The sequence below is a fragment of the Narcine bancroftii genome, chromosome 7, assembly GCF_036971445.1.
Source record: "Narcine bancroftii isolate sNarBan1 chromosome 7, sNarBan1.hap1, whole genome shotgun sequence".
NCBI classification, from domain to species: domain Eukaryota; kingdom Metazoa; phylum Chordata; class Chondrichthyes; order Torpediniformes; family Narcinidae; genus Narcine; species Narcine bancroftii.
Window position 1 is genome coordinate 154,310,194 of NC_091475.1, and position 72,089 is coordinate 154,382,282.

The 72,089-nt window shown below is 40.9% G+C and overlaps 1 long non-coding RNA gene across 1 annotated transcript; it reads left to right on the top strand.

Moving 5' to 3' along the window:
- The first annotated feature begins 23,267 nt into the window (after nt 1-23,267).
- Nucleotides 23,268-47,015, top strand: LOC138740020 (uncharacterized). Its single transcript, XR_011342629.1, has 3 exons — nt 23,268-23,359; nt 38,540-38,712; nt 46,705-47,015. It is a non-coding gene; the product is annotated as an uncharacterized lncRNA (long non-coding RNA).
- Nucleotides 47,016-72,089: the final 25,074 nt, after the last annotated feature.

Below are 72,089 nucleotides of genomic sequence, written 5' to 3' on the forward strand. Positions count from 1 at the left end.
AAGTGATTTGTACTGATTTAGACACGTGAATGCAAAAGGTAGAGGTTTTCTTTGTATCAGATCAACCTGCTAATTTTGTCGTGTTAAAAGAAAGCAAATGTTCTTAGTGAGCCAGGCCTTTATCAGTAATTCCTTTCATCTTAATTTGGTGATCTGTCATGACTTGTGAATATATTCAGATAATTGTAAGATGGCACAAAACTCTTTGAACTTCTGTATGGTACACAAAGGTTATTAATCCTTTATTTATCATTTGGTATTACATATTTTAATTACTGCTTGAACATTTGATAGGAAATGTAAAAATGAAACGCTGAATCTGCATTTCAAAGTACAGAAAATAATAATATCCTGAGAAATAGAGGAAATTCTTTATATTAGTTTAGAAGAAAAGGTTGGAAATTAGTTTCATATGAACTCATGCATTCTTAATTAAATTAAACTGATAAATGCAAAGAGTTTCATTTGAACAGGAAGTAATTTGTCTTTGAAAATGACGCTAATGATATCACATTTCAAGCTAAATGAAGAACTCTTGCACATTGTGGATGTAAATTGTTTTAAAATATTGCAGTAAACAACATTAGACTTCCAACTCTGTGGTTGTACACACTTGACAAACCACAAGAAAAATATATCGTAAATTGAAAAGTTATGGATAGGAAAGGTTTGAAGCGATTATGGACCAAACAACTGAATGGGATTAGCTCAGGCAAACAACTCTGTTGGAATGGACAAGCTGTACTAGGAAGCCTGTTTCCAGGTTGTGCAACTCTAATTTCTTATGTTTAACACATGCTTGCCTGGCAATGAATTTAAGGGTTATTTGTGTGTGCCAACGGACCAGTTGGACAGGCCGTTAAATCTCTTGCAATTCCGATATTGTCTGTGCTCGAAGATTAAGAAAAATAATTTACACCATTCTGTTTAAGAACACATTTTTCCCCAATATGTTGGATTGGTAATGTGTCAGAAGTGAAAGTTTGAATGCCCCACAATGGAAATACAAACCCAAGGGTTCAATGGATTCACTGCTTAAATGCACAAATCTTGCCATGACGTGGAGACCAAATGCCATACACATTTGCTCTGCCATCCACATAAATGAGGTGGATTAGAAGCATATGGAGTACTTTTGTAACTATGCAGTAATCTACCCAATGGGCTATCATTTTGGAAGAAGTCCAGAATTGGGTCAACTGTGCGGATCTTCGGTCTTAAATGAAAATAAAATTAAACAAAAATAAACAAGGACACATCTAATATTTCTTTTAAAATCAAGGCTGGTCTCTCCTTTCAAATGAATGATGCTGCAAAAGATATGGATAAAGCTGAGGGGCCAGATACAAGATGAAAGCAGAGACCATCAGAAGTTGGCCAAAGTCCTGGTTTAAAGCATTGTGGTGCTGACTACCTTCTGTTCTGCACCTGAACCATAGAACCATAAAACAACAGAACATTACAGCACAGAAACAGGCCTCCTCGGCCCTTCTAGTCTGTGCCGAACAATTTTTTTTTTGCCTAGTCCCACTGAGCTCCACCCAGTCCATAGCCCTCCATACCCCTCCCATCCATTGTTCCTGTCCAATTTCTTCTTAAATGTTAAAATTGAGCCTTCATTCACCACCTCAGCTGGCAGCTCATTCCACACTTCCACCACTCTCTGTGTGAAGAATTTTCCCCTCATGTTCCCCCTAAACTTTTCCCCTTTCACTCTTAATCCATACCCTCTGGTTTATATCTTACTTATCCTCAATGGAAAAAAACCTATCTACATTTAGTCTATCTACCTCCCTTATAATTGTAAATACCTCTGTCAAATCTCCCCTTCTTCTTCTACATTCTAGGGAATAAAGTCCTATTCTGTTTAACCTTTCCCTGTAACTCAGTTCCTGTTGTGCAGGCAACATCTTAGTACATCTTCTCTGCACTCTTTCTATCTTATTGATATCTTTCTTTGAGGGGCACTGGTCAAAGTGGCAACTCTCTGTCTTCCTTATGGTAGACAAAGTTAAAAATTTCACGTATGTTACATTCTAAATGTAGTATGTCGTGACAACAATGGAACTTTTTAACCTTTACCTTTTACCTCTTTCCTGTAATTAGGTCAGGTGACCAAAACTGCACACAATACTCCAAATTTGGCTTCACCAATGTCTTATACAACTTTACCATAGCATCCTATTTCCTTTACTCTTTGATTTATGAAGGCCAATATTCCAAAAGCTCTCTTTCCAACCCTATCCATCTGTGACACCACTTTCAGGGTATTACCCAGATCCCTCTGTTCTTCCACCCTCCTCAGTGCCCTCCCACTTACCATGTATGTCCTTTCCTGGTTTGTCCTTCCAAAATTAAAGATCTCACACTTATCTGCATTAAATTCCATCTATCCAGTTTACCACATTATCGTCCATATCATTGATATAGATGACAAACAACAATGGTCGCAGCACTAATCCCTGAGGCACACTACTGGTTGCAGGCCTCCATTTTCAAAAGCAAGTCCACCACTACTCTCTGGTTTCTCTCATCCAGCCATTGTTGAAATCATTTCACTAATTCACCATGAATACCTAGCATCTGAACCTGACTAACTTCCCATGTGGGGGACCTTATCAAAAGCCTTACTAAAGTCCATGTAGACAAAATCCACAGCTTTTCCTTCATCAACTTTCCAGGTAACTTGAACTATTTGCCAGTAACGTGACATACTCAAGGGCTTCTACCAGGGGTAAATACATGCAACACTGGAGAGTAAATGGGAGAAGCCCTGGATGAATATCAACATCATCCATAAACCTTCATCCACCAGCATTGAGTAGGGTGCTCTGCTTGAGTTACCACTGCATCTAGATGCCTGGGAACTATCTCCCTGATGAGTGTCTTCTCTATCATCATTTTTCTGATCAAGGGCTTGGGCCCAAAATATCAACTACCTTTCCATTGGATTCTGCATGATCTGCTGAGATCCTCCAGCACTCTTGGGTATTGTTCCAGTTCTCCAGCATCTGAAGACCTCTTTTCCACAGAATATAGATTGTGTTGGTATAACCCTCCCATCCTGCACAGTCTGCAGTGCTAATATATCCTTCCCTAAATAAGGGGACAAAAGTGTTCACAGCACTGCAGGCATGGGCTCACTAGTTTTCAGTACAATTGAAATAATTAATTTCTATTTCTAAACGTCAACTTTCTTGCAATAAAGACTAGTATGGCATTTGCCTTGTCAACAGCCCCTTTAACACTGGTACTTGAACTCAGTAATTAACTGGTTCACCTTCCAGTGTGAACGCTCGTGAAATGGTAGGTGGCACAAAATCGCCCTGAGAATGAACCACCTAGGGACTTAGTATCATTGCTGATCTGTTTTGAATCAGCATACCAGGTCACCCAATGTAAACGGGACACCTGGTATGCCAGGTCCAATTAGTGATCTGTTGATAACATCCTTGCATGCGTGCAACCATGTGGTGAGGAGTCAAGAGATAGGCAGGAGGTAGAAGCCATCTCTAGTGAGACATTTTAGTGAGTAAAATAGTTAAAATGGTCTCAAACTGGGGGGGGATTGGGAGGTGTGGGAATTCCTCTCACTAAGGGGCTGAGGAAGCGACTTAACATCATGTAAAAGGCACAAAGGCACAAAGCCTGCACACCTCCAGGCTTTGTCCTCCTCCTTCCAGGCCCATTTCTCCTTCCTCCAGCCTTCCTGCCACCATCAGCCCTCTTCCTTCCACCATCAGTCCTCCTCCCTGCAGCCCCCTTCCTCCTCTTTCCAGCCCCCTTCCTCCTTCCTGCTACCATCAGCCCTCCTCCCCCAACCTCACCTCACCTCCCAACAGCCTCTTCCCTCCACAATCCTCCTCTTACCTCTTCAATCATCATCTTATTAGAAAATAATGTATGGTTTAATTTTGAAATTCCATTATTTTATCATAATTGTGCATAGTTTTTTTTCACAATGTTGAGTTATTATTTTTTAAGATCTTTATTTATTGCTGCAAATTTGATTTTCTACCATGTAGTATGATGCACTATATTAAAAGTGTAATAAACTATTACTTTAAATTTCATTTAAAAGGCTAAGTTGTTTGCTTGATGAATTCACAAAAATGGACATAATAGCTTCATGTATAGCCTGGTGACTCTGTGGAGTTGCACCATGATAAGGAACTCTATCTGGCAGAGGAGATCTGCTATCTCAGTCAACTGATCTTCCAAGAAGTACTCTTTGTTAATCTCACATAATTATGCAAGACACAAGAGGCAATAACAACATTAGACATAAAAGCGATGGAAATATCAGGTAATTTGGCCAGGCACCTCCAGTGGCCTTTGAGATGTCTAAAAGCATTCTCCCCAATGATCCGTGTGGAGCTCATTTCATAATTGAATTTTTGCTTCTGTTTATTGAGTGCATGGTGGTGTCTGAACCCTTTATCAGCTAATTTCTGAGTGGGTAGGCAGGGTCCCCAATCAAATGTGCAGGGTTTTCCACTCCATAAACAATTTTGGATACCTGTGGGCAGAGAAACGCAGATGTATAGGTTTCTCATACAATCTCTGACAGCACAACCAGCCAGTGCACCTAGATCCTCCTGTGGCCATTGAACAAGGTAAGGTTTATATATGTGCTTATATTTGTGCCTGTACATATATCTTCTTTGGCTTGGCTTCGCAGACGAAGATTTATGGAGGGGGTAAAAAGTCCACGTCAGCTGCAGGCTCGTTTGTGGCTGACAAGTCCGATGCGGGACAGGCAGACACGATTGCAGCGGTTGCAAGGGAAAATTGGTTGGTTGGGGTTGGGTGTTGGGTTTTTCCTCCTTTGCCTTTTGTCAGTGAGGTGGGCTCTGCAGTCATCAAAGGAGGTTGCTGCCCGCCAAACTGTGAGGCGCCAAGATGCACGGTTTGAGGCGTTATCAGCCCACTGGCGGTGGTCAATGTGGCAGGCACCAAGAGATTTCTTTAGGCAGTCCTTGTACCTTTTCTTTGGTGCACCTCTGTCACGGTGGCCAGTGGAGAGCTCGCCATATAACAGGATCTTGGGAAGGCGATGGTCCTCCATTCTGGAGACGTGACCCATCCAGCGCAGCTGGATCTTCAGCAGCGTGGACTCGATGCTGTCGACCTCTGCCATCTCGAGTACTTCAACGTTAGGGGTGTAAGCGCTCCAATGGATGTTGAGGATGGAGCGGAGACAACGCTGGTGGAAGCGTAGGTGGTGCCGGTAGATGACCCATGATTCAGAGCCGAACAGGAGTGTGGGTATGACAACGGCTCTGTATACGCTTATCTTTGTGAGGTTTTTCAGTTGGTTGTTTTTCCAGACTCTTTTGTGTAGTCTTCCAAAGGCGCTATTTGCCTTGGCGAGACTGTTGTCTATCTCATTGTCGATCCTTGCATCTGATGAAATGGTGCAGCCGAGATAGGTAAACTGGTTGACCGTTTTGAGTTTTGTGTGCCCGATGGAGATGTGGGGGGGCTGGTAGTCATGGTGGGGAGCTGGCTGATGGAGGACCTCAGTTTTCTTCAGGCTGACTTCCAGGCCAAACATTTTGGCAGTTTCCGCAAAGCAGGACGTCAAGCGCTGAAGAGCTGGCTCTGAATGGGCAACTAAAGCGGCATCATCTACAAAGAGTAGTTCACAGACAAGTTTCTCTTGTGTCTTGGTGTGAGCTTGCAGGCGCCTCAGATTGAAGAGACTGCCATCCGTGCGGTACCGGATGTAAACAGCGTCTTCATTGTTGGGGTCTTTCATGGCTTGGTTCAGCATCATGCTGAAGAAGATTGAAAAGAGGGTTGGTGCGAGAACACAGCCTTGCTTCACGCCATTGTTAATGGAGAAGGGTTCAGAGAGCTCATTGCTGTATCTGACCCGACCTTGTTGGTTTTCATGCAGTTGGATAATCATGTTGAGGAACTTTGGGGGACATCCGATGCGCTCTAGTATTTGCCAAAGCCCTTTCCTGCTCACGGTGTCGAAGGCTTTGGTGAGGTCAACAAAGGTGATGTAGAGTCCTTTGTTTTGTTCTCTGCACTTTTCTTGGAGCTGTCTGAGGGCAAAGACCATGTCAGTAGTTCCTCTGTTTGCGCGAAAGCCGCACTGTGATTCTGGGAGAATATTCTCGGCGACACTAGGTATTATTCTATTTAGTAGAATCCTAGCGAAGATTTTGCCTGCAATGGAGAGCAACGTGATTCCCCTGTAGTTTGAGCAGTCTGATTTCTCGCCTTTGTTTTTGTACAGGGTGATGATGGTGGCATCACGAAGATCCTGAGGCAGTTTACCTTGGTCCCAACAAAGCTTGAAAAACTCATGCAGTTTGGCATGCAGAGTTTTGCCGCCAGCCTTCCAGACTTCTGGGGGGATTCCATCCATACCTGCTGCTTTGCCACTTTTCAGTTGTTCGATTGCCTTATATGTCTCATCCAGGGTGGGAACCTCATCCAGCTCTAGCCTTAGGGGCTGTTGAGGGAGCTGGAGCAGGGCGGAATCTTGGACTGAGCGGTTGGCACTGAAAAGAGATTGGAAGTGTTCTGACCATCGGTTGAGGATGGAGATCTTGTCGCTGAGGAGGACTTTGCCGTCTGAGCTGCGCAGCGGGCTTTGGACTTGGGGTGAGGGGCTGTACACAGCCTTTAGAGCCTCGAAGAAACCCCTGAAGTCGCCAATTTCCACGCTGAGCTGGGTTCGTTTGGCGAGGCTAGTCCACCACTCATTTTGGATCTCCCGGAGTTTGCGCTGAAGATGGCTGCATGCGCGACGGAAGGCTTGTTTCTTCTCTGGACAGGACGGCTTTGTAAGGTGAGCCTGGTGGGCAGCTCGCTTCTTTGCCAGCAGCTCCTGGATTTCCTGGCTGTTTTCGTCAAACCAGTCCTTGTTTTTCCTGGAGGAGAAGCCCAGTACCTCTTCAGTGGATTGCAGTATGGTAGTCTTCAACTGATCCCAGAGGGTTTCAGGGGACGGGTCCGTGAGGCAGGTTGCAACGTCGAGCTTTGCTTTGAGGTTTGCCTGGAAGTTTCCTCTCGCTTCGTCTGACTGCAGGTTTCCAACATTGAACCTCTTTCTGGGGGCTTTATTGTTCCTGGGCTTTGGCTTGAAGTGAAGGTTGAGCTTGCAGCGAACCAGCCGGTGGTCAGTGTGGCATTCCGCGCTAGGCATGACCCTGGTGTGGAGCACATCTTGTTTGTCACTTTCTCGCACCAGGATGTAGTCCAGGAGGTGCCAGTGTTTGGATCGGGGATGCATCCAGGTGGTCTTAAGGCTGTCCCTCTGCTGAAAAAGGGTGTTTGTAATGACAAGTCGCTGTTCTGCGCAGAGCTCCGACAGGAGGCGCCCATTGTCGTTGCACTTGCCGACGCCATGCTTGCCCAGGATTCCTGGCCAGGTTTCTGAGTCTTTGCCGACACGAGCGTTGAAGTCGCCCAGGATGACAACCTTGTCGGCTGTAGGGGTACGTTGGATGAGGTTGCGCAGGTCGGTGTTGAACTTGTTCTTTTCTGCTGGTTCCGCCTGGAGGGTTGGAGCATAGACACTGATGAGGGTGATGTGACGCTTGTTTTGAAGTGGGAGTCGCATGGACATGATTCGGTCCGAGAGGCCTGTCGGAAGGTTTTCGAGTTTGGAGGCAATGAAGCTCTTGACCATGAAGCCTACACCAGATAGGCGTCATTCATCCGAAGGCTTGCCAGACCAGTAGAGTGTGTAGCCCGCTCCGCGTTCTTGGAGGCTGCCTACATCTGCCAGGCGGACTTCACTGAGAGCGGCTATGTCGATGTCAAGTCTGAGGAGTTCATGTGCATTGAGGGCAGACCAACGTTCAGGTCGGTGGCTGTCAGCCTTGTCTAGCATGGTTCTGATGTTCCAGCATGCTAGCTTGAGTTTGTGAGCATCTTTTGAGGGGGAGGACGTGGAGGGGGGAGGACGTGGAGGGGGGAGGACGTGGAGGGGGGAGGACGTGGAGGGGGGAGGACGTGGAGGGGGGAGGACGTGGAGGGGGGAGGACGTGGAGGGGGGAGGACGTGGAGGGGGGAGGACGTGGAGGGGGGAGGACGTGGAGGGGGGAGGACGTGGAGGGGGGAGGACGTGGAGGGGGGAGGACGTGGAGGGGGGAGGACGTGGAGGGGGGAGGACGTGGAGGGGGGAGGACGTGGAGGGGGGAGGACGTGGAGGGGGGAGGACGTGGAGGGGGGAGGACGTGGAGGGGGGAGGACGTGGAGGGGGGAGGACGTGGAGGGGGGAGGACGTGGAGGGGGGAGGACGTGGAGGGGGGAGGACGTGGAGGGGGGAGGACGTGGAGGGGGGAGGACGTGGAGGGGGGAGGACGTGGAGGGGGGAGGACGTGGAGGGGGGAGGACGTGGAGGGGGGAGGACGTGGAGGGGGGAGGACGTGGAGGGGGGAGGACGTGGAGGGGGGAGGACGTGGAGGGGGGAGGACGTGGAGGGGGGAGGACGTGGAGGGGGGAGGACGTGGAGGGGGGAGGACGTGGAGGGGGGAGGACGTGGAGGGGGGAGGACGTGGAGGGGGGAGGACGTGGAGGGGGGAGGACGTGGAGGGGGGAGGACGTGGAGGGGGGAGGACGTGGAGGGGGGAGGACGTGGAGGGGGGAGGACGTGGAGGGGGGAGGACGTGGAGGGGGGAGGACGTGGAGGGGGGAGGACGTGGAGGGGGGAGGACGTGGAGGGGGGAGGACGTGGAGGGGGGAGGACGTGGAGGGGGGAGGACGTGGAGGGGGGAGGACGTGGAGGGGGGAGGACGTGGAGGGGGGAGGACGTGGAGGGGGGAGGACGTGGAGGGGGAGGACGTGGAGGGGGAGGACGTGGAGGGGGAGGACGTGGAGGGGGAGGACGTGGAGGGGGAGGACGTGGAGGGGGAGGACGTGGAGGGGGAGGACGTGGAGGGGGAGGACGTGGAGGGGGAGGACGTGGAGGGGGAGGACGTGGAGGGGGAGGACGTGGAGGGGGAGGACGTGGAGGGGGAGGACGTGGAGGGGGAGGACGTGGAGGGGGAGGACGTGGAGGGGGAGGACGTGGAGGGGGAGGACGTGGAGGGGGAGGACGTGGACCTGTCCTCGGGCCTGCGCAAAGGAGCTTTTAGGTGGAGTGCAGTGCGCGCAGTACTGGCCCCACCCTTTACACCCATGGTTCGTGTGCCGTGGCCAAGCAAGCTGGGACATGGCAGCGAGGTCCTTGGGTCGTAGGTTTTATATCGTAGTGGCCTTCTCCTATGCAGGTTTCTTACCCGGGCTGGAGGGGCCTGCCTCCCCTCCTAGGTCGGTCCATACTGCCCGGACCGGGGCCGAGGCCGCCGCAGTTCACCCTGTGCCTGGATTGGGGCCGCCGCCTCCCGCCGCCTGTACATATATACATATATATAAATCACTTTAGGCCTTTTCACATGCTTGAAACCTTTTTGTGTACATGCTGCAAATGTCACTGTAGAGTGGGGCATATCGATTTACTTCATGTCTGAAGAGATACCCACCTGCATCCTCAATCTTTCTGTAAATGGGTGAGTTGGCTAGAACTCAAGCATCCTGGCTGTAACCAAGCCAACCCACATACACATCTGTGAAGCTGGAACCACAAAAGCACAATGCTTTGATTGACATATGGAAAACACTACTGACAGGCGAAGACAAAAAAAATTTACTCAGGGCATTATGCTTACCGGCAATTGTGGTCAGCCACAGCTTGAAGAACAATGGAGTACCACTCTTTTCGATTGTAGTAAACTGCTGCAACATCATATGAGGCAATGATGGGAATATGTGTGCCACCATTGGTACCAGCACACATTGGGTAGCTCTTTAATGCAAATGCATAAATTGTCTCCTGAAGGCAAGCTCCACTCAGCAGGTCAATAAGACATTTCATAAGTGTCTTCCTCAATGCGACAGTAACTTGGCACACCACCAGGCACACAGTGGAGACACCCATATCAAAGATACAACTGATAGATCAATATTCACAAGGGGTGGCATACCACCTCAAAGCAATGGCCAGTCTGAGCTGAGGCTCCACAGATTTTTGGCAGCTTGTGGTCCTGTGCCTCAGTTCTGGCTCAAGGAGCTTGATTATAAATTTGAAAGTACTATGAGATATTCTAAAATTATTCCGTCACTGTTTATCATCAAAATTTTCGAGGACATTAAACCAGAACGTGCGCCCCTGCAGTCTCTCTCGCTCCTCCACATATATAGTCATTCAAAATGCCTCAGAATAACTAGACATTTTTGTCTACAGCTCCTCAGCTCAGCTTGAGTTTCCTCCTCAAACTCCTCCCTGCTTCTCCTCAATTTCTCTATGAAACTTTCCCTCCTGAGAGCATGCAAACAGTCTTGATTGGGCTCTGACAGTGTTTGCATCATCTTGTTGATAACAATATTGCTAAAACCTGCCTGCATGGTGAGAGAAGTACAGATCGTCATGACAATCGTTCGAACGGCATTGACGTCCACCATTGTTGAGAAGGGGGAGATCTCACTTCCTGCAGGTAAATAATACGTCACTTGGGATGCCACTGCCAGAGGTTAGCTGCCTCTTTGCTCTGATATGATGGGTAGGCAATGTGAAAGGGCGCGCAGAACCATTTTTTCTTGATCCAGTATGAACAGTGCTACCGGTTTTTCTAAACGGTTAGTTCAACTGCCAATTTAGCGGTTTGCTAATGTTAAAGAAACTAACCACTTGCTGCTCCTTCCATTCACACATAGGAACACTTAGATCTCTCTGTAAGTTGCTCATCCGCAATCTTTCTCCATTTATTTACTATCCATATTTAAATTCCTCTTTCTGAAATCTTTAATCTTCAGTCTTTTCCAATATTAAATTGCATTGGTTATCCTCCTGCCTACTCACTAACCTTTCTTTATCTTATTGCAGAGTTCAAAATTTTTTATAACATGCCTTCTATCTATTTTTATGTGTTCAGCAAACTTAGGCACCTTACATTCTACCCACTCCTCCAGGTCATCCATGTAAGTTGCGTATAATTGAGTGCCAAGAACTGAACTTTGGGGCACTCCACTAGATACATCATTTCAGCCTCAAAAAGAACCATTTATTTTGATGCTCTTTCTTCTACGCAATAGCCAATCTTCAATCCATGCGAACCCCGTACAAGATTCTATCTTGTGCACCAACCTTTATGTGGCACCTTCTCAAATGCATTTAAAAATTGAAGTAGCAAAGGGTTATCTTAATGTTAAGATGGATAGCCCCTTGGAAACCTGCTTCAGAATCAATATGACAGCAATTGACCTTATCTTCAGGCAGTCACCAGGCAGAGGCTTCCATGGTGTTAGAAGCCATAATTTATTCCATTGATTGTCAAAGTATAGACTTACTAGTTGGTAATATGCAACAACTTGAAGCATTCTTTCCTATGTGACATACCATAATCAAATAACATGAAAAAAGTTCACACCTAATTTCAACCATGGGAGTTTTAATAGAAAGTTGAAGTAATTGATGCTGAATTTCAAAATTTTCATGCTCTCATTAAAATAGTTCAGCATCATTTATTACCTAGGATGCATTTACAGATCCAATTGTAATTCAAACATGCAATCCTTGTTTTTTTTTTTGCCGTTCTTCCTTTATAGAAAGTGGCAACTCGTGCTGTAAGAAAGTCCGTATATGTCTTTTACTCTTTTGGACATGGATACCAATTCATGGTAACAGATACCTTCCAGGCAAATTCCAAAGCATGATTATACAAATGGAAGAAAATTGCCTCAAAATTATTCAATGTTACTAAAATGAAAATCTGCTCAAATAGAGTAAATTACATTTGTGACAATTTCTGGATCAAATCACACCAAACTGAATATTTAAAAAAGCACTTCCTGTTGTGTGACCTTGATACATTTCCTGCTAGGAATGCACAGGATGAAGCATTGCAGGGAAACCTGGACCATGTTATCCTGGGAACATCATTGAGCACATACAGACCCCAAGCATTTCAATCCCACAACTGCCTCTCTCTTCTTCTCTTTCCCTATCTGTAAACAAGCAAGTAACCACAATATCTACAAACATTTCCAGGCCCCTCTACTCATTCACTGTAAAGATTAACCTGCAAATATATTTCCATCCTCCACCTCTGTGTCCTGACCCAATGTCTTGAGTCCATTCCACCAAATGTTCCAAATTCACTCTCCCAAAATTGCTTCCTGATCTATGCTCTCAAAACTTTGTGGCTTCCCAACCTACCCTGCTTAACAAAATCTTCTGATTTCCATTCTTTCCTCCTGAACCTGTGTTTTACCAAACTCCTCCTCCCTCTCCTCTTCCAACTTTCAGGTCTGAGGTGCCTGGAAACCTCATCACCAGAGGACATGGTTCTTCACTCAGAGACTCCAGATAAATTCTGCATTCTTTGCTCTCCTGCTAGTAAATATTGAATCTGATCAAATCAAAACCAATATCCTGAAGTTGCCCTCAAAAGAGGATAGGATATTCAGCTCATTGTCACAGAGATCCTGGTTGAATTTGATACCCAGTCACCAACCAAACTATTCATTGTCCAAAGCAATCACTTCCCATATTTAAAAAAAATCCGTTAGCCTTTCAGACACATTGGGATTTCTAATATGTATTGCTGATGGAAGCAAAACTAAACATCACTTGTCATGATTGTCGATCTTTCTCTTTTTGACAATCCCCATCTGTAAGCAACCTTTAGCTTTGAAAAAAAATTACAAGCCCAACTTTTCTTCTTTCCCAAAAGAGGGAAAAAATTCTATCAGCACACAGATCATGGCTGAGTGAGTGTTTTACCTACAGATATGGCTAAACCTAAATACCAGCAGTTAGAACCATAGAACATTACAGCCTTCCTAATCTGTGCCGAACCATTTTTTTTACCTAATCCCCTGACCTGCACCCAGTCCATAGCCTTCCATGCCTCTCCATTCCTTGAATTTGATTATATTTCTCTTAAATTTTATAATTGAGTCCACATACACCACTTTAGCTGATGTCCCATTCCACACTCCCACCACTCTCTGAGTGAATAAGTTTCCCCTCTTGTTCCCCATAGCTTTTCCCCTTTCACCTTTAACCATGTCCTCTGGTTTGTATCTCACCTACCCTCAGTGGAAAAAGCCAATCTACATTTCCTATGTATATCTGCCACATAATTTCAATATGTCTTTCAAATCTGCCCTCATTCTTCTATGCTCCAGGGAGTAAAGTCCTAACCTGCTTAACCTTTCCATGTAGCGCAGTTCCTGAAGTCTGGGCAACACTTCCTCTGCATTCTTTCTATCTTATTGATATATTTTCCTGTAGTTAGTTGACCTAACTGCATACAGTATTAAAAATTTGGCCTCACCGACAGCTTTACCATCACATTTCAACTCCTATACTCAATTCTTTGATTTATGAAGGCCAATATGTCAAACTCTCTCTTTACAGCACTATCCACCTATGATGCTACTTTCAGCGAATTATGTATTAGTATTCCCAGATCTCTCTGTTTTGCTGCATTCCTCACTGCCCTACCATTTACTGTGAATGTCCTTTCTTGGTTTGACCTTCCAAAATGCAACACCTCATACTTGTCTGCATTAAACTCCATCTGCCATTTTCCATCCCATTTTTCCAGTTAATTCAGATCCCTCTGCAAGCTTTGAAAATCTTCTTCGTTGCCCACAACACCTCCAATCTTAGTGTCATCTGCAAACTTGGTGATCCAATTTACCATATTATCATTCAGATCATTGATACAGAAGCCAAATAACAATGGTTCCAGAACCAATCCCTGAGGCACATCAGTAGTCACAAGCCTCCAGTCTGAGAAGCAATCATACACCACTACTCTTTGGCTTCATCTGTCCAGCCATTGTCAAAACAATTTCACTACTTCACCATGGGTACCTAGCATTTGAGCCTTCCTGACTAACTTACCATGTGGGATCTTCTCAAAGGCCTTACTAAAAAAAGAAATATCCGCCATCTTTCCTTTGTCAACTTTCTTGGTAACCTCCTTGAAAAACTCTATAGGATTGGTTAAACAGAACCTACAGCATACAAAGTCATGCTGACGACTATCCCTAATCATACCAAATTTATTATCTTTATTTTCTCATATTAGTCAGTTCTCTGGGTTTAAATTAAATCTGCATAAAAGTGAACTATTACCCTTCTATGTCAACTTATTCTAATTTCCCTTTTAAGATTGTGAAGGATCAATTTTCCTATTGTGGAATTACAATTACTAGGAGTTGTAAACACCTTTTCAAGGATTTTTTTTTCTGTCTTATTTAATCAGATCAAATCATTGTTATTGAGATGGTCACCTTTATCTATTTCCACGATTAGACGTATTAATTCTAATAAAATAAACACCACCTAAATTTTTGTATCTTTTCCAATCAATACCAATTTTTATTCCTAAATCCTTTTTTTATTTACTGGACTCATTTATTTCCTCTTACATATGGCAAAGAAAACGCCCTAGCTTAAATAAAGCTCATCTTCAAAAGACTAAAACAATGGTTTTCAACCTTTTTCTTTCCACCCACATACCACCTTAAACAATCCCTTACTAATCACAGAGCATCGATGGCATAAGAAATACTTAAAGTGGTATGTGAGTGGAAAGAAAAAGGTTGAGAACCACTGGACTAAAAGGAATGGTGGTTTGGCATTTCCTCATTTCAGATTTTACTACTGTGCCAACCGCACAGTAATTTGCTTCTTTTGTTGCATTTTGATAAATTAGTTGACCGCCCTTCAAGGGTAGAAATGGAATTGAATTTTCTGAAAGCACATCTATGTCGACAATTTTAGGGTTTTTTTTTACCCTTTTTATAAACTGATTTATAATCCAATATTGAGACATAGTTTGAGAATATGGGCACAATTCAGCAAGTATTTTGGATTTCATGGTTTTTCTCTTGCCAGCCCAATTACATCTTTTTCAACATTTTTTATTACATACTGTTTTTAAGGACTGGCATAGATTAGGTATTAAATGTTTTAAATATCTTTTTATTCAAAGTAGTTTTGCTTCCTTTGAGCAATTGGGGATAACATTTAACTTACCAAACACTCATTTTCTAAGATATATACAAATTAAACAGTTTACAGATCCCTGACTTTCTGTGAATTCCCAAGACAAATATTCTTGATTTACTTTTTGACTTATAGCTTTCTCATAAATGTTCAATATCTATTATTTATACAATTTGTTGGACTTAAGAATAGCATCACTAGTTAAGATTAAGAATGACTGTGAACTTTCGGATGAAGTTTGGGATTCTATTTGTAATCTGATTAATTCTACCTCCTTTTTCCCCCAGCATTGTTGCATTTTAAGGTGGTTCATAGAGTTCATATGTCTAAAATTAAACTATCTCGGTTTTATTCAGATATTAATCCTTTGCGTGACAAATGCAAAATTTTTTCATGCTTCATTAATTCATATGTTCTGGGCTTCCCTAGTCTAGAAAAAAAATAGGAAAGATAATTTTCAAATTTTATCAGTGATTTTTAAGGTCAAATTAGAACCTTGCCCTTTAATTGCTTTATTTGGATCTTTTCAGCTGACTCCAATTCAAATTTGAATTTTTATCTTGCACTTCCTTGATAGCCAGATGGGCAATCTTGATTAAATGGAAAGATAATACTCCACCTCCACACACACAATAGCTAAATGATATAATCTCTTGCCCAGAAAAAAATCAGATGCTCTATTAAAGATGTAAACACTAAGACGTGAAGCCCATTTATGAAATATTATCATAACCTGAAGAATTAGAGTGCTTAGATGTTCTGATGCTGTGCTGTTTGGTTCTAGAGTGGTATCACTTGATTCCCATGTATCTTTTTTTAACCTTGCTTAGAGGCCAGGGCTTTGATTATTAATTGTTGTTATTGTTTTCTTTTTCTCTAAAAATATAATAAATAATTGCTTTGTTCATTTGAGAATACTGTAAATATCGATAAAATGATAATAGAAGGAGAAGAGAAGGAAAGAGAACTGTAAATCCAATTGTTTTTATAAAAAGGTAACTAACTTCATTGAAAAGAAATTACTATTTCTTCTTTTATTTCTTTCCTTTATTCCCCTTTGGATTTTCTTTTTATGTTTTGCTTTGTCTCAACAATGAAGACGCTGTTTACATCCCGTACCGCACGGATGGCAGTCTCTTCAATCTGAGGCGCCTGCAAGCTCACACCAAGACACAAGAGCAACTTGTCCATGAACTACTCTTTGCAGATGATGCCAAAAGAGTAGTTCACGGACAAGTTGCTCTTGTGTCTTGGTGTGAGCTTGCAGGCGCCTCAGATTGAAGAGACTGCCATCCGTGTGGTACGGGATGTAAACAGCATCTTTATTATTGCATCAAAGCAAAACATCAAAAAAAATTCCTCCATCAGCCAGCTCCCCACCATGACTACCAGCCCCCCCCACATCTCTATTGGGCACACAAAACTCAAAACGGTCAACCAGTTTACCTATCTCGGCTGCACCATTTCATCGGATGCAAGGATCGACAACGAGATAGACAACAGACTTGCCAAGGCAAATAGCGCCTTTGGAAGACTACACAAAAGAGTCTGGAAAAACAACCAGCTGAAAAACCTCACAAAGATTAGCGTATACAGAGCCGTTGTCATACCCAACGAATCATGGCTCCGAATCATGGGTCCTCTACTGGCATCACCTACGGCTCCTAGAACGCTTCCACCAGCGTTGTCTCCGCTCCATCCTCAACATTCATTGGAGCGACTTCATCCCTAACATTGAAGTACTCGAGATGGCAGAGGCCAACAGCATCGAGTCCACGCTGCTGAAGATCCAACTGTGCTGGGTGAGTCACGTCTCCAGAATGGAGGTCCATCACCTTCCCAAGATTGTGTTATATGGCGAGCTCTCCACTGGCCACCGTGACAGAGGTGCACCAAAGAAGAGGTACAAGGACTGCCTAAAGAAATCTCTTGGTGCCTGCCACATTGACCACCGCCAGTGGGCTGATATCGTCTCAAACCGTGCATCTTGGCGCCTCACAGTTCGGCGGGTATCAACCTCCTTTGAAGAAGACCGCAGAGCCCACCTCACTGACAAAAGACAAAGGAGGAAAAACCCAACACCCAACCCCAACCAACCAATTTTCCCCTGCTTCCGCTGCAACCGTGTCTGCCTGTCCCGCATCGGACTTGTCAGCCACAAATGAGCCTGCAGCTGACATGGACATTACCCCTCCATAAATCTTCGTCCGCGAAGCCAAGCCAAAGAAAGAAGAATAATAATGTGCTTTGGAGTTCTCTTTTTATTTTTTTAACTATGTTGCACATTGTCTAATTATAATTGTATACTATTTAGAATTTGAATTATTGATATGAGTTACAATTTATATGTTAATGATATGCAGAATATCTTATTTAGTTTATGTAAGTGTCCATGCTATCTTATTGAATTGTACCCTTTTTAATTTGTATAAGATCTTTATTAAAATCAATAAAAATATTTTTAGAAGAGTATCCCTAATCCAAATAATTGTATTCTGTACCCGATCTCTTAGAACACTTTTCAATAATTTACCTACTCTGATGTCAGGCTCACCAGCCTATAATTTCCAGAGTTACTTTTGGAGCCTTTTTTAAGGAACAGAACAACACGAGCTACCCTCCAGCATCATACCTGTGACTAAGGACATTTTAAATATTGCCAGAGTCCCTGCAATTTCTACAGTAGCCTCCATCAAGGTCCAAGGTAATCTCTTGTCAGGTCCTGGAGATTTATTCACCCTTATTTCCTTTAAGGCAGCAAGCACGTTCTCCGCTTTAATCTTTATAGGTTACATGATCTCATTGCTTATTTTCCTTACTTCCCATGACTTTGTACCCATTTCCTGAATAATTTTTTTTTTTTAAAAAAGATCTCCCCATCTCTTTTGGCTCCATACAAAGCCCGACCATTCTGATTTTCAAGGAGATCAATTTTGTCCCTTAATATCCTTTTGCCCTTAAAATACTTGAGGATTTCCCTATACATTGTCTGCCAAAGCAACCTCATGTCTCACCTCTTTTAACTTTCCTGATTTCTTTCTTGAGGTTTTTCTTACATTTTTTTAATACTTCTCAAGTACCTCATTTGCTCCATGTTGCCTATATCTGTTATGCACCTTTCTCTTCTTCCGAACCAGATCACCAATAACCCTCAAAAACCAAGGTTCCCTATGCCTGCTAACTCTGCCTTTAAACCAGACAGGAACATACAAACTCAGTACTCTCAAAATTTCACCTTTGAAGGCCTTCCATATTCCTTGCACATCCTTGCTGAAAAACAACATCCCAATTCACATATTTCCTCAAAATGAGCCTTTCTCCAATTTAAAAAGTAAAGGTTCCATTATAGTCACGTAATACTACATTTAGTATGTAACATATATGAAATTCTTGAACTTCTGTCTTCTGAAAAGCAGTCAGCTGCCACTTTGTCCAGCACCCCTCACAGAAACCTACAGCACCTGGTGTTCCTAGGCTGTCTCCACTCCAAGTAGAGTCTCAACCTGAGGCCCAGACCTATCATTCTCCATAATTAACGAAACTAATAGCATCACGATCACTGGGCACAAGCTTCACCTGTCCTGTCTCATTCCCTAATGGGAGATCCAGTATTGTACCCTTTATAGTTTATACCTCTATATATTAATTTAGAAAACATATGACAAACTTCAAGCCATCCAGCCCTCTTAGATTACGGGATTCCAAGTCAACAAGTGGAAAATTAAAATCTCCTACTATCCAGTTTCCTGCTATCTCTCTACAGTTTGCTCCTCTAATTCTTGTGGATTATTGGGTGATCTATAATATAACCACATGAATGTGGTCAGACCTTTGCCTTCTGTCAGCTCCACCCATATAGCCTCAGTAGACAAGCCCTCTAGGCTATCCTGCCTGACTACAGCTGCCACATTTCATTCTTTCAATCAAAACTCTAAAATTGTAACCAGTTGCTTCTTTTAATTTATTCTTCTATAAAGCAAGCATGTATTGTCCATCAAAAATTACACCAGAACAGAATGGCTTGCTGGTCTATTTATCTGTAAAACTGGGCTGGGCCTGGAGTCTTATTTAGGCCAGCCAACTGAAGTCGGTAGATTTCTTCCCCTGAATTGGATTTGTTTTACAACAATATATAATTAAATGGCATTGGCCTGGTGTCTAAAAGACACTATTGCAGATGCTGCAAATCTTAAATAAAAAAAACCTCAGAATATTCAGGAGGTACTCAGCATGCCAGGCATAACATATGGAGGGAGAAATGAAGTTTGCATTTCAGATTGACAAGTTTTCATTAGAATTATCACAGTCAGTGTTTGCTGTTTCTTTTAAAATTATCCAAACAAATTCCACTTAAAGAGAACTTCTTTCACAGCATAGAAATAAAAAGCTTGTGAAAATAAATGCTTAAAGCTGAGATTTGTAACCTCTGTAATACCAGTGAGTACTAATTCGAAAATTAAGATATACTTTGCAACTTGCTGTGAAATATGTGCCATCGGTGGACAAATATAATCAAATTAATTATGCAATGTGCCTTCTGAAAGAATAATTATTTGGTTAATCTGTTGAATTCTAATTTCAATTGCAATTATGTGGCTCTTTGCACTCTATTTGCCTGGGAGGAGTCTGCTGAGGACACAATTTACTTGCCAAAAGGGAAAGAAAAAATCCTCGGTGTAGAGAATTGATTTGATTTGACAAATATTGCCTAAATTAAGATAACATGTTGTAGAGTTATAAAATAGATTTCAGTTGTTTGAGACAAACTCAATTTTCCACATTATTTACTTACATGGCACATAAAATAAATATGACTTCAAAAAGTCAACATCTATATGCAATTCATTTCTTATTAATAAAATAAATAAATAAACTGTTTAGGGTGATTCCCATGAGAATCTTCTGAATATTGTTTTTTTTTTACAAATTATAGGAAATTAAGTATTCTATTGGAGATTATAACTGCCTAAATGGGTGCCCTATAAGAACTTGGACCCAATGATATTTGATAGACAGAGGGTGTTTCCAAATACCATTAAACAAAGACTAGATTTTGTTCATTGGATGGCTGGGGAATGCACAGATTCTGCTGTTTTGATCAGACATTGGGTAAGTTGCTGAACAGTTTGGTATTAGTAATTCATTCCAAATAAAATCACTAAATTGGAATATTAGCCAATTACTTCCAAAATCTGTTCACTTCTGCACAAAACTTTCAGTTAGTTTCTTTTTAAAACAGTTTCAAGGGATGTGGACATTATTAGAAATGCTGGTGTTAACTATTAAGGTCTCTCATTGTCCCTAAACTCCATTTAAGTAAACTACAAACAAAATTGATTAATCTGGAGTTATATATGGATGAGGCTGGGCAAGGATGTCAGATTCCTTTTCCTAAAGGTCCCCAGTAGACAAGATGAGCTCTTGTGACAATCCATATTTCATGATTAGGTTACCGAGTTTTTTATTGAATTCCAGTTGTGTTTCACTTGTTGCAGTTCAATTCCTGAGCTACTGGATGCAGTGTGTTACTTAAAACAACCTGGAATACAAATTCATACAGAGATTTCAGAAGAATGGTTGTGATGAACTCAAGAATGTCATTTACCCAAAGCAGTGCTCAGATCTTTAAGATATTACATCGTCCTTGCAGTAAAGAATGTTAAAGCAGTGTGATCACCTCAGGGACTTTAGACTACAATCTTTTGTTGAAGACATTCTGTGGTTTGGAAGGAAGGATATGGAGACCAGGTCTGATAGCATTTGTTAAGATCAGGAAAGCCAGAAGTACTGTTTCCTAACCTCTATAGGGACATGAAAGACAGGGACAGGAAGGAGAATCAGTATAAAATGTTTGCTCTTTCCTACTCAATCTGTCATTGACATATTTTCACTAATATAATGGACACATGCATATAATGCATGTAAAATCTTAAAATATGTAAAATATTCTCATACAGCATGACATGCAGGTGTAGTAATCTACATTCCAACTTTCAAGATCAATTTGGGACAGGATCCAAAACTTATTCTGCCAAAACATTATCTGCCACAGTTAATCTCCTGCAATTTATAACTCTTTCAACTTTTCTAGTTGTCAATTGCCCATTATATAGACGATATCCACCTGCAACACATTAATAAACTTTGTTGAGAATTGGGACGCAAGAGATGCAGTGGTTATTTGCAAGGATAGAATAAATCAATTAAATAGATGGAAGAGAGGCTTCAGAGTTGAGCAGAATTTTAATTCTGTCATGATTTTAAAAAGCCTTTCTTTAAAATAAACATGATCTTGTTAAAAATTGTGTGCAATTGAGAGATTTGATTTGATGTAATTAAGATGATTGCATAGAGCAGAATTATCCTAATATTGTCTCAAAGACTCCTGATATGTTAATCTCCTCCCTCAGGGGATGAGTCTGGGCAATTAACATTCATAAGGTGTAGTGCCTTAGCCAGAATATCCTGTTTCTTGGAATACCATGGTACTCAGGCCAAAGAGTTCCATGTTCATCTGTAAATTGTACATGTGTGTTTCGTTGCTGCTATTTGCTTTCCCACACCCGCCATAAATTGTGCACTTTGTTTCAACATGTAAAAAAAATATTGTTCAACACACACACATATAATGCATGGGTAGGACGTTACCCGGTTTGTAAGAAATGCATATAATGTGTGCATTATCTTCCCTGTTCTGTACATGGATTCTATGAATGGTGTTCACCGTTTCAGTGTCACATTATAATTATCATACAGCTGACTATATCCATTTAATATGCTATTATGATTGGGTTTACTAAAACATAATAGCTTATTTTAGAACAAATTAGAATTTAAAGGATATGAGGCAGGTTGAGGTTCATAACAGATTTTTTTTGCCCATCTTAATATAACTATGAACCTTATAGTCTTTAATCCCTTTGTTAATACCTTGAATAATATTGCAAACCTGCACAACAGAATGTCTAAGAATGATTTTAAAGCAATCATTCTGAACACACCTTCCCAGACTCTCTTGAATGCTCTGGGCTAATATTGGTCCATCAATGTTGTGTATGCACTCACAGAATTAGGACTCTGAGACATGATGCTTTCTCATCCTTTACTTCTATTAGACTAACTGAGCAACTGACACGCAGGGTTATATGGAAGGATGACATCATGATGTGGGCATCATGATGTCCAGCAGAGGGCGGGCTTATACCCAACATTCTTTCCCCATACAGTAAATGCTGACTGGGCCCGTTCGAACCCAGGACTACAAGTGAGAATTAGAATACATCTCATGAGTAATTATAATTATAAAAGGGAAAGTATTTAATAAAAATCAGGGCACATAGTCCTTAAAGCATTCAGGTGGACTTTTTTCTCTTTTGGATCTCCTCAGTGAGGTTTATTGTGCTGGTCTTTGCTCGGGACCTGTAGATAGTCAGGTCAGCGGTCGAGTCGGTAGCAACTGCCTGTGTTCGCTGACCGGCGGTGATTGCCCATCTTCGCTGCCCTCCTGGCTGCATGTTTCAGTTACTGGACTCCTCACTGAACTGCTCAACTGCTCGGTTATGAGATCACCTCTGCCCCCACTCCCCCCCACCATTTGACCTGAGGGGTGGGATGGTCAGGGCAGGACATGGCAGGTCTGTTTCCACCTCCACCAGTTTGAGGCAGTTCATGGACTTTGGTGTCAGTCAATGCTTGTAACTGGTCAATGTGTCACTTCCACAATCTGTCCCCACTTGAACAGAGTATAAGCAGGGGCTCAATTTTTGTAAGATTACTCCTACCACCTATGGGTCTTTATACTATCTATAATCTTATACCACTTCCAATGTTCTAATTGAGGTTTGTGGTGATGCTGTTTTGATTTTTTGCAATCGGATACCCAGATCTGGATGAACTGTGGACAGCCTGGTCCGCAGGTTGCGGCCAAACATTAGTTTTGCTGGGGTGCATTTTGAGGTAGAATGTGGTGAGTTTTTGTATCCCAATAGGAAATCTGCGATTTTGTGTGTCCAGAAGGCATTTAGAAGTTTCATGGTTTTCATTGCTTTTTTGAATGTTTGTAAAGGATGTTCTGCCTCCCCATTAGTACTTGGGTGATAGGGTGTGGACAAAATATGTCTGATATTGTTCTCGTGCATAATTTAAAAAAAAAATATTCTGATGTAAATTGAGGTGCATTGTCCGAAACTAATTCATGAGGCAATTCATGAGGATCTGCTTTGGTGTTTTTCAGCTGTGAAACTACTGGTCATTTGGAGTGTGCGACCACAGCTACTAGGAAAGCCTCACCCATGAATGGTCCAGCGAAGTCTACATGAATCCGATGCCAAGGTTTGGATGGCCATTTCTATAGGTTAGCTTCGGCTTGCAGCATTTTTGGCTGCATTGTCTGACATATTTTGTCTTCTCTTACTGTTGTTTCACTGTCTCTGTCTATGGAGGGCCACCAGACATGCATCCGGGCCAGTGACTTCATTTGTACCATTCCCAGATGGTTGTGGTGCAGATCTGATAACATGGTAGTTTACCATGTGGCTAGAATAATTGTATTATGGGTACCCCATAGTCAACATCCTTCTTTGACTGATAGTTCATGACAGCGTGTGTGGTAAAGTTTTAGATCTTTGGAATGACTTCAGATTCAGGCCACCCATTAAGGGTGAAGTATAGGATCTTGCCTAATGTTGCCTCTTTTTGGGTTTCCTTTGTGATCATCTGGGCTGTAATGGGCAGTTGTTGAAGTTGTTCTTGGTTGATGGATCCTGCCTCTGCTGTCCACTTAATAATTTCTTCTTGTGGTTCTTTCTTGGATAGTGGCATGCATGATAAGGCATCTGCATGGCTGTTCCTGGTTTGTTTTCTATTGTAGTTATACACTGTTAGTAGCATGGCCCATCTTTAAATTTTGGCTGCAGTTGATGCTGGTATACCTTTGTGTGGCCCCAGGATTAAACTAAGAGGCTTGTCTGTGATCAGGGTGAATTTTCTTTTGTAAAGGTATTGGTGGATTTTTTTTTTTTGCACCAAAAATTATTGTCAATCCTTCTTTTTCTAGTTGGGCGTAATTGCGTTCGCTTGTGGTTAATGTTCGCGAAGCATACGCTACTGGTTGCTCACCTTTTTCTGTGATTTGGGATAGTACCGCCCTAGTCCCACTGGTGTAGCATCCACAGCCAGTGTAACTTCTTTACTAGGGTTGTAGTGGATCAGCACCTTATTTGTTGACGTTAATATTTCCTTTAGTTAATCAACTGTGTTTTTAGTTTCTGTGTTCCAATACCATGTTTGATCTTTCTTGAATAATTGGTTCAGGGGGCTGCATAGTGTAGACATATTAGGGATATGTTTTTGGTCATGATTAATAGGTCCTAGAAAGGACTGTAATTCTGATTTGATGGTTGGATATAGGGCCTTGCAAATGGCTCCTGTTCCTGCTGGATTCATTTGCACCCCTCGTTGTCGATTGTAAACCAAAGATATGTTACTGAGGGGTGCATGAAGACACATATGTCCTTTTGCAATCGTAAAATACTTTTTCAAAAAACTTTTTCAAGGTTTTGTAAGTGTTCACTGTCATTTTGGTCTGTGATTATGATATCATTTAGGAAACACCCAACTGAGAGCCCATGTGGTAATTTGTCCATTGTTGCTTGAAAAATCTCAGGTATTGCTGAAATTCCGTAAGGCCCATGTGTATCGGTGAATAGTCCCAGATGGGGATAGATTGTCACATATTCCCGTGATTTTTTTTTTTGTCCAATTCTATCTGTTGATATGCTTGTGACAAATCTAGTTTTGTGAATTTTTGCCCTCCATTTAGTGCTTGGAACAATTCTTCTGCCTTGAGCATGGGGTGTTCAGGTATTTAGAGTGATGGATTGATGGTGACTTTGTAATTGCCGCAAATGTGATCTCACCGTTTGCTTTTCATACGGATATGATGGGCGCTGCCCAATCGCTGTATTGTATTCATGTCTTTTAAATTCAACTTCAATTTTCCCTTTTATAGCAAATAGGACTGTTCTGGCTTTGAAGAATTTTGGTTCTACATTATCTTTTACTTGCAGTTTGCCTTGAACTCCTTTGATTTTTCCCCAATTCTTGTTGGAAAACCTCTGTGGTTGTTGAGGATTTGGTCGAGTTCTGGCTGGGAGGTGTCCATGTGGTTTATGTTTGTATTGAACTGATTTCCAGCCAGTCTAGGGGATTGTGTTGTTGACAGTTTCTTACAAAAAGTGCTGGTCCTTTGGCATCTACGATGTAGAGAGGGAGTGTTTTTAGTTGCTGTTGTTTGTATTGTACTTGGACTGTACATTTTCTAAACACTTTGATTCTGTCTCCTGTAACAGATCTTAGAATTATTTCAGTTTTTTTTTACCAGGAGATGTGGTAGCAAGCATTCCTTTTCATGTAACAGCATTAGGGACACTTCTGCCTCTGTGTCTAACTTCATCTTCAGAGAATTGTTCCGTTTATTTTTTTGCTGTATAAAGATTGCTGTGCTTCCTCAGTTTATTCCTCAGATGTGTAATATCTCAAAAGCTTGAAGGTCAGTCGTTGGGCTGTTATTGTCATTGTTGCTAGGTTGCCTTGCCCTCTCGCCCTCTCCAAATGTTTTGACTTTAACTGTCCTTTTATTTGCAGGTCACCTGCGCTTTAGAAGTGGACATTTAGCTCTGATATGTCCTTCAGTTTTGTAATTGATTTTATTTTTCTCTCTCTTTATTGCACAGTCAGTTTGTGTACATTTGTTATCTGGTTACAGTTCTTTATTTGTTTACATGTGTTCTTTGTGTACAGTTTTATTTTGCACTACCAATAAGTGGTAATTCTGCCTCGTCCACAGAATGAAGAATCTCAGGGTTGTATGTGATGTCGTGTGTACTTCAACAATAAATCTGTAATTAATTCTTTGCAATTTCTTTCAAATATTTTTTTTTCATTCCAAAACTGCCTTTTCAGAAATTTCCAAAAGAAACTTCTTTAATTTTAGTAATATGGGAGAAATGATGAAGGAAGTTGTGAAACAAATAGTCTGCCATTAAAAATAGGATAGTTACCTGAATCTGTAATTTACAGTGATAGAACATTGGGAGAAACTGACCTGTCTAGAGGGTTGCAATATGAATTTGCAGAGGGATAACAAACCCAAATGAACATATTGAGTAAGTAACTAAAGTAGCAGATGGTGGATTATTTATGGGTATAGATTATGCTGACTTCTCGAAGATTTTTGTGTTGCCATGCTAAAGACTACTTCCTGAAATGTATGCCCTTGAAATGGAAAACAAATTACTCTTCTGATTAGGAGATTGGACTGACAGCAGAAGACTCAGTAGGAATAATGGATATGATTTCAAATTGAAAGGAACTGATTAATGATAGGAAGTGGGAAATTATAGTTAGAGATCGCTTCCACTGTTACTCCTTAGGAACATATCATTAAAAGTATTACCCGACAATTCAGGAGGGAAATTAGGAAATACTTCTTTACACGGAACTGGCAACCATTGGAAAGTTACCAATTTCTATCACAAGATACAATAGATTTCTGTTCAATTAATAACTCTACATCTGAGATGAAGGATTTCTTCTACCTAAAGTTACAAACCAAATTAGCGAATGGCAGTTTGCCTATAAGAAAGGTATGATCTCAAAAGGGCTGAATGGCCCTTTTGCCATTTCTATGATTCTGAAGCAACCTTTCACAAATGTTTCCAAAGCTTTGTTCCTCAGCCACAATACTATTTCTGTGGTTCTCTCGAGATCACAGATGGAATATTTGAGTCTCTCGGATCAGATTTCATTTTTTTTTTGGTGGCCAGAGGAGATTATAGTGAGGAGTAATCTGATTTAATAGACCACGGCAGATACTCAATTTAAATTGCTTTATTTCTCAAGATTGTGTTTTTAGAAATCACACGTACTTCACTGTGAGTTCATTGGTCTGTACAAGGCACAGATCAATTATCTTGCATTTAGTCTTAAATCTTTGATCTTTGTGTTCTCTCTTCTGTTGTTCCTTTATCACATAAACCTCCTGTTCTAGGATTAACTGAACTGCACTAGTGTTGCATTTGCTTTCATATCCACCACATCTCATTTCAAAGTGATGGTTTGTTATAGCTGAAAAAAATATTGCTTCAAATTTGGCTCCTGATGATCCGTTTGTGGTCAATTGCTCAAAACCCAGTGAAAATGGGCAGTGATTGATCTGATTATCTTTAACATAATTGTATCAGCAAAACTGTTGTCGGTTTTCCACAAATAGTGCTTGATTCTCATTGCCATATTTTAGCAACTTTATGGAAGATGCTGGCAGGCTGTCCTCTCACCAGTTTCAAGCGGGAAACAAGCAGTCAGCATTTGTAAATCATTGCTCCATTCAGCATTTACAAAATATTGCTGCATAAGCCTCATTTAATGATATCGACAGTGGGAATCTTGAACCCTTGCAGCCAACCCAGTAATTAATAGTGCCTATTATAACATGTACAATAAGATTAAATAACATGAACATCTTTACATGAGGTGCTGGTAATTAGAAATCAATTAAACATGGTTAAAAAGAACCTTTTTAAATAGTCATTTGATTATGCTTTTAGCATAGAACCATGCAGATCAAATTGACACACATGATGGAAATGTTTGCTGTCTTCTTTGTGGAAAGATCTGAAGGCTGAAGCTAATCGTTTTTTTGAAAAATTTATTTCTAGTTTTTCCACTCAAACTCAAATGATTGTCAATATCATTATCAACATTATTTGCTTTTCATACTTTTTCCTACTTGTTAATTTCATACAATCTTCTCATAGAGTTTGTTCTTTTTATCCCCTCCCCCCCAACACCAAACTAATTACTCTTACACACAATAACTAAAACACTCACAACAAAAGTATGAAACTTGTTTTTGAGGGATTATGGTTTTGTCGCATCGTTGAGGTCAGCACGTAGGCTGCCTTTTTTCTGTGGCTTTCCCTGGTTAGAATGGGATGGAGCCCCTCTGCTCCCTCGCCGATTGAGGAGTGAATTAGGAGGGTAGGTAGGGTGACGAGGCATGGTGGTCCACATTACAATTGTGCCCCTTTGTAGTTTAAGTAGGGCTGCCAGACCTTCACAAAAAGTGCTGTATTGTTTCATTAGGTTATAGGTAATTTTCTCCAGGGGAATACAGCTCTGTATTTCTGTGTTCCAATGTTCAATAGGCAGGTAGGAGTTGGCCATCCAGGCAACTGCTATGCTCTTTCTGGCCACCGCCGATGCGATCATGACAAATTGGATTTGAAAGTTGGACAGCTTCATTGTAAGCCTTGCACCAATTATGTTTCCCAACAGGAACAGCTCTGGGTCCTGTGGGAATTCTTTACCTATGATTTTCTTTCTTTTTCCAGGGTTTGGTCCAGTTCCACCCAAAAGGTTCTCACTTTGGCACATGTCCAGGTTGTGTGCACAAAAGTTCCTGTCGCAATGCCACATCTAAAACATTGGTCTGATAATTCATGTTTAGATCTGTTTAATATTTTTGCGATGTCAGATGCAGCTGGTGCAAAAAATTGTATTGTACCAGCCTGTACCTTGCATTGATGACACAGGTCAGACCAGCACTGTTCATCAGATGTTATTCCTAAGTCCATCTCTCACCTCTGCCTCAATTTTTCAAGGCCTAGTTTAGGTCCTTCCATTTGGAGAAAGAAAATACATTGCTGAAATGATCTTCCATATGCTCCCCCTTCAAATCATGATCTTTATGTCACTCCACACAGGTAAGGCCACAGTTGGACCAAATCTGTTCTGTAGAAAAGATCTTATTTGAAGGTAGCAATGAAATGTCTTATTTGATAAATTATACTTATTCCTAAGTTGCTCAAATGACATTAGCCACCCCTGCTCATAACAGTCCTCTATGCACCTGATACGATTATGACTCCAGGTGTCCAAGATCTTGTTACCCACCATCAATGGTATTAATCTATTGGGAGACAGCCCTACTTTGGTTCCTACAAATTGGTTAATTTTGGACCAAATGAGAATTATTTGTTTTAATATGGAACTACCTTTCTTTTCTGATAGCAATTTAGCATCCCACTTATGAAGTCCTCTGCTACCTGCTCACCTATCAAATGCAGTTCAATTTGTGTCCAGGGTAGTATGCCTCTCCCCTCGAAGAAAGAGATGATGCATCTCAACTGGCTACCCAGTAGAACTTTTTAAAGTCTGGCATTTTCAATCCAGCTGAAGTCAATTTTATAATTGGTTTCAAATCCTAATAAGGAATTCTTGGAATGGAACACGTCCAGTGCAATCCGTCCTCTGTCAAAATGTTCCATATGCATCTCTGAGAAGATGGGACTTCCTATAAACTACATTATCTTTTATTTATGAGCTTCAGCTCAGATGTATTAAATTGTTAATTTGGTAACCCATACTTTTTCTCCTTTCTGCATCATAGCCTTGTCAATCATGATTACAAAGCATGAAACAGCATTTTATTTTGGTTAATGCTCTGTTAGCCCTTCAGATTTTAAATTAAAGGCTTCCTTTCATACACAAAATTCGGAAACAAATGGAAAAATATGATGAATCTTCTAACTGCTTTGATGTGGGTTGCTGGCAGTAACATTATCCCAAAAGGTGTATCTATTTTGTCAAGTCCATAGAAACCTTTATCGATCCCTCAGTACGGCACAGCAGTTAGTGTTGATATCCCATATTCTGGGGACCCAGGTTCAATCATGACCTTGCCTATTGGCTGTATGGAGTATGCACAGTGATCCAATGGATATGGTCATGTTTCTTCCCATATTCCAAAGGTGTGCAGGTAGTATAAATTGCCCTTTGGGGCAGGTAGGTGGCCGAAGAACCAAAAGGTGTTAATGGTCATATGAGAGATGAGTATGAGGTCAAAAGGAAATAAGGAGGGTGGATGGGTAGAAAATAGAACTGATAAGATTGACCTGTGGGGAGTCAATCAGGTGTTCCAAAAGTAAAGCTTGCAAACACCTCAACATTGTTCAAACTTCAATGTTTCTCAACCATTCATCAAATATGTGGTCCACTCTGCAAAGTGGTCAGAGGACAAATGAAGCATTGGACCAAGATAAAAGCAATAAGATTACAGCTGATTGTTTACCCTTCTTTTCTCAGATCTTTGTATATTTTTGGCTATCAAAACTATTCCAACAAGATTTTAAATAAATGGCAGCAGAGTAGTCAAGTTTATTGTCATCTGATTATACAAGTATTACCCAATGAATGAAACTGCAGTGTCTGGTTCTAGATACAAAACATGCAGGCATACAAGCAGGCATAACTCACATCAGACAAACAATACATGCACAGGACAAACAAATAAATACTGTAAGTATCGTTTCATGAATATGAGCATCCCAGATGGTTAGTGTGGGCAGTTCCTTTGGTTGTTCAGCATTCTCACTGCCTGTAGGAAGAAGCTATTGCTTAGCCTAATGGCTCTGGCTCTGATACCTCTGTATCTCTTCCTCGATGGGAGCAGCTGAAAGATGCTGTGTGCTGAGTGGAAGGGGTCCTCAATAAGTTCTGTGCCCTCTTCAGTCAACAACCCCGGAAGATCATGTCGATGGGGAGGAGGAAGTCTCCAGTGATCCTCTCTGCTATTCTTATGGTCCTGTGATTGACCTCCAATCCATTTCTTTGCAGCAACTGTACCACACTGTCATGCAGCCAGCCAGGTCACTCTCAATAGAACTCCTATGGAAGGTTGACAGTAGCCTTGGCCGCTTCAGTATTTTCAGCAAGTGCAGACTCTATTGCCCCTTCCTGACAAATGAGGAGTAACACTTGCTCTCTGAAGAAAACTTTTGTTCCTCACTTCACCTTTTTCTGCATGTTGAATCTTATTTACCAATTAATGTTCACCAGTGCTTTGAAAGGCCTTTGACCTGAAATGTGAACCCTGTTTGTCTCCACAAGTCACACTCGGATTTTAAGCATTCATAATATTTGGCTTTTGTATTGGGCAACTCCCTGAACCCAAATATGACAGTTCAGACTTTTTTTAATATTTTTTCAATTTTAAATATACTTAACAATTATGCAGAAAAAAAAATACCAAAGAAACCCCACTTCCCTACCCTTTCCATATAAACCCAATTAAACAGAAAAAGGAAAAGAAAAAAATAGTCAGTGTAAAATATTGAGATCCTTTAAGAGGCCTGCTGGATAAACCAGAAATGATCACATCCCTGTAGTGATGACAGTGAAGAACCTATATATTCTATGTGAGGCTGCCAAATTTTCAGAAAGGTATCCTTTTCTAAGATTATATGTGATCTTTTCAAGAGGAATACCACGGTTGATTTCCAAAGACTGCCTATTATTGAGGAGAGGACCACACATAAAGTGATTTCCATAAATTTAATTTGGAGGTTAGTTGAAGACCTACTGACACTTGTGAAATTCCCCAGTAAGCAAAGTTCAGAATCTAATGGGAAGATGACTCCTGTGATCTTAGTCGAGGTATCATCTGAAGCACATTTCTGACAATAAATATATTTATTTAGTTTCCCTGGGGTGAGGTACAGTTGATGGAGGAAATTATAGTGAACCAATCTATACTGGGCATTAATAGTAACTAACATACTTCCTTGATATAAATCTGTCCAGAGCTGATAATCAATTGTTATGTTTAAATTTAATTCTCATCTCACTCTAGATTTGTGCAAACCTGGCTTTGTGTCCTTGTTTAGCAGTAAGGAATACATTTTAGAAAAAATGTGCTTATATTGCCCTCATGAAGCATCAGTAAGTACAGGTAAAGTCACTTCAGGGTCCAGGATGGTTTTAAGAAAAGATCTTAACTGAAGATATCAGAAGAAAGTATTGCTGGACAAGTTGTATTTCCTCTTCAATTGTTCAAAGGACATGAAAAGTCCTTTTTTTTTGGTAACAGTCTTCCAAATGTTGGATCCATTTATGATGCCAAGTATCCAGATTCGCTTTTAGAGTTGAAATGAAGAGCACTTTAATGGGATCGCTTGACTTTTTTAATGAATTATAGTGATTATGGCAATAGAGAATTCAAGGAGAGTTTGAGTTTTAGATGCTAAGTTAATCCATTAATGACGAGAGGGATGAGTAAATCCTTAAATTCTCTGTAAAATTCAGGAGGAAAGCTGTCTTCCCCTCATGATATATTAGACTGAATGAAGGGAAGATCCAATTCAAATTTTGTCGTCTTGGCCAAGTTTGGGAAATTCCACAGTGGATTCTTCAATCTTAGTCGGTCTTCTGGTGATTCCAATGTATATAAATTTGTATAAAACTGTTTAAATATGTCATTAATTTCTATGGGATTATTGGAGATTGTCTTGGGTAAACTTATACCTCTCATTTTGTTCGCTTTAGATTGGTCACAGTGTTTGAGCTACCGAAAGAAAATAGACACACACACCGAGAGCAGTTCAGATTATACAAATGTTTATTACAAATTCAAAAGCTGATTTCACACTACAATATGCAAGCCCTTCCCAACTATACTTATCAATGCTTGGACTGGTCCCAGCTGCTGAAGTGAGGCAACGACTGCACACTTGTAGTAGGGTGTCAGGGCGCCGGTAGCAGCTTCTCCACCTCTCTCGACCGGGACGTTGGCTGGACTCTAGAACTTCTTCTTCTTGCTGAGAGATGTTGCCACCTCTCGGAGAGTCTCAAACTTCAGCAGTGGGACCATGGCTTATGTTACCCAAAAACTGCTTACCAAGTACCTATTCCCAGCACAGTAAGAAAGATAAGCGAGCAAACTAGCATGCTTAGGCTTTTATCGAATAACATAATTTTCAGCTTATCACTTTGAATACAATGGTTTATTTTGCATCAAGGCTAGGCCTCTGACAGTCTGTGACCAAAACAAGCAGGAAGATTAAATGTTCTTGGTACACAGATGTCCTTTCATCAGATAACATCATCTCTGGCCCCTCGGTGGAATTTAGCTTATGTCTGCTGATTCTAAAAACAAGCAGGTTCTCAGCCTTGCAGAAGCAAAAGCTGCAAAAGTAAAAAAAAAAAACAAGCAGGTTCTCAGCCTTGCAGAAGCAAAAGCTGCAAAAGTAAAAAAAAAACAAGCAGGTCCTCAGCCTTGCAGAAGCAAAAGCTGCAAAGTAAAAAAAAAACAGTTAGAATCTTCCATTACAGAGGCTGAACTAACAGTATTAACTGTCCTTGAACTTTCTTCTGCTCTCAGTTGCCAGGAAAAGACTTTGTGTGTCTTCTTAATATCTTTGTTTAGTTCTTAAAATGGCTTTTTCAATTCCATAAGTGTGTAATGTATTTGAGATTTTTGTTTAAAAGCAATTGGAACCAGACTGTTGGAACTCCTTTTCCAATTTCAAAATTTCTGTTTCCAGTTCTAGTTTTTCCCTGTATTTTTTCTTAATGTCTTTTGTATACAAGATTATTTGACTCCCTAAATATGTTTTTAGTGTGTCCTATAATATAAAACTTTTGGGAGAAGAGGCACAGTTTGTCTCACAAAATAGTTTTATCTAGTCCCTAAAAAAAATACAAAAATCTAATTTTTGAAGAAGGGTGCCATCTATATGAATTAGTTGGTTTCTCTGGCATCAAGAAAGACAGGGTCAAAGGTGAATGATCTGACAGGGTTCTAGATAAGTATTCAGATTCTAATGTTCTATGAATTAGCTGTGTTGACAACAGAAAAAGGTCAATCCTTGTATGAGAGTTATGGGGACTGGAATGGGGTCTGTGGTTTGAGGGTCCATTTCCCTCCACACAACAGTCAAATTTAGATCTTTCATAAAAGCCAAGGTAATTTTGGCCGCTTTTATTTTGGATACTGTCAAGGATGACTTATCCAGAACAGGATTCAAGCAAAAATTAAAGTCGCCCCTATAAATATATTTTGTCATCACCCTGTTAATATCCTGAATAAAGGATTCATTATCATAGCTAGCAGTATATAAATTTAAATGTCCAAGGTTCTGAGTAAATCTGACAATTAACTAATGCGTATCAGTCTAATGGATCAATGGTAGTTTCTCCAATCATCACTGGAGTGTTTTTATTTATCAAAATAGCGACCCACCCCCCCCACCCTCCCTGGCTTTGGAATTAAAGGATGATGGTAATACATGTCCTACCATTCTCTCCTCAGTTTCTTATGCAGTATCAATATGAAGTTTTTTTTGTACATCAAGACTCTTCCTTTTGACTGTACCATTCATATTAAAGCTGATAAATTTCACTACCTTTTTTTTTATCAATAATATGTGTATAAATCTATCAAAGTTTAATTACCTCTTTATGGAATATCTGTGCAAGTGAAAATGTATCTCTTGTAATAAGATAAAGCACTGACATAGTTTAAAAAAAAATCCCACCCTCCCCCCACCCCTCCCAGTGCTGATTATTGAACATTCGGTACCACCTTACCTACTGAACTGGGATGTGCACTTTGCACTTGTCAGACATAACTTATTTGGCTGATTTAGAAAGATCTTGCCCAGCCTAGGGCTCTATCTGAAAATGAATTACCATACAAAAATATCCAATTTTAAATGAAACAATGAATTTTCAAAACACCTATTCCAAAAACTGTTACTACAGAAATTAGTCGATTTAAGCTGAAATCTGTCTATCAAATGTAAACTGAAAATATTGTCTTCACTTACATTATCTAGAATTTCTTTTTAAAAAAAAAACTACAGCTGTTAGTCTAGTTTTCATCTACCTGTTTTCGTCCATTATTTTTCTCCTGGGGAGTCACACAGGAATGCTGCTGTTTCCTTAGGTGTTTTAAAGAATCTTGTTCCTCCATCAGGGAGTGTGATCCTCAGTGTTGCAGATGGAGTAAGGCAAATGGAATATCCTTGGATCGAAGCTCCCTCTTGGTCATATTCCTTTCTGCACTTCCTTAAAGCTGGCACTCAATTTGGGGGGAAAAAAAACAGCACAGGCTTATCATCATACATGATGGGATCCTTATTCCGCTTGATCTGCCATGCGGCGATGTGTAGGATTTTTTTTCCACGGTCTTGATATTTGAGCAGGCATATCAGAATATGATCCCTCTTTGGTCTGTAGGTGGACAAGGTGCAAGAGCCCAATGTGTTTGCTCTATTATCATGGGCTCAGTAAAATGCTCTTGTCCCATGATAGCTGGGATCCAATTAGCAAAAATGTTTGGCGTTGTTTTCCTCGCAGCCTTCATGAAGATTAACGTCACATATGTTGTTGCATCAGCTTCAATTTTCCATCTGGTCGACTGAAAACTATGTAGCTGAGACGAAGGAGCGTGTCAGTAGAGCTGGGCTTGTGTTATCAAGTTGAGGTAGGAAAATGACTTTTTAAATATTTAGACAGAATAATTGTAGTTAGGCTTTTTCCATTGAGGGTCAGTGAGCTTTTTCCATGGAAGATCAGAGAACCTGGGTAAAAGGTGGAGTTATCAGTTTCCGGAATGAGGAAAAGGCTAGAATTCAAGCTGAGGAGGTTTGAAGTCACAGGAATAGGGAGACATAACCAAGAAGTGTTGGGAAGATGGGTCAAAAAGTTTATAATTGCTAAAATTGCAGATAAATAGCTTAGGATGGGACAGGGGTGGTGAGCCATGTACAAGTTGAAAAATCTATTTTTGGTATGAGTTCTAACAGTAGATGAAACAAGCAGGATGAAGATCAGGTGATGTCAGGGGTCACATGATGCAGCAAAGCTACATAGATGCTGGCCTAGGAGCTCTCCAAACAAGTTCATTTTAAAGCTTTTAAAAGCACCAAAGCCCACTTTTAATTTGATCAGACAGCCACAGTACAGAACAGAGACGTAAGAATAAACAAGTAGATTCAACTAGTGATCAGATTTAGATAACTGCAGAGAAAACTATTCCTAGTCTGGCTGCCAAGAAGCTCATACAATGGTGGCGATACAGGAATATCTGAGCTGAGGAGACTCTCTTGTCCTGCAAGAGATAGGAAATGGTAATCAATCCCTTTCCAGTAAACTTGACTCTAAGATTGCAGAAATTAATCAGTTTATTTCTGGACTGAAAACTATGTAGCTGAGACGAAGGAGCGTGTCGGTAGAGCTGGGCTCATGTTATCAAGTTGAGGTAGGAAAATGACTTTTTAAATATTGAAAGTCGACCAGATGGAAAATTGAAGCTGATGCAACTATGCATGCCAATGCTCAACTTCTTCCCAAAATCTCTTTATCTTACCTGATTGATCATTCTCCTGGGTATCTGTACTGACATCAAGCAAACTTCTATCAGTTATTTGTTTATAATATCCATAGACTAGTTAGGTGAACTGTTCCGTGCTGTTGCATTGTTCCTTGTAACAGCATAGAAACAGGCCTATTTGCCCAATTTGCTCATCCAACCAAGGTGCCTTCCAGCAATCTCATTTGCCTACATTTGACCCATATCCTTAGAATAATAGAACCTTAGAAACATTACAGAACAGAAGCAGGCCCCAGCAGCCCTGCTACTCTGTGACAAACTATTTTTTTCTGCTTAGTCCCATTAATCTGCCATAGTCCATAGTCCTCCATACCTCTCACATCCACGCACCTGTCCAAATTTTTCTTAAATATGAAAATTGAGCCCATATTCAACATTTCAGCTGGCAGCTCATTCTATACTTTCACCACTGTGTGAAAAAACTCCCCCAATGTTCCCTCTAAACCTTTCCCCTTTCACCTTTTACCCAGGTTCTCTGATCTTCCATAGAAAAAGCTCACTGACCCTCAGTGGAAAAAGCCTAACTACAATTATTCTGTCTAAACCCCTATTAATTTTAAATATCTTTATCAAATCTCCCCTCATTCTTCTATACTCCAGGGAATAAAGTCCTAACCTATTTAACCTTTCCCTGTAACTCATTTTCTGAAGACCAGGCAACATCCTAGTAAATCTTATTTGTGCTCTTTCTATTTTATTGTTATCTTTCCTGTAGTTAGGTGATCAAAACTGCACACAATACTCCAAATTTGGCTTCACCAATGTCTATGCAACTTTACCATAACATCTTAACTCCTATACTCAATATTTTGATTTATTAAGGCCAATATGTCAGAAGCTCTCTTTACAACCCTATCTACCTTTAACCTGCCTAATGGCCTACTGACAGGGAACTCTCAAAGTTACTTCCAACCATTCCTGAAAGTCTGATTGTAGTTAAGAAGAGTTGAAATAAATTTAAATAATCGAAGAACAGAACAATAAAGAAAGCCGCCTATTAAAAGAATAATTAACTTATTTAATTAGACAAGAAAACATCAGTATAAAATTTTAACAACACATTTACACTCCACCAGATGCACCATAAAACAGACTTGATGTGCATCCACCCCCACATCTCAGAGCACTTGTGCTCCACTCTCAGACTCAGTCCTAAATCCAATAGTTGAGAGGGAAATCAGATACATTTTTTTACTCATAACACAGGCTTGGAAGTCAGGAAGGAACAGATCAATAAGAAGCATTTAACAGTTCTTAACTACTGGCAAAAAAATGAATGAATTTTGGCTTATTGCTTGTTTGTTTTGGATAATACTATTTTAAAGAGAAATGAAAAAGCATGCCATGAAAACAATTCAATACTGGTCTGTTTTGTGAGCCAAAGGTGGAAAGAGAAGGGAAATTTCCAAACCGAGGGAAGGGGAGAAAATAGCTTGTCTATGAATGTTTGATTTGCTCTGAATAAAAGCTGACATTGCACAGAAGTCATGTTTTGCTTCTTAAAATTGCCATTGAACTTTTAAAATGTTACAACTCTTGCATTTTCTCAATTAAAATATTCCCAATATAACTTTTAATTGGATTTATGCTTTGGGTCCTTTCCTGATTAGGACACAAATAAGAATGAAATAGTGTACATGAGATTTTACGGATACAAGAAATGTTATCTAACCTTGTATACTAAATTATTAATGAATGTTGTTACTTGACAATAATGAGAGAGCAAAGTAATGGAGGCAATTTATCGTAATCCTATAAATAATCAGCCCAACAGATGTATATTAGCTGTAAAAGTGATCAGATTGAAATTATTGCAGCTGGCAAGTTATTTTATGATAACATTTTTTCACATCAAAATATTTGATGTGCTATATAGTGTGTCAAAACTCTGAATACAATGTGAAGGAAAGCAGTGAAATCTTGCATTGTTCTGTACCGAGTTCAAGTTCTCAGGCACTGAAGATACAGAGACATATGTGGACCCAAACATTAAACAGCATCTGATGGTCAGTCAACACAGCACAAACCGAGGCCACACAACAGCAGATACCTAGCAGGGAATTCCAGAATGCTGCTTTGAAACTAAGCTTTCTGCTCTGTAAACAACATGGTATTTTTATTCATTTGTGTATATGGTTTTATGAGGATGCTATAGCAGTTTAAGCATCTATCTCCCACAACCTCCGAGATATCAGCTTATGAGTGACACCATATGAGAACAAATTGTCTTTCTTCTTGCAGAATTACAGCACTCAATTTCACCTCACTTTTAATTCTAGCCTTTGTCATGTTGAGAAGAAACCATATGAAGTCGAGACTTACAAGCCCAGAGCTACAGAAAGGTATTCTCCAAGGCAACCTCCTCCACTGGAAAAAAAAATTTGTGGTCTTCCAGCATTCCTTATGCAGCTGCTGGGTAACACTCAAGCATGCAAATGTACATGAAAGCCAGGTAATGATAGAGCACACAAGGGAATTAGTAATATTTGTGCAACATTTAATAGTCTTTCATTTACGAATGTGGAATACTTTTTATTTGTTTTGGCTTTTATTTTGCATTTTGATCAAGTTGATCAGATGAGAATTTCTGGTGAATGGGGAATGGTGCAAGCTCAGCCAATCTACATTTGGTTATCATTCAGGAATGAAATGAATTCAGGTCCACTGCTATAAAGCACATTTATGATTCTCCTTTTGACATAGTGAAAGGCAAACTTTGGGGTGCTAGAAACACCTCCAGCTCCAACCAACAAGCAGCCTGTGGTACAAATATTTGCCCTTTGATTCAGGTCACTTTCCTCACCATAGCACTGAGGATTGAAGCGTCACTGTTCCAAGTTGAGCTTTGTGAAGGAGATATTCTCCTTAACTACCCGCCAAAGTCACCATTTCTGGGAGAGGTGAGTGATTATAGAACCATGAAGGCAAATTTATTTTGTTCCTAGTGCATCATTTCCCATAGGCTTTAATATCTAGAAGAAATGTTGAACTTAACAAACTATTGATTAATCAATTACAAAGGTCCAGAAGTCAGTGCATGACTAAGATGCAAGTAGCTGATGAAGGGAATCAAGAGAACTCCTTCAGATGTTGAACACGTGTTTACTTGTCTAAGGTTAATGTAGCTTTCAGTTCATCAATTGATCTTCATTTCTGTCACCAGCTTTTATGCTAATACTCAACTTCAAACCTATTTTAGGGATTTTGCCAACATTGTAGCAGTTTGTTTATTTTGCTCTAAATTTAAATACCTTTGGACAATTTACAATGCACCATTACAAAAAAAATGACCCTTTTTAATATTTTATTTCCACTTTCCCTTTTGGACATTGAAGTTATAAGTTCATTTCTTGATTAACTAGATGCTTGAAAAGGTACTTCTAGTTTCCTGATGCAGATATGAACTTCAGGATCCATTTTGGGGAAATATTTCGGAGCAGACTTTTAGATTTTTAAAAATTATTAGCATCTCACCCATGAGATCTGAAATGTAATATCTACATGTTCACCCATTTGGCTGGGTGGCAGGTGGAACCAAAGATATTGGCTGAGTTTGCCTCTTGGAGAGTAGAAATAATGTAATTTTCAGGTGGCAAATGGTCTATCAAGGCAGCCAAGTTTAGAAATGATTAATATAAAGTAATAATCAATTCAATGATTTGTTCTTGTTCTTCTTGTCAAAGAACTAATGCAAACAGCCAATTTATCACAGACATCAGTTTTAGCCTGCATCAGCATTTTAAAGTTGAGTTAAATGATATTGCCATCATTACCATTCATCTCATATTCACACTACTGAACAACATGGAGTGACTATTCCATCGTACAGACAACACTTAGTTGGAAGACATGCTTGCAAACTCAATTGCATAGTGTCAATGTTTCAGTGTAATGCAATTAACTATTAATTATATTCATGAATGGAAAAACAATAACTATTCATACATCATAATCACAGCAGCCAGAAACACTATCTATCATGTGTCAGTACAATGTGTATCATGGGCTTAGGCAACACTGCAGGGGAACTTTCCCAAAATGTCCAGGACATTCCACTCTTCCGTACCCAGTCTGTGCTTTCTTTGCTGCTGGTCCAGATTCCACTCATGAGTTGTCTGATTATCTTTGATTTCCAACCCCACTTCCCAGTCTCCAAATCATCCTCCTCCTCAGACTTTGAGTCTCTGCATTCTGTTCTCTAATCACAGAAATATGCCAGTCCTTGCTCCCTAATGCATCTTCTATACCACCAAATGCTGGAGTCGAAGGATTCTCACCCTCCATGACCTTCATCCTAACTTCTTCATGTCCATCCCCAGCAGAACCACAGTGATAAGCAGCTTCAGGAGGGAAATATCAGGGAATGAGCATCAGATCATTCAGAGAGGAATTACAAAACACAAAAAGACAAGAAAATCAGAGATGTTGGCCACCATGCCTCTCAAACCTGCCCCAATATTCAAGATGATCATGTCTTATAAGTGCTAACCTAAACTGACCTCTTGCACCACTTCCCCATAATCCCTCAATCTTTCAAATATTGATCTATTATCTCATCTGATCAATTATCTGCCCTTTATCCCCCTCGGAGGAAGAGAATTCCAAACATTTACTTATCCTTAAAAGGAGAAATTTAAATACACCTCAATTTTAAATAGTTGTCTCATAATTTGTACCAATCTCCCACTAGTGGAAACAACTCAAATAAAACAGATCTCTTAAAGAAATGTGAATGAATATCCTTTGGACTATTTCCAATGCTATTAATCCTTCTGGGGTAGCTGCGGAGGGGCGGGGTAGCTGCGGAGGGGCGGGGTAGCTGCGGAGGGGCGGGGTAGCTGCGGAGGGGCGGGGTAGCTGCGGAGGGGCGGGGTAGCTGCGGAGGGGCGGGGTAGCTGCGGAGGGGCGGGGTAGCTGCGGAGGGGCGGGGTAGCTGCGGAGGGGCGGGGTAGCTGCGGAGGGGCGGGGTAGCTGCGGAGGGGCGGGGTAGCTGCGGAGGGGCGGGGTAGCTGCGGAGGGGCGGGGTAGCTGCGGAGGGGCGGGGTAGCTGCGGAGGGGCGGGGTAGCTGCGGAGGGGCGGGGTAGCTGAGGAGGGGCGGGGTAGCTGCGGAGGGGCGGGGTAGCTGCGGAGGGGCGGGGTAGCTGCGGAGGGGCGGGGTAGCTGCGGAGGGGCGGGGTAGCTGCGGAGGGGCGGGGTAGCTGCGGAGGGGCGGGGTAGCTGCGGAGGGGCGGGGTAGCTGCGGAGGGGCGGGGTAGCTGCGGAGGGGCGGGGTAGCTGCGGAGGGGCGGGGTAGCTGCGGAGGGGCGGGGTAGCTGCGGAGGGGCGGGGTAGCTGCGGAGGGGCGGGGTAGCTGCGGAGGGGCGGGGTAGCTGCGGAGGGGCGGGGTAGCTGCGGAGGGGCGGGGTAGCTGCGGAGGGGCGGGGTAGCTGCGGAGGGGCGGGGTAGCTGCGGAGGGGCGGGGTAGCTGCGGAGGGGCGGGGTAGCTGCGGAGGGGCGGGGTAGCTGCGGAGGGGCGGGGTAGCTGCGGAGGGGCGGGGTAGCTGCGGAGGGGCGGGGTAGCTGCGGAGGGGCGGGGTAGCTGCGGAGGGGCGGGGTAGCTGCGGAGGGGCGGGGTAGCTGCGGAGGGGCGGGGTAGCTGCGGAGGGGCGGGGTAGCTGCGGAGGGGCGGGGTAGCTGCGGAGGGGCGGGGTAGGGTTGTGGTGTAGAACAGAAAGCTCAACAAAATTGTGATTGGAGCTGAGGAAAACTAAGGGGTTCTGGAATTTGTGGGTGAGAGCAATATTGGTCCTTCTGTTCAATGAGGAATATCAAAAAGAGCAGATTATTTAGCTTTTCCCTTGACCAGTTAGCCTCTGATTGTTAAGAAGAGTAAAACAGGTGACATACAGCAGACTGCAGATGATGTAATCTGAAGGCAAACAAAATCTGCTGGAGATAAACAATGCTAGATATTACAAGCAGAAACTCTTCATCCTCGGGGGCAGAGTGGGTGGTCCATTTAACACTCTCTCTCTCTCTCTCTCTCTCTCTCTCACACATAATATCCAGCTCGCACATCACCTCTCCTTTTATAATATCCAGCTCACACCATTTGTTGGTCTGGATTCATCCATGACCAGTATTCAGCCTTCTCGTTCTTTGCTTACTCCTTGCTCAGGCCCAAAATGATGTCGATAATAGATCTTTACCTCCTATGGACTCTACAAGACTGGCTTTGAGTTCCTTCAGCATTTCTGTGTGTTTTTAACTACAGTCACAGCATCTGCAAACTTTTGTGTTTAATTATTAATGGACATCAAGCCAAAGAAAGAGAAATTAGGAGGATGAAAAAGACATGGAGAAGGAGATAACTTTTACACAAGATTTAAAAATGGGGAAAACTGAAGACATGCTTAAGTCTAATGAAGTCCATCAGTTTAATATTACTCTTCTCTCAGCTGTTGAGCCTGCTTTTTTCTGTACTGAATGTCATATAAATATCAGTTATTATTGCTGACACATTATTCTGTCAAAACTGCAAAATAACTGATTGAATACCAGATGGATTTATTTCTTACTTTTAGAGCTAAAAAATACCTGAAAATAAATATCAAAATTCACAATAAAAATGTGCCAATTTTGATTCCTCAATTAAAAGCTCTGCTGTACTTTTCTCTACTTAACAATCACAGCAAAAATACCAATTTCAACAATACCCCAGATGGAAAGTGCTGATATGCTGTTTATCCATTTTTCATCTTCATTTGAACGATTTTTTCTTATCATGAAAGGGGCTTGTAAAATATAATGAATGCCAAGAGAACTATTTTTTTTAACTGTAATCATTGCCTGCATGCTCCTTCATGTTGCTGGTGGTATAAGTATACAAAATGGAAGTGCGACAAACAGAATGTCCTTTAGAGGAGGAATCAACTCTCAGCTGTAATGCAATGTCTGAATACAATCATGTTCTGTATCAAGTGTCATTTTGTAGATGTAGATTTTTTAAAAAATTCAATGGATGTGGGGTTCGCAGGCTGAGCAAACATTCAATTGCCCATCCTAAGCTGCCCTTAAAGAAGTGGGGGTGAGATGCGTTCTTAAAGCCAGTCGGGAGTTCCAAGCAAAGCCAGAGATGTCATGATTTCCATATATCCATGTCTGGATGGTGTGGAACTTGGAGGGAAAATTCCATATGGAAGAGTAGTCTATTAATTTGCTGCCTGGTCCTTCTAGATGGTAGAGGTCATAGATCTGGAAGGCAATCTCGAAGGAATCTTGGTGAGTTGCTCCAGTGCATCCTGTAGCTGATACAAACTGCTGTATCGTGCATTGGTGGAGGAGTGAGTGAATGGTTGAAGATGGTGTGCTCCCTCAATGGACTGCTATGTCCTTGACTCCTACACTGTGCTCGTCCTGAGAACTCACACAGACTCCTCTTTTTCTCTCTGCATCAGCAGTTCTGGACCCAATCACTCTCACTTCATTGAGCACCATGTGCACATACTTGCATTTCTCACTTTGATTACGGATTCCTTGAGTTACACAATTGTGTTATTCTGAAACTGCCATGGATTGGCTCCCTCATGCTGTTTAAACATGCAGGTTCTTCCTTGGAATTGCCTGCCCTCAAGACTTACAATTTCTGAAAATCCTGACTCACTGTTGAAGTGACACAATTTGAGCTGATTTTCAGGTCTTGGATTGGGGCCACCTGTTCCTCTTGGACACCTCGCCCTTGTCCTATTCCCAGATCTACTTTGCTTAGCAGCTCTGTTTCTCAACCTAATGGTTACTTTCACTGTTATTTTAGTAAATGAAACCTTGTGTCCCAATATTCTGCTGCCATTAATGACATAATTCCTGCTTTACTTGCACTTAAAATATATACACAGTATGCATCTAGTCCTTAGTGTTTTCCAGGAAGCACTGCAAACCGTAACTGTCAATCCATGGCTTCAGTATGATCTTTTTGAGCTCTGCAGATTTATGTTGGGACCCATTATGGTCTTATGATCTTTCTCTCAGTGATCAATACACACAAATGTCTGCCAGATTCCTGTCCTGCTTCCCTTTAGGAAAGCTAGTCTTTCTGCTCCTTATCCTAAGTCCCATAAGCCCCATTGGATGGACTGTTATCTAACTGTATCTCTGTTGGTGCTGATCAATCACTACATGAACTGTGGTCACCACAATTGCCCTCAATGAGAGAACTACCTGTATTCACAGTTACACAGCATGGAAACAGGTCCATGCACCTATTTAAACTAATCCTTCACTCATCTCATTTTATTCTCCCCACATTCTCATCAACTATCTGCCACCCCAGAATTTTCCAATCACCTTCACAGTAGGCATAATTTACAGTGGTCAATTAACCTATCAATCTGCACAGTCTTGGGATGTGGGAGGACCTGCAGTGCCAAGGGGGAACTATCTCAGTAACGAGAAGTGACGTGAAAACTCCACTCAGACAGCACCAGAAGTCAGAATTGAACCTGGGGCAATGTAGCACTGATCCAGAAGCTCTTTCAGCTGAGCTATTGTGTGCCAGGCTCCTGCACTTTCATTCAGTGTAGCATAGGGAAAGCCCTGGTATCTACCACCTATGGAAATTGCTTGATGCTGAATAAGTGTATTTTCTAGTTGCTTGAGACTTACTTTTACTAACTAATACACCACATTCTTAAGAATAAACAGTTTAAAAGAGAAAAATACTCTACTGAACAAACTTTACATACATGAATATTACAATCCTTAAAATATTTTACTTTATTCTCATTCACATTCTTTGAAAACATTTAACCATTGCTGCATCTTCACCCAAAAGATGAAGAATAACATTTATAGAAGTCAATGGAAAAAATAATTGGGGGAATCTCTTCCTACCATGAAGGTCATCTACAACACTCGATGCAGGCGAAAGGCAATAAACATTATGAAGGATTCTACACACCCCTCATGTAAACTGTTCTTTCTTCTTCAACCTGATAGGAGGTACTGCAGCACTCAGGTCTTTAAGTCTAGATTGGGCAACAGTTCCCCCCCCCCCCAAAGTCATCAGGCTCCTGAATTCCCAGATCATGTGTGGATAATGCACTGTAGGCTTTTACTGTATACATCTTAATATTTTAATATTTCAATGTGTTTAACTCCTATCTTTTACTTATGTAAATATGCTCCATGGTCCTGGAGAAACACTATCTCATCTTTACCGCGCGAGCTTGGTATAAACGATAAATAAAGGTGACTTGAGTGCAGGCAGCCAAAACTGAATTAACGTTCCACACTTTTCAGACACTTTGCAAATTCTGCTGAATAGTTATTGTCTCCTTTCTGACTGCATTTCTCTTTCTCTCAGACTTCCAGCATCTGCATTCCTTTGATTTTTATTCACTTGCTACTTTGATAAGGATATCAGACTCTGCTTCTATGCCGTAAACCTATTATAGTCTAATATGTTCCTCCTTCCTCTCATCTGCTGCCGCTCCATGAAGAGAGCAGCACAATATCCTTTTAATTTATGTTTATCAAGAATCACACTGGTTATACTGGATAAAGAATTTTTTTCTTCCTGAACACTTTTGGTTGTATTTTATGAATTTTGGGCTGTTGATCACAAAAATCACCTTAAAATGTTCTTATCCTGTACAGCATGATAACAGGCCATTTCAGCCCATGAATCCATGCCGCTCAATTTACACCCAATTAACCTATACCCCTGGTATCCTTTGAATGGTAAGAGGAATCTGGAGCCCCCAGGGAAAACCCATGGAGGCACGGGGAGAGCATGCAAACACGGGATTCGAACCCAAGTTCCGATTGCTGGCGCTGTAAAGGCATTGCACTAACTGCTACACCATTGCTGTTGCCCTGTATGTCTAATTTATTTTTTTTAAATGAGATCTTCTTTAACAACATAATTCCAAGAGGTCCTGTAGACATATACTGAAAAGGCAATGAGAGAAGACAAATGTTGACGTAAATATCAGGAGTCATATTCCAAGGGCCGAATTGAAGGGCCACAAAATAAATCTCAGATGTCTTGAAATCTTCAAATGTCATTACTGATTCACACCATAGAACTGGATCGATGTACCTCATTCAGAGAGTGCTGTTGTTAAATCCATATTCACCTTGTGAAATCGGTGGATTATGCAAGTGCCTCTTGAACCAGTGACATTTTTTTCATTATGGCACACACAAGTGACCACAAATGCACAAAATGGGTTAGACTCTCCCAAATTTTATAGCCTTTATATCCATTGAAGAAGGAGTGTTTTTCATTTTGTAAGTTTAAACTGGATGTAACTTCATCCAGAAATGAAATGAGTCTTTCAGTTCAATCTGGTGGATGACATTTCATTCACAGTCACGATACATGATAATATTGCAGTTTTATGCATAAAACTCACTGAGCCAAAGTACTTTAAATACTTCCATTTGTTTTTTTTTCTTTTTCAGCTGCCAGAATCTGTTCAATCGTGATTTTTAAATGTTTGTGCACAAGCAAGCCTTGCTCAGCTATCCAAATCTCAGAATTCCTAGTCCTACCGAATGTCTTGGATATGAACTATAGATATTTTATCTTTGTTGCAATAGATAATAAAATTATTCATCCAGCAATAAAGCAGTCTTGTGAAGGTGGTTTTAAATCACACTGTATATTCAAAACAAACAGTAAGATGTCTTAAGGGTCTAATTTACACTATGATTTAGTGATGGGACTCAAAAAACATATCAGGGAGGAGTAAATTTATGAATCTATGTTAAAAATGCTTGTGTTCACTCTGATTTCAGACTTTAAAATTCTCTGGGAGTAAAACAATGCATAATAAAATCCAATGTTAACATTTGTATTTCTCTGTTAACTGTTTCCTGAGTGGAAATTAATGGAAAACATGCAAATTCCTACAGATTTATTGTTTTGCAACTTGCATTAATTACTGATTAAATCTTCAGTTTAAAAAAAACTGAATGAATATGTAAGATCAGTAAACCAGCTTTTGACAATGGCAATGGAAGGGTCGAATGTGGATTATTGAAACTGTAGTGAAAAGGAAGCACAACAAGGGAAAATCTGCAAAATATTATTTTTATCCGAAGTATTGCTTGAGGCAACAAAAACAACATGAACTTTCCTGGTAGGGTGGCCTTAACAAAAATGTTGTATACAAAATGGGCACAATGACAACATTCAGCAGGTATAATTATGATGTTCCAAAGGCATTTGGACAGATATATGGATAGAAAGGACTTAGAAGCATTTGGGCCAAATTTAGATGGGATTACCTCAGAAAATTATCTTAGTCTGCATGGATAAATTGGGCTAAAGGGGATGTTCCCTGTTATATGATTCTGTGTAGTGAGATGGTATAGTCTATGAAATCTTTTATCTAACAAGCCAACTGTGGTATGGATTGTGGAGAATCATGTTTCCTCTCTGGCTGGAAACTCGTCTGAAGTCACCTCACCTGCCAATCAAGGGTTAGATCTGACCCACCTGTGAAGCTGAGGCAAGAGTGGCCCTTCCAGTTGACGTGTGATTGGTCCCCCAGGGGCCAATCAATAGTTAGATCTCCCCACAGATGAAGCTGACGTGCAGGTCACGCAGTCGGGCCCTGCATTGAAAAAGCAGCATGTGGTGCATTCTTTGTTCTTGCTACTACATGGAGACAATCATTGAACTCCAGGCTGCAAGCCACAGGTATCTCTGGAGGACCGACTGCGATGGGCCTGTTCTGGTTCCTGAGCCATGGGCAATGCTGGAGACCAGGTTGATTTGATATATTTGTTAGTTGAAATTGATTGCTGTTTATTAGTGTGCTGTAATTGCCAATATGAGCAACAGATGAACAATAATGAGGATTGTGCTGGAGAACTTACCATTGAAGTGCATGACAACAAATGCAAAGATGAATGTAATCTTCTGGAAAGGTTATATGCTCAAAAATTCACAGATAATAGGGCTGGCTGTCATGCAGAGGCCTATGGATCCTGGTGGACATTGCCGATGCCTGTGACCACAGCAGGTAAGGACTGAGCCTATGGCTCTTACATCAGCCCCTAATTATTATAATGAAATGTAATGTGTCTAATAATAATAATTACATAACTATTATCCATTATATACATTTGAAACATTATATGGGCTTTCTTTCTTCCATCTTTATCATCACTTTGCAGTCTGTTTATGGACAAAGTACAAAGCACAAAATCCAACAAAAAGTCATTTTGATTTACAGATTCCCCATCTACTGTAGAATCCATGAGCCAAAACATTGACCAGCAAACCTCAAATCAGTGAGGTCAAATTTAAGCATGTCATTTGGATTTCTTCCTTTTTTCCAGCATTCCACTTATTGTAGTAAGAATTTGAACTTTTAGAACCAAATTTGCTCATTTTTTTTCTTTCCTTTTCACAGTTGTTCATAGAAGAGGTATATAAAACTTTTATTGGGTATAACCACTGATCCACATCATATTGACGTGGGATGTTTCCATTGTGCACAGGCATAGTTTTCTGTGTGTATGTGATGTGCTGTTGGTCAGAAGCTAACACACAAAACCAAAAGACTGTACAACAGGCTTTATTTGATATGAACTTCCACAGAGCCAGCTGTGAGGAGAGCTGCTGTAAACTCTGGGGGTGTCTTTGAAGGGCCGGCTCAGGCTTATATCCTGGAGGGTGATTGACACCCGACCGGGTGGGGCTTGGTCTATTCAGGTCGGCTGATTGACAGCCAGCCAGGTGTTGTCTTGCCCCATCCTCTTCTGCAGGTACAGGGGTTGCCCCCCTGCAGTAGGCCAGTGGTGTACCACCAGAGTATATGTATCTGGAGGATCTCGACTGTTGTTGCTGAGCATTCTAACAACATCTAACCCTGAAACCATGTTAGTTTCAATTACTCTTTTTTTATCCCAGGGTTTCCAATTGTTTTTTTTTCCCTTCAAGATTAAGCCTTTTTATAAACCCCGCAGTGCAAAACGATGCGGTGCTTCCTGGGTCATGAAATGCATGTGTATGTACCATTGCCTTGACCTTGACTTGTACAGGCACTAATGAGAGTTTGCAATTGTCCTTACCAGCCCCAGTAAGACCACATGTTTGAACCAAAGCTATAAAACTGTGGCTTGTTGCTTCCTTTGTTTCTGTTTGTTCATTTTCCTGTTCCTTTGGTGAACATGCATTATTTTAGGATACTTCAAATTGCATATATCAGTCGAGTTGCTTCTTATGGTTTTTACTAACGAGTCCTCCACACAGACAACTAAAGCATATTCCTTTTTCATTTAGAAGTGATTTTCTCATCACGTGACTTCTAACTATGCACACCTTTCCTAAGTGTGCTTATCTTTACAGAACAGAGGTTTTTCTCAGCAGGCAAACTCTCACTTTTCTTAGTTACTTTATCCTTTTTCTTATTTGCAACTGACACAGTAGTGGGAAAGGAACTCTTTCTAAATTTTGGACCGGGCTGCGGCTTTAACTTCTTCTGTCTTTGCTCACTGTTGGACTATCCTTGATATTCCCAAATATTGATCCAGTTACGATCTGCACGTGCCATTCAAGGAACATCACAATATCCTCAAAGGTAGTGTTGTTTCCATATTTTGTCTGAAGTTTGCAAATTCTTGTTCTCCACAAATCCTTTAACTTACAAGGCAAGTTGCTGGCGACAATTAACATGTTAGAGGCTAAGTTAAGCTCACTCATGCAGCCGACATCTTCCATGGCATTACAGCATCCTATTAAAAAGAGGGTGTATGTTTGAAAAGCCTTTGCATCCTCCGATTTTATTAATGACCATGAAAGAATCTTATCTATATAGCCCTGGCAACTTTGTACTCATTGCCAAAATGATCTTGAGGTAATGCTTTTGCCACAGTGAAACCCATTTCTGGGTCCATATTGCAGACAACTCCTCACCAGTTCATTTGGCTCTTCTCCAGTGTACTGTTCCAGGTAATAAAGACAGTCTTTGGCATTTTTATTCTTATTTTTGATATTATGTTCGAATGATCTAATGAATGATTATACTGAAGTGGATTTCTGTTTTTAAAAACTTGAAATTTCTTCTTGCGTAAGGAATGGAGACCTTATTGCTGCATTAATAAAGAGATAATTTCATTTTGTTTTGCCATAACTGACAATATATTTAGTTCACTGTGGCATAAAATCATTTGTTTAGCCAACAATATCACACTGCTTGTTAACCCTAATTGTTATGATCTGACGGTAGTGAATGGAATTCTGGCTGGACAAACTGAAATCCACTCGTACCTCTGTCTAAGGTGGTGATCATTGGTGAATGAGTCCCAGCAACACCATGCATGGAGGGGAAGAATTTGTCCATATATATTTATGTCTTGTGACCTTGTACAAAAGGTTCTGCTTTAGCATCAAATGCTCTCACTTCACATAATGAATTCCCTCCAACAGACCTCCTAGATAGGTAACTTCAAGCAGCAAATCTTTCAAGCATGTCAGTACCTTCACTTCAGCCTTTTTAGCAACAAGTCTTGATTTCAGATCCTTTATATTTTAGCTCCAGTTGCAGCTTCGTTTGCTTGCCTCTTGTTCTCTTTGTTGCTTCCTTTGCTGCTCTACCTGCTCCATTTGTTGCTTCATTAGCTGCTTCTTTTCCTCAAGTGCATCTTGTTGTGCTTGAAGAGCAGCCAACTCAGCCTGAGCCCCTTTTACATTGAGATGAAGCACTTGAAGCGTAGGAAGCTCTACCTTGGAACTCTTTTTGCTTCTTCTGCTTCCAGCCTTTGACACCTTGTCCTCTGGATTTACTTCTGGTGCATCGGTGGTTGTCTGGATGTCTGACTGTTTGAAATTCGAATTGAATGTTTTCTTCCCTTTCATCCTCTTTGCTGACTCTTGTGACACAGTTTTAGTCACGTCCGTACCACTGAAACTCGAATCAGCCGACATCATCGGCAGTGCCTTCACAGAGTCTTTATTCTCATCAACCCAAGCTGCCTCATTTTCTTCTTTAATCGCCAGCCTCAATCTAGTGATGAGAATATTTTTAACATCACTTATACCTAGTTCCCATCGCCTCAGTTCTTCATTGAGATCCACAACCTTCATATGTTCAATACGTTGTTCCTCATCAGCAGCAGATGTGGCCATTTTCATTCCTCTTGTTCCATCGTCTGTTGAGCACACGCAACACAAGCAAAATTGACAGCCTGCAATGGACTAGCAGCCGAAAAATCCAGACTGTGTTCAAACCTGCCACAGGTACACAGGAGGAATCCACAAAAGTATCCCTAACTGCTTCTGATGGCTGCAATGTTCTGCTATTAACAAATCAGCTTCCACTGCAGCATCCGTCAATAACAACACTAATTTTCAAGAAATGGCTTTACCAATATGTCAACAAAATCCTCTTCTAACAGATTAGAAATTTCTAAATATTTTTCTGGTCTCTACTCAGGCCATTACATGTGGATTGCAAATTGCAAACTGCAAACCAACTCCACATTTGTAAGATGGCCGCCGTATTGCCTTCAATACAATTCTATCTCCTTTTACAGCAGTCCAAAATGTTTTTCAAGAAATGGTTTTACCAACTTGTCTAAAGGACACTCTGCTATAAGATTAGAAGAACTATATCCCTCTCTGGCCAATACTTGGGGCAGATGGATATAGTTTTCAAACTGCCCCAAGCTCGATTTCCAAGAAGGCCACCATTTTATGTTTAATATCGCTCCAAACACAGGAATTATTTTGTCTCTTCTATCCTTCTATTTACTGTTCCAACAATAATTCTTCATTGACTAAATACAACAGTTACTGTTCACTTAGTACAAGAAATTTCTGTTACCTTGGTACAACAATTTCTGATGAATTATTACAGCAACTTCCTTCTTATTAAATTGTATTGTCGATTGGAGGCGAAGTTAGGCATTCGTCTGTGATGGATTTTCAATCATTTCCAATACAAGTTCAGTTGTATTTAAATCCTTTATTTTTAACATACAAAGCTTGTAACATTATTTCTGATATTCGTTGTAATAATTCTTAACAACAATACATTCATTTAAAAGCTAACGAGGCCTAAATGATGTTCAAATGATACTTAAATGATGCTGAAACAGTAAACATAAATTATCAGCCCTTAACTCACCCTCCTTCTAGTTTCCAACTGCCGATGCGCGAGTGAACCTCCTTTTCAGCGCACGCTATCCTTTGAGTGGTGCGCTGGCCCTGGCTTGAACCACTGTACTGCCGGGGCTGAGCCAAGCATGCATGCATCACCATGCTTCATGGTATAGCTGGGGCTAAACTGAGTGCCAAATCTACACACTCCATGGCTTGTGTGTACTGGCAGATGAACCAGCCCTGGCTGACACTGCTGCCGCAGCCGAGCCAACCACATATGCGCCACCATGCTCTGGTTCTATAAATGGTGCCAACCCTCACACATGCACCAACAGGAAGAGGCTGGTGGATACCGCCAATGACTGCAACCTATGGCTATGGCTGTTACAAATAGAGCTTTATTTTTAAAAAGGATAAATTCAGTCATTTATAAATATATAAAGTCTCATTTTTCCCAATGTACTACTTAGTTTGGTAGCAAAGTAAGGATGCATCTTATTCATAATCAAATTCATAAGAGACTACAAAAAATATTTTTGTCAAGACTTAGGTTAAAGGTTAATTGGTTCATACATTAATGCTAAGGTGTTTTAATGGGAATTGCTCCAGGTTTGTCTTTATCAACTGATTGTTAACACAGGCATTATCACAAGGATGCATGCTTAGCCCACTGTTCTACTCATTATACACTCACGACTGTGTGGCAAGGCACAATTCCAATGCCATCTACAAGAATGTTGATGATACTACAGTTGTTGGCAGAATCACAAATGGCAATGAGGATGGAGATAGATCAGCTTACTGGATGGTGTAATAAGAGCAACCTTGTGCTCAACAGTAGCAAAAGCAAGGAGATGAATGATTGTGGACTTCAGGAGGAAGTCAGGGGAACACGACCCAGTCCTCATTGAGGGCTCAGTAGTGGAGAGGGTCAAGAACTTCAAATTCCTGGGTGTCTTCATTTCCGAGGATCTGTCCTCTAGAGCCTCTGTGTTGATACAATCTGTGGTGCGGTGTTAGCCAGAATCAGACACACACAAGGTAAAGACTGTTCAACAGGCTTTAATCCACAAAGACTTTCACAGAGCCAGGCTGGCTGTAGCTGCAGCAACTCTGAGTGAGGCCTCAGGAGGCCGGCGCAGGCTTGTATCCCGGAGGGTAATTGACATCCGACCAGGTGGGGCTTGATCCATTCAGGCCAACTGATTGACAGCCGGCCAGGTGTTGTGCTGTCCCCTTACACTCCTGCAGGTACAGAGGTTGCCCCTGCAGTACCACCACACAATCACAAAGAAGGCTCGCCAGCAGTTATATTTTGTGAAGTGTCTGAGGAGATTCAGTATGTCACCAATGACTTGTAAACTGGCTGGTTGGATCACTGCTTGGTATGGAGGTGCCAACTCTCAGGACAAGTATAAACTCCAGAGGGTTGTTAACTCAGCCCGTGACATCACAGGCACTAGAATTCACTCCATCAAGGACATCTACATGAGGTGATGTCTTAAAAAGTAACCTCTATCCTCAATGACCCCCACCATCCGGGCTATGCCCTCTTCACTCTGCTACCAACAGGGAAAAGGTACAGGAGCCTAAAGACAAGCACTCAACAGAACAAGGAGAAGAGTTGATAAGAACATGAAAGAGGAATAGAGCTAGAGAAGGCTATTTGACTTCTAATTCTGCCATTCAACAAGATCATAGCTGTTCTTCCAGCTCTACACCATTTTCTAGTTCTCTTCACATATCCTATAGTTCCTCAAATCTTGGATTTGATGCAGTCAAAAACTAAGCCTCTACAACACTCTGGAATAGAGAATTCCAAAGATTCACTGCCCTCTGGGTAGAGACATTTCTCTTAATTTTAGCACGAAATGGTCTTCCCCTTATTTTGAAACTGACAAACATTCTTCCCGAATGAACTCTATTGAGCTGTCCAGGAAACTTGTGCATTTCAATGAAGTCATTCTTGTGGTTCAAAACTCTTTATAAAAAAAAAAAATTAAAATTTAGAATAAATATCAGAACTCCCTATATAATTTCCCTCTAATACCTTGTCTTTATAAATTCCTTATAAATCTTTTTGTTTTCTCAAGAGTCTGGGAATTTGTGTTTTCTTAATTTTTAGGTGTACTATCCACAGAATGGATAGGGAAGCAAGAAAATCTGCAGTTGCTGGGGTCTAGTACAGTACACAAACCTGCTGGAGAAATTCAACAGGTGACAGCATCCATAGTAAGCAAAAGGCAGTCAACAGTGGGACCTGAGCCTTTGTCAGTGTTGTGAGTGAGGAAACAGTTTTGGTAGGTCTCAAAGGCAAAACCTTTGGACATACAGTTTGGTCGGGAAGGATTTTATTTACAGAAGGTGAGTGTGGGAAATGGTAACAGATGCCCCCCACCCCCCATGCACACGCACACGCACACACAGGCACAGACCAAGGAAAAATCACTAAGATCTCCCACTACCCCTTGACTCAATGCAGGCACAGCTCTATGCTGCAAGGGACACTAATTAAATGCTCCCAACCCTTTTAACAGTGCACATCTTACCAACAGTTTCTGCAGCACCCTTCCACATTCCTAGGCCTGGAGTGAAGCATGGTGGTCCCAAGCTGGCAAAGAGGGAGAACAAAGAACACATGGCATCTTTATAGTGCTGGAGGGTCCAGCCCAGGTCATTAGCAGGAAGAATGGCTCTGTGTCAGGAGGGTTAATACAATTACCCAAGGCCAAGTTTAGGTAGGCTGGAAAGTTCAGTCTAGGTAATTTACATGAGATCATTGTGTGCAATGGGTGGGGTGGAACCAAAATTTAATTGACAGACTGGTGTGTCCTCTGGTTAGGTAGGGGGAAGTGCTATCATGTGACTGCCACAACCCTTCCCAATACAGTCAGGAGTGCCAAAAATCAGGCACTATAAATAGTAGGGGGCGGATGGGAGAAGGAGAGGAGCACAGGCATGAACCATTTTGAATTGACTTGCATATGGTTAGTGGTTTCAATTATGTCTGTCACTGAAATTCATGCTAGATTCACCATGTATTTCAGATTTCCTTTGGAACTATAGCCGTTGCTATAGCCATAAACTGTCACCGTCATTGAATATTGCACACAATTTTTTTTTAGCATTCCCTCAAGCTATCTTTATTGATGCAGCAATTGTTTTTCTTTAATTAAGGTCAAGTTCCATTTTAATAATTTTGATTAAATGCAAACATTAATTAAATCACACACAGTTTTTTTTTTTGCAGAGCATGCAGTTTAAGAAATGGTTAATGTTGAAGTGCTGAGGCAAGTCTTTCATGAGACAATATTCTCATTGACAGTCTTTTAGGACTTTCTAGTTTCAAATGTGTAGCTATCCACAACTTCTGATTGCTTAGAACTGAAATTATTGTGGAACTTTTGAAATATTTGCACTCCATGACAGTGGAGTACAAACAAACCAGTGTATCATTGTTTCATGCAGGCACAATCTCATTATTACCACTGATTTAAACTAAGCTGTGTAAAATATTCCATCTATTCATTATAGAAATTAAAAGATGCATGCACCAAATTACGTGCAGCATAACCAGCTTTAATCCTAAGCGGGAAATTATCTTGCAAGCATGTTACCACAAAAACTAATTATGCCTACTTACATTTATTCTATCTACACCACTCATAATTTTGTATACCTCTATTGAATCTCCCCTCATTCTCAGTTCCTCAAGTTCCAACAATATTCTAGCAATTAATCAATCAACCTTATTGATATCTTTCCTGTAGTTAGGTGACCAAAACTGAACTCAATGCTCCAAATTTGGCTTCACCAATGTCTTGTATAACTTTACTGTAACATCATAATTCCCATACTCAATATTTTGCTTTCTGAAGGAAATTGTGCCTATTCCCATGATACCACTTTCAGGGAATTGTGTATCTGCATTCCCAGATCCCTCTGTTTTACTGCATTCCTCAGTATCCTACCATTTATGTTCTACCTTGGTTTGTCCTTCCAAAATGCAACACCTCACACTTGTCTGCATTAATTCTATCTGCCATTTTGTAGCTCATTTTTTTCAGCTGGTCCAGATCCCTCTAAGTCTTAATTGCTATTCAACTACACCTCCAATTTTTGTGTATTCTGAAAATTGGCTGATCCAATTGATCATATTATCATCCAGATCATTGATATAGATGACAAACAAAAATGGACTCAGCACTGAACCCTGAGGCATACAAATTAGTCACAGGCCTCAACATTAAGGGGCAATGATACACCACCACACTTTGGCTTCTCCTGTAAAGACAATGTTGAATCCAGTTGACCTCCTCACCATGAATACCAAGTGTTTAAACCTCCTTGACTAACCTCCGATGTGGGACCATGTCAAAGGCCTTGCTTAGTCAATTTAGATAACATCCGCAGCCTTCCCTTCATCAACTTTCTTGGTAACCGTCTTGAAAAACTCAAAGATTGGTTAAACATGATCTACCACACACAAAGCCATGTTGACTATCCACTATCAGTCCCTGACTATCCAAATACTTGTATATCTGATCTTTTAGAACACATAAGTGCAGTGAGTTCAATATTCAAAGAAGGTCAGGAATTGATAATGTTGAAAAAATAAAGAGAAAGAATGAAATGACAGTTGAGGAATGGGTAAACAAAGTAAAATGAAGCAGCATACATAATATTATGTTTAATATTCACAAAGATTTGTTAGCTGGTGCAAGTCCAAATTGTGAATCAAAAAGCACTGACAATAATAAATTGTAAACTCTCGGTGATGTCTTTGTGGGAGATTGTGTTTAACTGGTGCTCATAGTTTGTTATTTGAGATTGTACATCTTTTATCTTCTCTACTTAATAAACAAATGTCAAATTCACTCTCTTCCAAAACAATTGTGGATAATAGGATTTGGGGCATATTATGGAAACTGTGCATGCATTAAGCAGTTTTCTTAATTAATAAAACAAACAACATTAGAGCAGAGATTCTCCTGGGGAGTAGAATCAATGGGAGTTGCACTCATCCAGGCATGTTGCTGTGAATGATGGAGTTCAGGTAGGCACAGAGTTATCACTGAGGAGCAGTGCTCTTGGGTACAATTCCTCACTGGTCTTGCCTATAATCTTAATTATCCCATTTAAAAGGTTAGTCCAGGCACAATGATTTTTGCAAATTCTTACAATTATCAATCCCATTCCCAAATGTCAGTCTCATTGGAGTACGTGAAGTTTTAATAGTTATTGAGGATGCAGATAGAGGGCATGGAACATTAAACAAAGAACATAAAACAGTACAGCACAGGAACTGTCCCTTTGGCCCATGATGTCCACACTAAACATGATGCCAAATTAAGCATATATCTAGCTTCTTAGCTGCATGCCATGGGGAATTGTCCTTGGGAGATATGTGTCAAATTTTTAAAAATACTTATTTTAATGTATTTTTCTACATAACTTCATCAAAATAAAATATATTTCTTGTCCTCAGAATTGACTTGGTTAGTAAATATGGCTCAACCCACAAAAAAAAGCATCACACAATTAATTAGAATATAGCTCAAATGTTTATGAAATTAGAATTACAAAATTAAAACTGAACTGAACAATAATATAGAAAAAAATATTAAATGGAGCAACAGAGGGGACATGAAAGGGAAATTTCTCTTGCTAAGTTATCTGAAAATGGATATTAAATTTAAAAGGACAATGGTAGAAAATTGTATGATGCAATTATCTGGATAACACTGGGAAATTATCTTTAGCTTAGGCTATTCACAGTAATTCAAGTAAAGTGGCAGATGGAGTTCACTCTGGAAAAGTATGAAGTGATGCACCTTGAAATGTCAAACTTGAAGGCAGAGTATGTGGTTAATGGCAGGATTCTTAGCAGTGTGTAGGAACAAAGGGATTGGGGGACCATCCAAAGATCACACATGGTTGCTACGCAAATTGATAGGGTATATGGTGTGCTGGGCTTCATTAGTCAGGGGTAGGGGGAGGGGTTGAGTTCAAGAGCTGCAAGGTAATGTTGCAGCTCTATAAAACTCTAGTTAGACCACACTTAGAGTCATGTGTTCCAATCTCAATAGAAAGGGCATGGAAGATTTAAAAAGGGTACCACGGGATGTTGCTTGGACTGGAGAACACTTCTTATGAAGAGAGGTTAAGCTAGCCAGGATTTTTCTCTTTAGAGCAATTTCTTTGGCTTGGCTTCGCGGATGAAGATTTATGGAGGGGGTAAAAGTCCATGTCAGCTGCAGGCTCGATTGTGGCTGACAAGTCCGATGCGGGACAGGCAGACATGGTTGCAGCAGTTGCAGGGGAAAATTGGTTGGTTGGGGTTGGGTGTTGGGTTTTTCCTCCTTTATCTTTTGTCAGTGAGGTGGGCTCTGCGGTCTTCTTCAAAGGAGGATGCTGCCCGCCGAACTGTGAGGCGCCAAGATGCACGGTTTGAGGCGATATCAGCCCACTGGCGGTGGTCAATGTGGCAGGCACCAAGAGATTTCTTTAGGCAGTCCTTGTACCTCTTCTTTGGTGCACCTCTGTCACGGTGGCCAGTGGAGAGCTCGCCATATATAACACGATCTTGGGAAGGCGATGGTCCTCCATTCTGGAGACGTGACCCACCCAGCGCAGCTGGATCTTCATCAGCGTGGACTCGATGCTGTCGGCCTCTGCCATCTCGAGTACTTCGATGTTAAGGATGAAGTCGCTCCAATGAATTTTGAGGATGGAGCGGAGACAACGCTGGTGGAAGCATTCTAGGAGCCGTAGGTGATGCTGGTAGAGGACCCATGATTCAGAGCCGAACAGGAGTGTGGGTATGACAACAGCTATGTATACGCTAATCTTTGTGAGGTTTTTCAGTTGGTCATTTTTCCAGACTCTTTTGTGTAGTCTTCCAAAGACGCTATTTGCCTTGGAGAGTCTGTTGTGTAAAAGACATAGATGGAGTGGACAGCTAGCACCCATCTCCCAGGGTGGCAATAGCCAATATTAGAGAACATAAGATGAATGGAAGAAAGTTTAAAGGAAATATCAGGGGTAATTTTTTTTTTTACACAGAGTGGTGGGTGCCTGGAATGCATTGTGAGGTGATAGTGAAAATTGGGACAATTAAAAGACCCTCAGAGAGGCAAATGGATGTAAGAAAAATAGAGAATTATGGGCTGTCAGGATGGGATGCATTATAGTGATGTGGATTATGTTTATATAGGTCAGCACAACATAATGGGCCAGGCAGTACTGTGCTGTACTACACATTCTAAGGTGATGATGAAGAACATAATTAATTAACAGAAACAGATATCACAGTGAATTAAAAATGGAAGTTGCTATGAACATTTATTCCAGAATTACTAATGAGGGAAACCCTTCATTGAATTCCTGCGAGATATGTTTCTTTTTCTGTTAGCCTTCTTTCCATTGCCCTAATGCATTAGCAGAAACAAAAAGCTGCAAGCAGTTTAACTGAAAAACTCTATTCTGGTTTCAGTCAATGGCTCAAAAAATGGAATTGGTGATATTGCTCCTAAGTCTTAAATCAGCCCTTGCTCTACTTGACCTGGAATTGTTGACACTCACTTTAAGTCACCTTGCAAGGGAAGAATTCCTTTCATCTTGTATTAATGAGCATAATTAAAAAGACAATTCAATCCAATAAGTGCAACTGACATCTTAGCACAGATGATGCAGTGAAACCTGTGAGTGAGCACCTAGACAAATGCACCAATCCAGCTTTTTGATCCATTTTCTTCTAGCCTGAAGACCTCTCAAAATACATTCTGTGGGCGGCATTTAGCACAACACTTTTGGAGCGCAAGCAACCAGAGTTTGAATCCGGCAGTGTCTGTAAGGCGTTTGAATGCTCTCCCTATGTGTGTGTGCGGGTTTTCCTTGGGTGCCCTGGTTTTCTCCTGCATTTCAAAGCATACAGGAGTTATAGGTTAAATGGGGTATAGACAGTTCACAGGTTACAAATGTCCGACTTATAGACGACTTGTACTTTTTTTTGAATACTTTATTTATAGTTTTTCAAATTTGAACTTAAACAATATACAACTCTATCATTATCAGTAGTTACAAATCTATACCAATTGCAACTTATTCTTATCCAAACTATGCAAACTATTCTTATCCAAGTCTAATACCCCTCTGTCCCTCTCTCTCCCCCCACCCTGTTCCATCAACATCTAACACTTAACACACAACCAATCAAAGAAAAACATTTAAGACATTAAAAACATTTACAACAAGGGAGTAAATCATATCGGGATGTTATAGGTCTGGCATGGCCCAGGATTGAGCTATTTTTTTTTTCCTGACATTTCCTGGCTAGAATGAGACAAACCCCTTGTCTCTCTCCTCCCCCCCTCCCCCAACCCCCACAGAATTGGGGAGGAATTGGAGCGAACTGGGCCACGAGGCAAAATTGTCTTCTTCATAACCATCCTCTTATATGGTTCAGGTACGGTTGCCAAACTTTTTGGAAAGTGCTGTACCTTCCCCTTAAGTTATAGGTGATTTTCTCCAGGGGAACACAGGCTTGTATTTTCTTGCTCCACTGTGCAATACTCAGATGAGTCAGACTTCCAGATAAATGCAATGCACCTCCTGGCTACTGCCAATGTGATTATTACAAATTGAATTTGGACAGCTTCATTTTAAGTCTTATGTCCATTATGTTTTTCAATAGGAACACCTCGGGGTCTTGTGGAAATTCCTTACCTATAAATTTTTCCCTAGGACTTTGTAATGATAGTGATCATGTTTGCATGGCCACTAGCAAAGCCTTGATTATAGTTCCAGTTTGATTGGATTTGGCTGTCGGTAGGGGGCTGACACAGAGTACGTTAGATCTGTAATGGAGGCTTGCATTCCTCATGTGCTGTTTACATCAATTTTAAACTAAATAACCTTTTCTTTCATCATGTGTTGTCTAAGAACTCACACATACAAATACAAGATGGAACATTGCCTACCTCCACACAGAAGGGCCTCACCTTGGTACATGTCCAGATCGCGTGCATCGCTGCATTTAAAACATTGATCAGACAGTTCTGGCTTAAATCTGTTAATTTTTTGCAGCTTCAGGTACAGCTAGAGCAAAAAATTGTATTGCACCAGTCTGTACCTTGTGTTGATGACTCCAGTCATGCCAGCCTGACACAGGTTGGACCAGCACCACTCATCAATCATTATTCCTAAGTCCACCTCTTCCTTAACTTATGAAGACCTCATTTAGGTCCTTCCACTTGGAGCAGAAAATACATTGCTGAAATAAATTTCTGCACGGTCCACCTCCAAATCATGGTCTCTATGTCACTGCTCTTTGGTAGGGACATGGCTGGACCTAATTTGTCCTATAGAAAAGATCTTATCTGAAGGTAGCAGTGGAATGTTTTATTTGACAAATCATATTTCTGCTTAAGCTATTCGAATGACATTAGTTGCCCCTGCTTGTAACAGTCTTTTATGCACCTGATGCCATTTTGACACCAGGTGTCCAGGATCTTGTTACCTACCATCAAGGGTATTAGTCGATTTGGAGTCATGGGCGTTTTTGGGGACAGCCCCAATTTTATTCCTAAATATTGATGAATGTTATTCCAAATATGAATAATTTGTTTTAATATAGGGCTGTCTGTCTGCTTTTCCAGATAGCAATTTGGCATCTCATTTATAAATAAAGTCCTCTGCCACCCTCTCATCCACTAAGTACAGACCAATTTGTGCCCAGGATGGTACCTCTATTTCTCCCCACCCCCCCACAAACAATGAGGAGATGTACCTCGATTGGGCTGCCCAATAATTTTTTTGAAGTCCGGCATTCACAATCCCATGTCAAACATAGAGAATCTGGCTACCTTCCCATTCCATATGTTCTTAGTCGTGAGAGCAGGGTATGGGAAAAAAAGAACACCTGGCCAATGCTACAGGTAATATCTGAAAAAGATACAGGGGTCTTGGCAACACATTCATTTTCATACACCTGACCCTGACCATTACCGTTATGGGCAGGAACATCCACCTCATTTTTTCCCAGCAAAGGTGTATAATTTAATAGGTACAAATTGTTTAGATTATTATCTATTTTGACTCCTAGATACTTAATCCTGTTTTGTGGCCTCTTTAGATAACTTTTTTTGACATTGTCTATAGTCCCCTCCTGTAAGAGGAATAATTTTGCTCTTTTCCCAATTGATCTTGTATCTGGAGACCTCCCCATAGTCTTCCAAAATAGAGCACAGTTTGAACAATGAATTTATTGGGTCTGACAAATATATCAGTACATCATTGCCAAATAAACTGATCTTGTGTTCTTCCTGGCCTACTTGAAACCTTTAATGTCTGGATCCTGGCAAATGGCATCAGCCAACATTCCCATAGCCAGTACGAACAGAGCTAGAGATAGTGGGCATCCTTGTCTACTTGATCTCATTAGTGGAAGGGCTGAAGAAATTTGCCCATTAGTCACAACTTTCATCTTGGGTGCATGGTAGAGTGTACTTAGCAAATTAATAAAAGTTGGCCCTAACACTATTTTCTCCAGCACCTTGAATAAAAAGTCCCACTTGAATCTATCAAATACCTTTTCGACATCAAGAGACGTGGCAAGACCCCTCTCTTTTCTGGATCGTTGTCTCCCAATGTTATCCACCGCCTGCCTTTTTTGTACAAAGCCCACTTGATTTTTTAATTATCTCTGGCAAATACTTCACCAATCTGTTTGCCAGGGCTTTGGTTATTTAATAGTAAGATAGGTTTATAAGAAAACAGCTTTAATGGGTCCTTATCTTTTTTCAAGCTTGGCATAATGATTGATATTGAAAAAGATTCCGGGAGTCTGAATCTCCATTGCCTGATCTATCACCTCCATGTAAAGATATATTATCAGATCTTTGAATTCCTTGTAGAACTCAGGTTGGTTTGCAGCATATTTAATGCGCTCACTATTTCTTCCACTGTGAAGGAACAGTCTTCCGGATCCAAATTTGGTAATTCTATCTGAGACAGGAACTCACCAATTTTATCCCACCTCCCTACAAATTCTGATTTGCATAAACCTTCATAGAATTTCCAGAAGGTGTCATAAATTTCCTTTGGTTTGTAAGAAATCCTGCCATCTCCAGTTTGTATTGCACTGATTGTTCTTGAGGCCTGCTCTGTTTTCAACTGCCATGCCAAGACCTTGTGGGCTCTTTCCCCCAATTCATAGTATTTTTGCTTCAACTGTAATATGGTCTTTTCCATGCTGTATGTTTGAAGCATGCTATATTTCAGCTTCTTGTTTGTTAAAGCCCTACTGAACCCCATTTTATTTTAAACGAGCAATTTCCTGTTATAATTCACTCACCTCCCTCTGTATAATTAATTATTGTTTTAGTATATCTAATTATTTGATCCCTCAAATCTACTTTGAGGGCATCCCATAAAAGGAATTTATCTGGAGTAGAGGTACAGTTGGCCTCACAAAATATGTCTATCTGCATTCTTATAAAATGACTGAACTCCGGCTTCCTCAACAGCCATCTGTATACTGTCTCCTGCTTATCTGGCATCTCAATCTTAACTACTAGAGGTAAATGATTTGAGAGAAGTCTTGCCGTGTACTCGGCCTCCATAATTCTACCCTCTATATTGGCTGAAGTCAGGAAAAAAAATCTATTCTACCTTTGTTTTCATTATTTTCTTTGTTGACTTGTCCAAAACAGGGTCCAGACAAAAATTGAAATCTCCCCCAATTAGAATATTCTCTTTTCCTTCCACCAATCTCAGGAAACTGTCCTGTATAAATTTTTTGTTGTCTATTTTGGGGGGATATAAATTAACTAGGATCCAGGATTTTGAGCATATTTGACAGTGCACCATTATAAATTACCTGCTTTGAGTGTAGTCACATCCTGCACTTTCACCAGAACACTTTTCCCAGTCAGAATTGCCAACCCTCTTGCCTTCAAACTGAATGAGGAAGCCAATATCTGGCCCACCCATTGTCTTTTAACTTTTGGTGCTCTTGTTTCATTAAGTGGTTTTCTTCAAGGAAGGCCAGGTCCACCTCCATTTTAATGTGTGCCAAGACTCTTTTTCTCTTGATCTTTCTGTTTAGACTGTTAACATTGAAACTTCCAAATTTTATACTTTTAGCCATGGTCCCAGGGGTTATCATAGTTGTATTACTTGGGAGAACTTGTGCATGGTCTTGGGAGAACTTGTGCATGCTCTCTATTTCTACCCTTTCCTCTAATGTGCCTTTTCCCAGCACCTCAGGGATCCAGCTCTGAAAAAATTCACAGGGTTTTTTCCGTCAGTCCCCTCTTTTATCCCCACTATTATAATATTATTTCTCCTGCTATAATTTTCAAGGGAATCTAACTCCCCCCTTCCCCCATACAGTTCCTCACCTTCATCAGTGTGTCTAATTTATTCCCCATACTAGGTATTGTATCTTTGTTTGCCCCTGCTCTTTTTAAAAAAAATTAAAGTTTAAAAAAAAAATTAAAGTTTTACAAAATATAAATATAAAATGCAAAATAAAACTAAATCTACCCACTATGAACACCCCTCCCATCCCCCTCCCAACTATCCCACCCTTTACTACCCCGCCCCCCCCTTGGAGCTTCTATAAATGAAAAGAACATTTATATAAAATCAAAATGGGTTAAGTTACATCTTTAAAGACAAATAAAGTGTTTACATCTAAATCCATACATTCCAAATACAAAGTCCACATTTTAACAAAAAAAAGAGTAATTGTTTCATAAATTATATGTTATCTTCTCTAAATACAGACATGATTGAATTTCTTTGTGCCATCTTTGTATGCTTAACTCAACATCATTGTTCCAGGTTACTGCTATACATTTTCCAGCCACCGCCAAACCCAATTAAATAAATTCAATTTGAGGTTTTTCCAAACGTGCTGTAATTGGATTCATATAGCCCAATAAATACATCCATGGATCCATATATAATTCTGTTTGGAACAAATATCGCAAAATTTAATGACTTTCTCCCAAAAAGGCTTAATCTTAATCTTAATTCACAAAAGTCTGGTTCCCACATCGAAAACACAAATCAGACTCACTAAAACCATATCTCTTTAATTTTTCAGGAGTTAAATATAACTGATGTAAAAAATTATAATTAACTGAACTATTGCATACATTAATTAATTTTGTAACACTATCCAAACACAAATCAGACCATTCTTCCTCAGAAATAGGAATAGATAACTCTTGCTCCCATTTATCTCTTATTCTAAATATATCTACCTTCTTCATGTTCGCTTGTAACAACAAATAAATTTCTAAAACAAACCCTTTCTTTCCCATATCCGTAACTAATTTCTCAAACTTCAATTTACTTGAATATTAATTCTCGACCAAATCAATTCATTAACAAATTATGTACTTGATAATAAGCAAATAATGTATTCTATGATATACCAAACTTCTCTCTAAGTCTATCAAATGAAAGAAATGACCCTACTTCAAAACAGTCTTCCACTAATACCAATCCCCAAGGGTTATGCATAGAAAATGGAATTTCTCCTGCTATAATTTTCGAGGGCATCTAACTTCCCCCCACTCCCCCCCCCCCCCTCTCCCATACAGTCCCTCACCTTCATCAGTGTGTCTAATTTGTATGGTATCTTCATTTGCCCCTGCTCTTCATTCTACTTCTCACATCCTTCCCATCAGTCCTGAGAGGGTACCCTGCATTTTGTCTAATTTTCCTCCCATGTCCTGAGCCCTTTTGTCCATTGCCTGCGAGAGTCTGTCCTCCATGAGGCACAATGCCTTCTTCACATCTCGTAGGGATGGCTCCAAGTCTCCCTGAAAGCTTTGCCGCAATAAAGTTTTATTTTAAGCCTCATGGCCCCACAGAGCCTTCCTCCCTCTCCTCCAACTCTGTCTGGGTTCTCCTCACAGCTCCTGGACCTGTCGCTCCCACTGCTGGCACTCGCTGCTTCTTCTGATCCATTACTGGACCTGTTGCTGGAGCTCGTTCCTGTACCCAACCTCATGTCACCTGTTCCTTCACAGCCCATCACACCGCTCGATCTGGTACTGGAACTAAAGTACCCCATGCCGCTCACCTCGACATTGGAACTGATGGCAGTTCCTCCTGGCTCTTTAGTATTTCGGCCCAGTCCATTTTCTGCACCCTTCAGCCTCTCCGCCCTGCGACTGCTGCAGACGCTGGCTTCACCACAGGCATCGTGTGTGTTGCGAGGATGTCCAAACTTGCATTCTTGATGCAGGCGTGGGGTCCCAAGCTTCTCCCTCTCCCCGTGGATTCCTGTTGGGCTTTCAGCTACTACTTGCCAGTTTACAGTGCTATCTTCTCCCAGGTCCCATCTCCCCTAATGAGTGGGCTGCTCATTTGGAGCCTCAACTCCTTTGTTGGGCCTCAATGTGGCCCTGCCATTTTCCTCACCACAAAGCACCTCGAGTCAGGTCTCCTGCTTCAACGCCGATTTTCTTCACGTTTATACTTATAAGTTCGGGGTTTTTTTGTTATTATTTTATCCTAGTCGTCTTCTTACGTCCCTTGTTGTTATTCTGGCAGTTTGTTCAAAGTTTATTCTCAGTTTATTTTCTTATGATCTGTGATCCCTGCATCATGTGACCGCCATGTACAACTCATGACTAGTGCGTTGGCTCGAGAAAAGAGAACACTATCATTTTAACATTGATCATGTTGCTGTTAATACAGTGTTGAGTGTGCCTACTTCAAGAAATTGACAAGTATATATATATATATATAGAAATGTAAAATATATACTATATACAAACATTTTACTGATGTTAAATTAGAACCATGTGTACCTGTTCAGACTTGCCTACAAATTCAACTTAAAGGCAGATTTAGGAATGGATCTCATTCGTAACCCAGGGACTGCCTGTATTTGTGTGGCACAGGCCTGAGGGCTGGAAGGGACTGCTACCGTGCTGTGCCTAAAATTATTTTTCCTGGTATTCCAACCATAACCACACCTCAATTGGTTGGAGAGTCATGAGATTATGAAGACTAGTTCAGGAATTTATATTCCTCTGCAACTCATTTAATTTTCCAGGGCATGAGGAACATATCAGAGTTAACACCTAAGTAAATTGTAAAATTCTTTTGGCACCGTGGCTGGAATAAAAAAACACACAAAATGCTGGAGAAGCTCAGCAGGTCAACAATGTCTTTATGTAGCAAAGGTAAAGAGGTATAACTGATGTTTTGCATTTGAGTTCTTCATCAAAGTATGAGAAAATGGCGGCAAGTGTCTGAACAAAAGAGTGGGGGATGGGAGAAAGGGGAGTGGCAAAGGCAAGAGATGATGGGTGCAGAAAGGAGGAAAGGGACAGCAGCAATGAGGGGGAGGAGGGATGACTGGGTGGTAGAAGAACTGGAAGGACAGGAAACGAGTGTGTGGAAAGAAAAGGTGAGCAGGTTTAGTGGAAGGCAGTAAAGTCAATGTTCATGCCATCTGCCCATTTGGAAAATAAGGTGTTGTTCCTACAGGTGGTCAAGATGGGATAGTATACGAGACCATGGACAGACATGTGAGTGTGGGAGTGCGACTCGGAATTGAGGTAGTTGGCCGCTGGGAGATCGCTGTTGTTGCTAATGGAGCGGAGGTATTGAATGAAGAGACCTCCCAGTCTGTCATCTCTCTGACATAGGCAGTGCCACAAAGGGTGCACCAGATGCAGTAAATAAGTCCTCTGGACGTACAAGTGAAGTGCTGCTTTACTTGAAAGGCCTGTTTGGGGCCCTGGACTGTGGTGAGGGAGGAGGTGTAGGCACAAGTGTTGAACCCTCTGTAGGCACAGGGGAAGGTGCGGGGGTGTGATGGGTAGGGAGGGATGAGTGCATGAAGGAAACACGGAGAAGGCCAAGAGAGGAGGAGAATGAAAAATGTGTCTGGTGGTGGGATCTTGCAGTAAGTATTGGATAATGTGTTGGTTGCGGAGGTTGAAGGGGTGGTAGGTGAGGATGCTGGGGATTTTGTGTTGGTTACATCTAGGTGCAGAGAGGGCCAAGGCAGATGAGTTGGAGATGGAGGAGATGTGAGTGAGGGCTGAGTTGATAGTGCTGGAGGGGAAACCACATTTGTGGAAGATCTGGACTGAAAGACCTCAATTTGGGAACAGATGCTGTGGAGATGGAGAAATTGAGAGAAGGGGATGGAATCCCTGCAGGGGACAGGGTGTGAAGAGGTGTACTTTCGATAGTTGTGGGAGTTGGAGGGTTTGTAGTATATGCTTGTTTCCTGAGATGGAGACAGAGAGCTCCAGGAAAGGGAGAGTGTTATCGGAGATAGACCAGTTGAGTTTGAGATCAGGGTGGAAGTTGTCTTGAGTTGACAAGCTCATTGTGAGTGCATGAGGCAGTCCTGATGTAGTCATTGATATACCAGAGGAAGAGTTGAGGGTTCTTGCCCGTCTAGGCTTGCAGCATAAATTGCTCCCCAAAGCCCACAAGTAGGTAGGCGTAGCTGGGACTCATGCACGACACATGGCTGCTCCTTTGATATGGATGAGGTGGGATGAGTTAAAGGAGGTTATTTAGAGGAGTAAGGAAAAGTTCTACCAGGCAGATGAGAGTGGTGGTAACAGGTGACTTGGTCGGGTCTTTGGCCCAGGAAGAAGCGAACTGCTTTCAGACCTCTGTGTGGCAGATAGAGGTATAAAGGGATTGGACATCTGTTGTGAAGATGAGGAGGTCCACTTTGGGGAGTCTGAAGTCATTGAGGAGATGGAGGGTGTGTGAAGTGTCATGGATGTTGGTGGGGAGGGATTGGACTGGGGAGAAAAGATAGTCAATGTAAGATGAAACTAGTTCAGTGGGGCAGCAGCAGCCAGAAACAATGGGTCTACTTGGATGGTTGAGTTTGTGTATCTTGGGCAGAAGGTAGAAATGGGCAGAACAGGGGTGAGAGAGAATGAGGTTGGTGGCCATGGAGGGAGATGACCAGAGGTGATAAGGTTAGAGATGGTGTTGGAGACAGTGGCTTGATATGTAGTGGCTGGGTCCTGTGGGAAGGGATGATGGGTGGAGGTGTCTGAAGGGGAAGAGATGAGCTCTGAGGGTTCGGGAGAAGAGGGGGGTAGAGAGGGGAGATGGGAGTGGAGTAGGAGGATAGGGAAGGAGTAGTGAGGGGAATAAGTAAGTGGTATTCAGCAGTGAGGTCAGGAACACCCTAAATAGGGCATGTATTCTACATAACTGTCATTTTTCTGTTTTCAAAATTAATAACTAAAGTCTATTAAAGGTCTCAATTCTGTAATTTTTTAAAAATTCCATGATCTCCAAAATGTGTTTAAATAAAAGCTCTATTGATTATGTTTCATGTGTCATGTGAAAGTAGGACAGGCAACATTTCACGAGGATGAAGTCACGAATATGATGTCATGGACACGCTGCACATTTCTGAATTTATTTCATTCAAGTTTATTAGTTTGTCTGCTGTAAACAAAACTAAAATGTTTCTTCTCTCCACATATTTATCTCACCTTGTTTTCCTATTCTTTCTTTATACAATAACTTGTGAATGCAGAAGCAAGGCATTGCTTGAAAATCTTCCACCTACTTCTGAGCTTTTTCACCTCTAATTGGCCTCCTCATCCTTCCTCCAATGGAACTCTTGCTCTTTTTTGACCTGACAAAATAGGTTTGTGATTTCTTTGATTGGCATAAATGAGTTGTCATAACAATGTTGACCTGTATTCGAGTCAAATAATGAATCAGAAGAAGATAAACTGCAAAGATGAAATGCTTCATTGATTCTGAACTCATGGAGGTGTATGGTGCTGAGCAATTGATCATGTAAATAATGCAAAGCAACACAAAGAACCAATGCTATCTGGAGTACAGTCGTGTTTACAAAGTGCTGGAGCAACTCAGTAAGTCAGGAAGCATAGTTAATATCACGAATAGCAAGAAAAGGGCAGAGGCCCAAATTTACTTGGAACCTATTTAGTTTGGGTTTTGCTATAGTTTTGCTTGTTCCTGTATTTACAAGGGTAAAGCATTCTCACTTTATCCACATGCTTTACAGAATCTCAAGTGTGGAGGCTCAGTACTTAGGTCATTTTATCTTTCTGCACTTGTCTTCTCTGCCGCCTTCTATTTGCACTCTCATTTCTTACTTCTCCTCGATGTTCACAAAAGATTTGAAGCTGACATTCTCCACCAGTGCATAATTATCAATTTTATTTAAAACAAAGTACTTTCACTCACAAGACCTGATTATTAGCAATAAATACTGATGATATCTCATTTACATTGTGATTGGGCAAATGAATAAAAGTTTGGTCAAAGATGTAAGTTTTTAGAACTGTCTGAAAAAATGAACAGAGATGTCGAGTCCTTTTAAGAGAATGATCTAAATGATTGGTTTATGGACAATCAGGAAATGGATGAGTAATTAAATTCAAGGTTGTGTGTTTTGTTGTGGTTTAGACCCTGAAATATGATGCAATCTTTGGAATAATTATCTCCTCTCCTGGAGTACACACACAAAGAAGCCCAGCAAAAACATCAAATGTAATTGATAAGTACAAAGTATGTCTGTAGCTTATCCATGTTTAGCTCATTAATATTCAAAATTAGCATCAGCATCGAAGCCAGAAGAAAATAACTTATTCCAACAAGCATAATTTTCTTGCTTGCGGAAATGATTCATGAGCTTAACCAAAATTTCCAACTGCAAAGCATGTGTCAGAAGCAGATATGTAAAGCAGAAAGAAAATATCTTGCAGCCTCCTAAAAATGGTCATGATGACAAACTCTATGGAATAATGATTGTTTATCAGTCTGGTTAGTTAGTTGAACCTGAATTTAGCTGGTAAAACAGAACATAAAAACCAGGATTGAGAGTAGACTGATGGATTCTTTTGCCAGCCTGGAATTTTGTAAACTCATCGCTGATCATTTATAGCTTCAATGCCATTTTCCTTCTCTTTCCCTATATCGCTTGACTTCCTTATAGATTAAACGTCTGTCAATCTCTATCTGAATGTACTCCATGATTCTAAAAAATTCCAGAGAGCTAAGAGCATACACCAAGAAGAGATTCCACCTCATCTCCATCTTATTCCGAAGTTTTGCACCCACCCCCCCCACCCCCCCAGAACTCTAGGTTCAGATACTCTTATTGGAGACAAAAAAAATTACTTCACTATCCATTCTCTGCATACATAAACTCCTCCATCTCGGAAATCAACCTAATGAAACTTCTCTGCACTCCCTCCCAAACAAGTATATCCTTTCTTGAAAATAGAGACCAAAACTGCATGGGATACTCTCAATCTCAAAATTGCCCATTAAGGTGCACCAAAACCTTCCTTTCCTTATTGTCCTTATCCATCAACATAAAGGCCAACATTCGATAAAATTTCCCAATTACCTGCTATATTTGTACACTGATTTTTTTTTGAAATGTTTCATATAGTAGGATCCTCAGATCGCTTTGTATCGAAACATTTTCAGTTTGTTTAATTAATAACTTGATTCTTCATTTCTCTTTCCAAGATGGATAATCTCATATTTTCTGCACATCATGATCTATTTCCCAATTTCTTGCCAATTGCTTACCCTGTTGGATGGTGCATCTTACTCACAGACCTTGTTCTCTCACTTCAATGTAACTTTACTGAAATATATCAAATATTTCCTTAAACATCTGCCACAGTTAAACTGCTGTTTTACCCCTTGATCTACTTACTGACCA